This window comes from Pyrus communis, chromosome 3, assembly GCF_041283825.1.
Source record: "Pyrus communis isolate YQ-2024b chromosome 3, ASM4128382v1, whole genome shotgun sequence".
Lineage (NCBI taxonomy): Eukaryota > Viridiplantae > Streptophyta > Magnoliopsida > Rosales > Rosaceae > Pyrus > Pyrus communis.
The window spans coordinates 17063854-17135942 of NC_142567.1; the positions used below are offsets into that span (position 1 = coordinate 17063854).

The 72089-nt window shown below is 35.2% G+C and overlaps 4 protein-coding genes and 1 pseudogene across 6 annotated transcripts; 3 read left to right on the forward strand and 2 right to left on the reverse strand.

The window, feature by feature from the left end:
- Positions 1–4308: 4308 nt before the first annotated feature.
- LOC148698050 (putative germin-like protein 2-3) lies at positions 4309–8624 on the forward strand. The gene is made up of 4 exons (XM_088690363.1): positions 4309–4373; positions 4606–4682; positions 5055–5119; positions 8298–8624. Exons 1-4 carry the CDS (start codon positions 4309–4311, stop codon positions 8622–8624), a joined length of 534 nt encoding a protein of 177 aa, XP_088546489.1.
- Positions 8625–14364: 5740 nt separating this feature from the next.
- On the forward strand, positions 14365–17219 carry LOC148698051 (uncharacterized). Its single transcript, XM_088691163.1, has 3 exons — positions 14365–14890; positions 16644–16751; positions 16842–17219. Exons 1-3 carry the CDS (start codon positions 14564–14566, stop codon positions 17151–17153), a joined length of 747 nt encoding a protein of 248 aa, XP_088547289.1. The 5' UTR covers positions 14365–14563; the 3' UTR covers positions 17154–17219.
- An 811-nt stretch (positions 17220–18030) lies between these two features.
- On the reverse strand, positions 18031–21280 carry LOC148698052 (protein SUPPRESSOR OF PPI1 LOCUS 2, chloroplastic-like; annotated as a pseudogene).
- A 20153-nt stretch (positions 21281–41433) lies between these two features.
- On the forward strand, positions 41434–53897 carry LOC148698053 (serine/threonine-protein phosphatase BSL3-like). Of its 3 annotated transcripts, XR_015960793.1 has the most exons (22): positions 41452–42274; positions 43257–43317; positions 43426–43504; positions 43618–43697; positions 43782–43876; positions 43996–44095; positions 45907–45976; positions 46586–46687; positions 46774–46855; positions 47735–47914; positions 48470–48734; positions 48831–49068; positions 49144–49314; positions 49909–50147; positions 51078–51162; positions 51287–51385; positions 51469–51668; positions 51748–51823; positions 52587–52722; positions 52840–52979; positions 53159–53429; positions 53705–53897. XR_015960793.1 is itself a non-coding variant. In XM_088691164.1 (21 exons), exons 1-21 carry the CDS (start codon positions 41851–41853, stop codon positions 53240–53242), a joined length of 3006 nt encoding a protein of 1001 aa, XP_088547290.1. In that variant the 5' UTR covers positions 41434–41850; the 3' UTR covers positions 53243–53897. The 3 variants fall into 3 exon arrangements, 1 of the variants encoding a protein (XP_088547290.1); XM_088691164.1 differs by having other exon boundaries at positions 41434–42274; positions 53159–53897; XR_015960794.1 differs by having other exon boundaries at positions 41435–42274; positions 51762–51823; positions 53159–53897.
- Positions 53898–57598: 3701 nt separating this feature from the next.
- On the reverse strand, positions 57599–59804 carry LOC148698054 (protein FAF-like, chloroplastic). Its single transcript, XM_088691165.1, has 2 exons — positions 59638–59804; positions 57599–59474 (listed from the first exon to the last, which is right to left on the reverse strand). Exon 2 carries the CDS (start codon positions 59426–59428, stop codon positions 57752–57754), a length of 1677 nt encoding a protein of 558 aa, XP_088547291.1. The 5' UTR covers positions 59429–59474; positions 59638–59804; the 3' UTR covers positions 57599–57751.
- Positions 59805–72089: the final 12285 nt, after the last annotated feature.

Sequence of the window (72089 nt, forward strand, 5' to 3'; positions counted from 1 at the left end):
GAATTCGTAAAACGATAGATTGACTAGCACTTAGAGTTTATTTATACTTTTATTAAGTATAACATAAGATTTTGTGGTATCCACTTGTGTAAATATTTTAAATTGAAGATCGAATTCATTCATTGTATTCATATAGGGTCAAGGAGTGTAGTTATAAAAAATCATCAAAATCGGAGTTAAAATAACCGTTAAATCGTGATTTTTCGTTTATAACCGTTGAAAAGCTTTGTCCCGTTACTTGATCTTTGAATGTTTTTTTTTGTGATTTTTTGCTGATGTGATCTCCAAGCATATACAAACAATTTTGACGGTTTGGATCGTTGAAATTAGTTTTGGAGAATTCGTAAAACGATAGATTGACTAACACTTAGAGTTTATTTACACTTTTATTAAGTATAACATAAGATTTTGTGGTATCCACTTGTGTAAATATTTTAAATTGAAGATCGAATTCATTCATTGTATTCATATAGGGTCAAGGAGTGTAGTTATAAAAAATCATCAAAATCGGAGTTAAAATAACCGTTAAATCGTGATTTTTCGTTTATAACCGTTCAAAAGCTTTGTCTCGTTACTTGATCTTTGAATGTTTTTTTTTGTGATTTTTTGCTGATGTGATCTCCAAGCATATACAAACAATTTTGACGGTTTGGATCGTTGAAATTAGTTTTGGAGAATTCGTAAAACGATAGATTGACTAACACTTAGAGTTTATTTACACTTTTATTAAGTATAACATAAGATTTTGTGGTATCCACTTGTGTAAATATTTTAAATTGAAGATCGAATTCATTCATTGTATTCATATAGGGTCAAGGAGTGTAGTTATAAAAAATCATCAAAATCGGAGTTAAACTAACCGTTAAATCGTGATTTTTCGTTTATAACTGTTGAAAAGCTTTGTCCCGTTACTTGATCTTTGAATGTTTTTTTTTTGTGATTTTTTGCTGATGTGATCTCCAAGCACATACAAACAATTTTGACGGTTTGGATCGTTGAAATTAGTTTTGGAGAATTCATAAAACGATAGATTGACTAACACTTAGAGTTTATTTATACTTTTATTAAGTATAACATAAGATTTTGTGGTATCCACTTGTGTAAATATTTTAAATTGAAGATCGAATTCATTCATTGTATTTATATAGGGTGAAGGAGTGTAGTTATAAAAAATCATCAAAATCGGAGTTAAAATAACCGTTAAATCGTGATTTTTCGTTTATAACCGTTCAAAAGCTTTGTCCCGTTACTTGATCTCTGAATGTTTTTTTTTTGTGATTTTTTGCTGATGTGATCTCCAAGCATATAAAAACAATTTTGACGGTTTGGATCGTTGAAATTAGTTTTGGAGAATTCGTAAAACGATAGATTGACTAACACTTAGAGTTTATTTATACTTTCATTAAGTATAACATAAGATTTTGTGGTATCCACTTGTGTAAATATTTTAAATTGAAGATCGAATTCATTCATTGTATTCATATAGGGTCAAGGAGTGTAGTTATAAAAATTCATCAAAATCGGAGTTAAAATAACCCGTTAAATCGTAATTTTTCGTTTATAACCGTTGAAAAGCTTTGTCCCGTTACTTGATCTTTGAATGTTCTTTTTTTGTGATTTTTTGCTGATGTGATCTCCAAGCATATACAAACAATTTTGACGGTTTGGATCGTTGAAATCAGTTTTGGAGAATTCGTAAAACGATAGATTGACTAACACTTAGAGTTTATTTATACTTTTATTAAGTATAACATAAGATTTTGTGGTATCCACTTGTGTAAATATTTTAAATTGAAGATCGAATTCATTCATTGTATTTATATAGGGTTAAGGAGTGTAGTTATAAAAAATCATCAAAATCGGAGTTAAAATAACCGTTAAATCGTGATTTTTCGTTTATAACCGTTGAAAAGCTTTGTCCCGTTGCTTGATCTCTGAATGTTTTTTTTTTTTGTGATTTTTTGCTGATGTGATCTCCAAGCATATACAAACAATTTTGACGGTTTGGATCGTTGAAATTAGTTTTGGAGAATTCGTAAAACAATAGATTGACTAACACTTAGAGTTTATTTATACTTTCATTAAGTATAACATAAGATTTTGTGGTATCCACTTGTGTAAATATTTTAAATTGAAGATTGAATTCATTCATTGTATTCATATAGGGTGAAGGAGTGTAGTTATAAAAAATCATCAAAATCGGAGTTAAAATAACCGTTAAATCGTGATTTTTCGTTTATAACCGTTGAAAATCTTTGTCCCGTTACTTGATCTCTGAATGTTATTTTTTTGTGATTTTTTGCTGATGTGATCTCCAAGCATATACAAACAATTTTGACGGTTTGGATCGTTGAAATTAGTTTTGGAGAATTCGTAAAACGATAGATTGACTAACACTTAGAGTTTATTTATACTTTCATTAAGTATAACATAAGATTTTGTGGTATCCACTTGTGTAAATATTTTAAATTGAAGATCGAATTCATTCATTGTATTCATATAGGGTCAAGGAGTGTAGTTATAAAAAATCATCAAAATCGGAGTTAAAATAACCGTTAAATCGTGATTTTTCGTTTATAACCGTTGAAAAGCTTTGTCCCGTTACTTGATCTCTGAATGTTTATTTTTTATGATTTTTTGTTGATTTGATCTCAAAGCATATACAAACAAGTTCGACGGTTGGGATCGTTGAAATTAGTTTTGGAGAATTCGTATGCCATCAATCAAGTTCCGTGTGTGTGTGTGTGTATATATATATTTATTAAGTTGATTTAATTCTATTTATTTTTTATGTATAAATTATAATTGACTGGTTTACGGAATAGTACATACATCATGTGTCATGTGTGTCATTATAAAAATAGTGAGATATGTCATGACAGTAATGTGTGTGATAAAAAGTTAATAACTTAAAAAAAAAAAAAAAAAATTTCTCACCACTTCTATTAATTTTTATTTTTCCCTCTCTTTTTTGTTTCCTTTTCAACTTTTTCTTATCATTTTCACTTTTCCCTCCAACATCTTTCCCTAATTCCCTCACTTTTTTGTTTTATTTTCAACTTTTCTTAACATTTTTTATTTTCCCTCTATTTTTTTTTTCAAAAAGGGCGGCAAGTTGGCAACGGCAAGAAATTGATTATTGAAATTTGAATGGAAAGAAATCACATCAAATTTCAATGGATGCAAAATCATGCAATGCATCATGCATATTAAATTATTAATTAATAATTATTATAGTTTTTATAAAATTTAATATATATATATATATAATTATTATAGATGGACTTAATATTTTGGGGGTATAATTATTATAGTATATATAATTATTATAATTATTATAAATTTTATAGTTAATTTAATATATATATATATATATTTATTATAATTTTTAGGGGTATAAAATTGTAAAATTAATGTATATAATTATTACAGTATTTTTTTAGGGTTATAAAATTATAAAAATAATATTCTGCTTATCGTGTATCGTGTTACCCACGTGTATACCCGAATCAATCCGTTATCTTAACAGGTGCTTATTGGGTTACCCGATAACAACCCGATTCGTTATCGTGTCGACCCAAACACCTGTTAATTTCGTGTCGTGTCGTGTCGGGTTATCAGGTCGTGTCAGAAATTGCCAGGCCTACTTTCAAGTTATCAAAGGATATGTTGTTTACTGCTACATACATATTGCATCAAGTTGAATATATTTTATTTTCTCCTGCATACAGATTGCATTATTTTCACATGGTGTTGTTACATTATTTTGATGAGGGTTTTAAATGTCGTCCTAGTTGCAACAAATTTAGTCACACATTTATACTTTTACAACCACTCATTCATGTGTTGTTTTACTACATGTGAAGACATGAATGAATACAAGACTCATTTCTTTTTTCTTATGAGCGTTTGGATTATATTGACATAAGTGTATAATGAATGCATGATTATTGAGATATAGATAACGACAAAGGAGACAAAGGGAAAGAGATGTTTAAAGCACAGGACATTTGTTAGACTTCATGTTAGGAGAGAAGAGATAGATCGTATCACACAATTGAGTGATACTATTTGTGGAAGCTGCGAATGAATGGGAATGCATTTGTAGTTTTATGTTATTTATTAAAAATTCGTGGTGGATTGGTAGATGATTGTCATGTTACAATAAAGGAGCAAATAGCTACTTTTGTTAACATATTAGCCAACCACAAAAAAAATAGGACAATTCAAGTGTGATTCATTAGGTCTGGTGAAACTATTAGTCGGTATGTCCACAAAGTATTGCATGGGTTGCTCAATTTGCAAGACATGTTGCTTGCCAAACCAACCCAATCCCAGATGATTGCACGAAATCGAGATGGAGATGCTATAAGGTAAGCAACATAGTAAAATCATTAATAACATAATTATTTATAGTTGCCGATTAATATAATTAATATAAGTTTTTCTTTTGTCTAGGGTTGTTTAGGTGCGTTAGATGGAACATACATAGGGGTCGTTGTGCTTGAGGTCGATAGACCAAGATATCGAACAAGGAAAGGTCATAGCAACTAATGTGTTAGGCGTATGCACACATGATCTCAAATTCATATATGTGTTATCCAGTTGGGAGGGATTAGCTACTGATTCAAGAGTTCTTGGTGATGCTATTGCTAGAGTTAATGGCCTTAAGGTTCCCACTGGTAAGATAGACAAGTACCTGCTATTCCTCCTTACTTTTGTTGGCCAACAACTAAAAATTAATTTTAACTAATGTACGTACATACAATTTGGTTAATTTTGTATATATAAATGGTGAAGGTCTTCTACCACTGTACAGAGGTACTAAATATCATTTGCAAGAGTGGGGAGCCAATTCACATGCACCTAGGAATCATGAAGAATATCTTAATATGAAACACTCACATGCTAGGAATGTCATTGAGAGATGTTTTGGCATTCTCAAAAGACGTTGGGCTATCTTGCGGCGTCCTTCCTACTATCCAATCAAGATTCAGGGACAAATAATCACATCATGTAGTTTACTTCATAATTTATCAAAAAGTAAATGACAGTTGACCTTAAGAAGAATGCAAGGCTTGCATTTGACGAATTGCCAATAGAAGAAGATTTACCGGAAGTATTAGCCCACATTGAAACCGTTAAGTCAAGCCAAATATGGACTCAAGGGAGGGATGATCTTGCAAGAGAAACATATGATGAGTGTAGAGGGATGAGGGCTTGAAAATTGGTTGAGATGGTAGTTGTTGTAATTGTTTTTTATTGTTTGATGACAGTTTGTTAAATGATTGTATGTGATATTTTGTTTTTTGACAAATGTAATTGTTGATGTTGGTTGGCTCTGTTAAAACTTGCCCCTACTTTTTGTAATTGGTTATGAATTTGTTGTGGATTCTCTCTTTAAATGAATCAAATGGCGCTGCTTAAAAAAAAAAAAGATGATTGTTGTAATTGTTTTTTTATTGTTTGAAGACTGTTGAGATGATTGTTGTAACACTACTACAATATTAGCTTTAGGTGGTGGATGATGGTGATATATATTAGAAAAATCATGTCGGATAAATTATATTCGACACATCATTTAATTAGTGGCTGATATTAAAAAAAATTCTATCAGTTATATCCAACATCAATTCCTGGTAGATATTTAGTGGCGAATATCAAAAAAATCATGTCGGTTATAATCGATAGTATTTTTGAATTTTTTAAAAAAAAATATTTTTGACAGATTCTGATGGTTTTTAAGTTAATGGTGGTGGTTATAACCGACAAAAATTGACTATTTTATTATTTTACTTTTTGGCGGTTATTATTTTAGTATTCTGGCAGTTATAACTGAAAAAAAAATGAAAATTTTATTATTTTACAATGTTATACTGATTAAAAATAAATAAATAAACACATATTTTGAATATTTTTCTTTTCACTCATGACCCTAAAGTCTAATGAACCCAATTCCTACGAGCTATAAATTTTATGAGAGAATAATAACATACTACAATCTGAAGCTCTATCATTTTTGTAATAAGGATTATGCTCCTTCACAGGCAAGCAACAAGATACAAAGAAATTCAAACAATTTTTTTCAATGCGTCACAAAGCACTTTGTCTGGCACATAAACATACATGAACATCTGGTGTTCTCTATCATGTCTGATTTTATTATTTTAAAATGTTATAATGATTATAAATAAATAAATAAACACATGTTTTTAATATTTTTTTTTTACTCATGGCTTTGTCGGATATAACCGACACGAACAAAGCAAAATTTTGGACGTCCGCTAGAATAATCTCTTAATGTTTCCTTTTTTTTTTTTTTTTTTTTTTACAATTTTTTACATGCTATCTCAAAGTATATACAAACATATTTGATGGTTGGATCGTTAAAACTAGTTTCATAAAATGCATATCTTATCAAATTGATAGATTTAACAAACACTTAAGAGTTAATGTTATACTTCCATTAAGTATAAAATAAGATTTATCCACTAGTGTAAATATTTTAAATTGAAGATTGAATTCATTAATTGCATTCTTATAGGATCGAGGAGTGTAGCTGCAAAAAATCATCAAAATCGGAGCTAAAATAATCGTTAAATTGTAATTTTCCGTTTATAACCATCGAAAACTTTTGGTCCATTACCTAATCTATGAATGTTTGTTTTCTACGATTTTTTACGTATGCGATCTTGGAGTACGTACAAACAAGTTTGACAGTTGGATCATTGAAAAACATTTCGTAGAATGCGTATCACATCAAAACGGTAGATTAAACCAACACTTAGAGTTAATGTTATACTTCCCCATCAAGTATAAAATAAGATTTTGTGGTATCCACTGGTGTAAATATTTTAAATTGAAATTCAAATTCGTTCAATGCACTCTTATAGGATTGAGGAGTATAGCTGTAAAAAATCATCAAAATTGGAGCTAAAATAATCGTTAAATTGTGATTTTTCGTTTATAATTGTTGAAAACATTTATTTTGTTACCTAATCTCTGAACATTTTTTTTTTTGTGATTTTTAACGTATCTGATTTCGGAGTGTGTACAAACAAATTTGACAGTTAGATCATTGAAAAAAGTTTCGTAGAATGTGTATCGCGTCAAAACGGTAGATTAAATAAACACTTAAGACTTAATGTTATACTTTCATTAAGTATAAAATCTTAATGTAAATATTTTAAATTGAAGATCAAATTTATTCATTGCATTCTTATAGGGTTGGGGAGTGTAGCTGTAAAAAATCATTAAAATCAGAGCTAAAATAACCGTTAAATTGTGAATTTTCATTTATAACCTTCGAAAACTTTTGTTTCATTAAATAATCTCTGAATGTTTGTTTTTTACGATGTTTTACATATGCAATCTCGGATTGTGTACAAATAAGTTTGACAGTTGGATGGTTGAAAAAAGTTTCGTAGAATGCATATCGCGTCAAAACGGTAGATTAAACAAACACTTAGTGTTAATATTATACTTCCATTAAGTATAAAATAAGATTTTGTGGTATCCACTAGTGTAAATATTTTAAATTGAAGATCGAATTCGTCCATTGCATTCTTATAGGGTCGATGAGTGTAGCTGTAAAAAAATCATCAAAACCGGAGCTAAAATAACCGTTACATTGTGATTTTTCGTTTATAATCGTTGAAAACTTTTGTTTCATTACGTAATCTCTGAATGTTTTTTTTTTTTTTTTTTTTACGTATGCAATCTCGGAGTGTGTATAAATAAGTTTGACGGTTGGATCGTTGAAAAAAGTTTCATAGAATGCATATGACGTCAAAACGGTAGATTTAAAATTATTTATCGCATATTTTACATGGATTATTATCTATTAAACCAAACAAATATTTATTTAATTTTTAAAAATGTATTCTATTTAAATACATATTATTTATTTATTTATTTATTAAACCAAACAATTATTATTTTATTTTTTAAAATCGTAACAAATTTTTGTGGGGGACAGGGGGAATTTAAAATTTTGGAAGGGAATTTTAGGAGGAGTTTTGCCGCCATTTTGTTTCTGTTAGTTATAACCAACAGTAATGAAAATTTTCTGTCAGTTTTTATTTTAAGAAATGTTTCTGTCGGACAGTAATGAAAATTTTTCAAAATAAAACCCTCCATCTCTACCTTACGCCTGTGCCCTCTCCTTTCCCCCTTCCCTCTTCCTTCCCCCTTTTCTCCTCTTGGCATCTCTGCTGCGCGTATTGATTTTGCCCCATGGGGTCTTAACCCTCCACATACACACCCTAGAGCTAGTGAAAATTTGACTGTCCTCGAAGGGAGCCTCAAAGTTGGTTTTGTCACCTCCAACCCCGAAAACCGCCTCATCACTAGTCGGTCTTGTGCATTTCCAGCAGGGTGATGTTTTTGTGTTCCCAGTTGGTCTTATGCATTTCCAGCAGAATGTTGGACATGGTAATGCGGTTGCCCTTGTAGCTCTTAGCAGCCAAAATCCAGGTGTCATTACCATTGCAAATGCAGTATTTGGATCAAATCCTGATATACCTGCTGATATTCTTGCAAGGGCTTTCCAACTGGGTACAAACGTGATCTATAGCCTTCAGTCCAAGTTTTTGAATAAATTCCAATTTGCAACCTCTGATTAAATCAAAAGGGATTTAGCTCATTCGAAGTGTCTTTAGAAAATTATTACAGTTTGTTTTTCATCGCAGTCATGTTGGTCTACTGTTTTGTTTGATTCAAAAGATTTAATTTGTTTATGCTCTTTTGAAAACCTGATATCCCTGTTGGTCATGTCGGGATAAGGCTGTGTGGTTATATGCTCATTTGAAATGTGATCAAGTTGTTATTTTTTTATTCTATTGCTCCCAGAAATAATAAAAGCGGATGTTTGGTACCAACTTCAAGTAAAACACGAGCGCTTTGAGTTTGGAAAACTGTTTCTATTTGTTTAGGCCAAAAATGAAAAGGCTTTCATTTCCTTTTAAGCATGCAAAATGCACTTCATTTAGAAGCGTAAAAGCCAAACAAAGTGGTTTATATTTTTTTTATTATTAATATATTTCTGTCGGATATAACCGATAGAAAATGCTCTTATTCATTATTAATAAATATTTTGTCGGTTATATCCAACACAAGTTCTGTCGGTTTTAGAGTATTTTCTGTCGGTTTTATCCGACAGAAAATGCTCTTATTTATTCATTATTAATATATTCTCTGTCGGTTATATCTGACACAAGTTCTATCGGTTTTAGAGTATTTTCTGTCGAAAAATTCATTTCCTGACGCTGGCAATTCTGTCGCTTATTATATCTGCCATTGCATCCATTTTCTGTCGGATTTTGCTTAATATCCAATGGTAATATACGTTTCTTGTCAGTTATCATAGCGACACTAATAAATAGTTTTGTACTAGTGTAATTGTTTTTTTTTTAATTGTTTGAAGACAATTCATTTCTCATGACAATTTATTTTTCAATGATATATGACTTGTTATAACAGTTTGTTTCTTTTGTTACCTACGTAATATATGGCTTCTTTGACAGATTATATGGCTACCTCATGCTATTAGAATGATCACGAGGAGGATGTACTGCTTACCATCATCGATGAGATAGTTGTTGATGGTGTTTGGTGTGAGACCGACAGTTTTAAGGCTAGATCCAAGATGCGGGAAAAGATTCCTAGAATTTCTATAAAGGCGAAGCATATACAAAACAAAGTGAAGCATCTAACAGAAAAATATTCCTATACATATGACATGATGAACATCTAACTTTGATTGGAAGTACATTTTGTTTTTGTTCTTTGTCAATTAGATGCTTTGAAAGTCCTAACCTTGATTTCTTTGGGTACTTATTGTAGAAACATCATGATGCATCTTGCAAACCAAATAATTCATTTTCAATGTATCCACGCTTGTGTACAATGGTGGTGGGTAATATGGCTCAATCAGCAGCAGATGCAATAAAAAACATGGGGTTGGAAAATGAGGATTACAAGGCCTCTGACTTTACCTGCCCTATCTCCTTCTATTGCTACATCCAGTCCATTTGTATCTATTAGGAAGACGAAGAGGAAGAGGAAGAGGAATGATGGACAAATGTTTAATTTGGGATACTTCATGTTTAAGTTCTAGATATTTCATTTCTTTTTTTTAAGTGAGAATGAATATTTTTTTAAATAAGTATTAATATCCAGTAAGTGCTAGTGTAAAAAAGATATCATAAATAAGTATATATGTGTTCAAATATGAACAACTAAAAAAAATATCACGTCTCGTGCCCATTGCATAAACATTGTACCAAACAATAGATGGAACTGGAGTATGTTAGTCATTTAATCTCTTGGTTCCATGTCGTCATGGGCTTACCAAACACGAAACAGAACAAACATTCCGTTCTGCTGCGCGTACCAAAGATAGCACGGAACATCCGTTCCATCCCATTATGTTCCGTTCCATTCCATCATGTTTCGTCCCATAGGCGTACCAAACACTACCTAGTTATTTCTACGTTTGGGGTTATTATAATAACGTTACTCACAGATCATCGTACTCTTCCAAAATTGAGTTGGCAACTTTTCATTCCATTTTGTTTAGGGTTTGCCAACTTGAAGGTCATTGGCCCCAATTTCGTTTTGCGACATGGCTAATAATGAAAAGTACTTCAATGTGGATGATGTAGAGGGAAAAGGATCTTTGCCGGATCCTTTTTCTAGGGATTCTAGGGATCCCGTGATCGTGATCGTTCATTGTACATCGTGCGATCAGAAATCATTTCAAAATTTAAAATTTAAAATTAAATATAAATAGTACCTAATGAAAACTGACCGCACAATGTATAATGAACGGTTACGATCACGAGATTCTTAAGATCTCAGGAAAAGGATCCTGCGACGATCCTTTTCCGATGTAGAGTACAGTGGAGAGTACAACATTGATGATGTATCGTACCTTGAATCTTACAATGATGGTTCGAAGATTTTGACGACTGTCAAGGTGAGAATGTATCTTGCAATATTACTAATTAGAGTTAGGTTGTATACTACTGTTTTTGTTGATAATGTTATAACTAAGTATAAGGTTTTTTTGTAATTTATTGAATAAGATACTTTATTAAACATCACATAATAGTTACATAAATAGAAAAATCTATCCAAAATTCCAACGTGAATATCGGAAAGTAAAATTGCATCTTAGTTAAAGACACACTACCTAATTAAGATCATGCAGGTTAAAACAAAATGTTGTACAAGTATCATAGAAGATGTTTGTACCATACTTGACAAATCCTAAAACTACCAAGCACATGTCAACGTTATACCTTCAAGGACTCATTTAGGGGTTCATGCTAAGGCATTCCTACCAAAGCACAAGAGTTTCCTTCCAACCAAAAGGCCAATCACAGCACGACACATGTTAACGTCAGAATAAAGCTCATAGAATCCCACATTGACTGCAGACAAAAGCTAGAGACTCTTCTAAACTATAAAAAAGACCATTCTCCTACAATTAATCCCTAATGTCATTATTGTATTTATACTAGTCATTAGAACCCACTAATGATGATTATGTTTAAACTTATGTATTTGTATAACCCTTCACTGTTAATGAGAACTCCTCTGCTCCATGGATGTAATCAAACTTAGGGTGAACTACATACATTTTACATATTATCCTCACTAGATGACCGGAACAACCAAGAGAAGATCATAAACCTGATACTTTACGTTATTCCAAAGTTTCACTGATTTTATGCATCAACAGAAAACATCAAGTTAGAAGAAGTACGTCGGTGATGTGGGCCTTAGTAAAAAACCTTTCCGAAGAAAACTATTTGGGGCAAAACTTCTAGATAAAGAAAAAAAGAGCTGGAAAAATTGTTGATGCTATTGATTCAAAGAGCATCATTGCTTTTTTAACAGGTAAGTTTGAATCTCACCCAAATTTCCTTTTTTATTACACTGTATATTCAAAAAGAAGATTAGATAATTTGTTTTTGAGAGACTCCTAAACCTATTGGGTTATAGATGCGGCAGGATGTCATTGGCTTTGATAGCAGTTGTAGAACAAATTGGTATTGCAAGCCTATGATTATGATATTAGGAAAAGGATCATCCCGGATCATTTTTTTGGGAATTTTAGGGATTCTGTGATCGTGATCGTTCATTATATATCGTGTGGTCATTTTTTATTAGGTACTATTTATATTCAATTTAAAATTTTAAATTTTGAATTGATTTCTGACCGCACAATATACAATAAATGGTTATGATAACGGAATATCTAGGATCCCTAGGAAAAGGATCCTTGACTGATCCTTTTCCATGATATTAGGTGTACACCACCATTTTACAACTACAGTATTCGACTTTTCACTTTTGATAAACGAGACACTCGCGACATCAGTGGGTTCTTAATACATTCCTACTTTCAATGGGTCATATGCAACCTATGTCACGGGGATTTAGGTATGTGTCAGGGAATAAAAATCTTTACCTAACGCCACGTAAGTCTTAGCTAGGTACTAAGCGGCTGACTATCGCTCCAATTAATTCCTAGACGTTTGAAAATTAAGAGAGTGGGCATAGACTTGCTTAGGCATCCGCCTAGCCCCACTAGGCGCCCCTCTAAACCTGTCTAGGTATCTGTCTAAGTCTTGACTCTCACGTATACACAAAAGCGATAACTTTCATTTTGCATTTTGTTTTGTTAATAAAATGTAAGAGACTTATTGGATATTTGGATGAACACTCATTATATGATTGTTCTCCATGTTTTCATTATGTTCTAATACTTTATAATCTATATGTAATTTTATTTGCAATTTATGTATTCCAATACGCTTATATGTTTTTTTTTAAGCATGAATATGCACTTATTTACAAAATGTATAATAAATTTATTGACGCCTAGCGTCTTTTAGAACCTTGCTTGTGATCACATGCTCTATATATGGCATGTTGAGAAGAATATTATGTCACACATTCATGATCTTGATTGTTTTAAAGAGTAGACGAACTTCGAAAAGAACCACAAGATGGTGAAAGAGTTTGAGAAATGATGGGGTAAAATGCTGGATATGTATGGTTTTCGGGGGAACAAGTGAGTGGAAAAAACATACAATAAGCGAACAAAATAAGTTGAGATGCAAAGTTGGCAACGATTGGAGGGACTGAACGCTTTTATGAATTGTTATTTCAAAAAGAAGTTTGTGCTATTTGAATTTGAGATAACGATTCCAACAGTGTAAGCTTCTTTTTGAGAAAACGATTCATAAAAGCGTTTGTTCCCTCCGATCTTTGCGTACTTTGCATACCGACAAACAATTTCCCCCACAAGAATGCTTCAACCCATCTTGTTACACACTCGTTCCCTTGAAACCATAGGTATACATTTTACCCCATCATTCCTCAAATTCTTTCACCGCTATTTGTTTCTTTTCAAAGTTTGTCCAGTATTTAAAACAACGGGATCATAAATTTGTGATATAAAATTTCTCTTAACATGCCTGTGATCACAAGTATCATGCGTGGTCATAATTCAGTGTTATAAAAATTGGCCTAGGCGGGTCCTAAGTGGTAGGCGGTGGCGGATCAATGCAATTTAGGTTGAAACTTTGAGAAAAATCGAGTAGGGGCTAGGCGGGCGAGGTGGGGTTTAGGCAGTTCCATTGTTTTTAATTTTTTTTATAATTAAGTTAAAGATTGTTCTGAATAACCTACTTAATTAGTGAATTTTCAAATTTGATTTTAATTTTCTTATCTTTTTACTGCATTTTTAAGTGATGATGGCAATATGACTTAAGTTTTAAGTTTTAACTATCATAAATTCTCAATACAAGTATATTTTTATTTTTTAGAGTCTAAGGAGACCCGTATTAATATGTTATATAAAAAAATTAATTAAATCCGCCTAGCTGCCTAAGCACTAAGTCCCAACCCACTGCATGACTAGCCGACTAGCGTCTAACGTTTTTTAAAACCTTGGTCATAATTAGGGGTGGGAAAGGGTTAGGCCCAAAATTGGAGGAACCAAACCAAATCCATTTGAAAATGAAACAGGGCGGATCGTGCCGGGTAATGCAATTTAAAATTAAAATCGGACCTAACCCGATCAGTTTGAAATTGGCCGGTTCTTATGGATCCTTAATCTAACATCTAACATACATACATACATACATATATATATATATATATATATATATACACACACACACATTAAAAAAAAAAAAAAAAAAAATTTAGGGAGTTTTAACGAAAAACCTGCTGTTTATTTTAATGAAAAACCATATTTTTACACTAAATAGTCAATCATGATACTATTCACTTTACCTTTTATTTTAAATTATCGTTAAAACTCAAAATTTTCAAACATTTTTCTTTAGTTTTGTAAAAATTTAAACCTCGCCGCAGAGCTTTGGTCTTTGGAGGCAAAAGCCCTCACAAATACGGAAAGCAAGCTGACACCCTCCACATCCAGCCAACACCCTACATTTCCTTAGCTGGCTTCTGAGCTTCAACCACCACCACTCACCGACCACCACCAAATATCATCCATCCCATTACCTTACTACCACCCTAAATGCAATCACCGCCGGCTACAATGGCGGCGGCGATGATGCTGCTCCTCCTGCCGATGGCGTCAACTGTGGTGAATGTGGGAGCATCTAACACAAACAGCGTGTACAACCCATGCGCAGACACCAAGATTCAGAGGTCCGACGGCTTTACATTCGGGATCGCATTCTCGTCCAAGACCTCCTTCACGCTAAACGGGAACCAGTCGCATCAGCTCTCCCCCTGCGACCGCCGCCTCTCGCTGTCCTCCTCCAACTCCCAGCTCGCGCTTTTTAGACCCAAAGTCGATGAGATCTCCCTCCTCACTATCAACACCTCTTCTTTCCAACCGGTAATCTAAACTCTTATCTTTTACCATCTTCTTCTACCCTTTACTCTCTGTTACAGTTTTTGAGCCGGATTGAGATGTGACTGTTTGATTACTAATCGCTGATACTCTTGATTCTTTGGACCGTGTAATATTCATGTGATTATCCATCAACCAACTTGGACTTTAACCCTTTTGTGACGATTTTAGCCGGCGTTGTAGCGATTAGTTAGCAATAGAATCTGTCATCTTTGAAAAATGAAACTTGAAGTGTATAAATCTTAAAGTGAGAGTTTTATAATCTGGGGATGTCAAGTTAGCAAGCATCCTGAAGTAGTTAGTGAAAGGAAATGATGCTGCATTCGTTTAAGCCTACACGGATCCTCGAGTCTTTTGTCTTCTTCCACATCATGTTCAGTGAAGATTATTTGTTTTACCATATTATGTTTGGTGTGCATTTGGTTAGCTGGCTTTGTTTGAGGGGAAAGGGTGAAAAAAATTTAATTGCTTTCGATTGTTTGCCATGATCTTTGCTTGAGAGATACAACATACTGGTGTTGCATTTATGTTGAAATTGTTTGGGGTTCTTTTAGATACAGATGTGTTAGTATGAGCTATTAGGATAGAGGAGATTGGTTTTATTTTTTTTCCTTCCATTTCGATTTTCTGATAGTTTTTTCCGTTCATTTTGATTTTTTAGTGTTAGAACGCTAAAACTATTAGCTTCATTCTAGCTGTTTAACGAAACAGAAAAAAAAATCTTAATTTTTGTGGGAACTGTTCTACTTATCTATGATATGTAATGCTTTCACTGGGGAGAAATTTGCATGATCGGAGGCTCTATCTAACGTACGATCATGACTCATGAATAGTATGGAGTACCTCGTAAGTTCGGTAAGGAAAATCAATAGCATGGTTAAGGAAAATAAAAGAGAGTACAGAGTACTTAGGATACTTTGGAAACATTTAACCGAGGAACTGTCTTATTGATTGTTTCAATCGTAGGTATGATAGTGCAATGACATTCTAAAACTCAACATAACTTCGAAGAGTGATTTCTGGTAGATCACTAACGAAAATGATAACCTATGACTTACAAATTCCATTGAAAGATTAATATTTCTTCATGGATTTTGATAGGGTAGACCTTCAGATAGAATATGGTGCGGGCTTTCCTTTACTACAGTACATCTAAATACCACGCACCCTATTACATCTGAAGGTCAAGTTTTGTAACTCTCACAAGGCTCTCCCACTCTTAATGTTGGTTGTGAAGATCGGCACAGGAATAATCTAAAGCTCAAGGGCATTTATTATAGGCTTGTCAGCTGGAGCAGTTATTTTGCCACCATTTGTTGGTATATTTGGAAATGGAGATGTAAAATACATTTATGATCAACTCTGGCTTCCCTGCAACCGAAAAATGAGTTTCTGAACTTCATCAAACTCCGGGGTGGAGGAAACCAACTCTTCTACTGTTGGCAATCCCGCATGAAATAAAGTCTTGGTTGGACATTGGAATGCCTCTCCTCATGATACAATTAAGGTTGAAAAAGGTTATAAGAATGTGGAAAACAAATCATTCGCTGTCATGGGAAACCTGGAAATAAATTATTCCTATAAAATATAGGAAGCTAAACGTAATTACATCTGTGGTGTTGTTTGGCTGTGCATGTTGGCTTGTTGGTTTTCTTAACTTTGTATTGTCTTTCCTGTCATGTGTTTATATCGTGAATAGATCAGATCACTAAATTGTATGCCCTTTTGAGCTTTCTAGGATTCATATGGTGGGTACATGGTGGCGTTTGCTGGACGAAAATATGCTGCAAGGTCTCTCCCTGCGTTTGTTGCAAACAGCACGTACATAGTGACAAGTTTTACGTTGGTAAGTATGTGTCACTTTGAATGAGTTGATATTCAGTAAGCGGTTTTCCATTTGTAAATTCTCTAATCCAACATATGGAATTGGGTGAAGGTACTCGAGTTTCAAAAGGGTAGGCTGCAAAACTTGTATTGGAAGAGAGACGGGTGTGCTAAATGCACAGGAAACTCCAATTTTGTTTGTCTTAACAAACAAGACTGTGCCATCCAAACATCAGGCTGTAAAAACCGAGGGGGTTCTGTAGATTGCAGTCTTGGGATACAACTGGCCTTTTCTGGTACAGATAAGCATCTCTCTGTTCTCAATTCATGGTATGAGGTGGAGAACCTTCGGCAGTATTCTCTCTATGGCTTGTATTCCAATCTCAGAGATTCTCTCACTAGCCAGTATAACAACTTCTTTTAAAACTCTACTCCAAAGTGTCAATTTATTGTGTTTATGTGTAATGATGTGCGATTTTGTCATCCTTAATCTTTGCTGCCTCTGCGTGTCCTCTTTGTTGTCCTCTGTTCTTTTTTCGCGATTTACCTAAATTTCTACAGATGTTGGACATGTAATTATTTCCGTTGTAAGATTTTTGTAAGTCATATTTTTTCATGAACTCGTTATCGATGCAATTGATATACATCTGATGAGCTTAGCGTTGCTGTTAAAAAATTACTGTCAAAGTTAAACAGTCATACTCACAACTTCTGCAGTTTGTCTAAGGACTGACGGAGGTTTCTCTAGACTTGAAATTTGAACTCTTCTCCCTTGCTTTCTATATGTTTTCCCTCTTTTCGGGCATTACTTTGTTATATCCGAGTCCATCTAAGTTGCATCCATACTTGTTTGTTCAACTTTTCCCGTACTCGTACTTGGTAACTGAAATATACCCAGATTAACATAGAGGATACAAACATAGACTATGAGTGCGATGGCAGGTTAAGTGAACATTATTTCCGTGTCCTAATAATTCCGGTAGCTTTTCCGGTTGATGTTTGTGTTGTTGTAAGTGTTCCTCTTTCACTTCAGTACAAGTGAGCGGAATTAATACAAGAAAATTGAAGTCATTTCTTGGACGACACGAGTCCAAAATGTTTAGAGAAATGTACGATCAAAATGAACAACTTCATTACCTCTTCTTCGGATGAAATCTTTCCATACAAATTTTCGTAACACGAGATCACAAAGAAAATTAATACGCATTAAACGATCTTCTATAACTGGGTGATGTATATTTGTACAAACAAATTCCTTTTCCGAATCAAAAAAGAAATGTTCGGTATGTGTTGAAGAATAATCAGAAGCTGAACTGGGGAGAGGAACAACTTGGATAGCTGTAGGTTGAACATTCTGCAGAAGCCAAAACTCGATCAGTAACAAATGCCATGGGGTACACATGCTGCCTCAGTGCTCTGTGGCCAGAAAAGAGGACATGAAGACGGAAAAAGTGTGAAATCTTCAGCTTCCTTGGTCTTGTTGCATTCATGAAGCACTCTTATCTTTTTTCTTCTCTCTCACACGCTTTGCCTTTACATATTCTCACACTCTAACACCTTGAGTGGTATACAATTGTTTTGCTCTCCGCTCACTCTCTCTCCGGAGTATTCCCGCTCATCTTTGTAGTAGAATTCTGAATATTATTCCATCTTGGTTGCTGATCCTAGTTCCTGTAAACAAGTACATCAACTCTCCTCATATGGCCATGATAGAAGGTTTGCTAATTAGGAAAACTAATCTAAATTGGGATCTAATTACCAAAACATTACGAAACCTTCTTCAATAGGGAAATGGAAATCAAATCCAATTGGGATTACGGTATCATTCGAGATTATTAGTTCTAATTCATGTCAAATGCTTCATGCAGACTCACTTCCGCCCCATATTTTATATGCACTCTTGCTCAATCACCTTGTCAAGAGAAATGCCGGCCCAAGTTTGACTACCTTTGATACAACGAATTTAAACTTGTTGAATATTAGCCACTTAGATAGAAATGGAATCCCATGTTCTATCTGCAGACTGAACTGCTTTCAAGACAAATTCCCCGTTAGTTTCACATATAGTCTTTCACATTAAAGATCACAATTTGAACAAGTCTTACATGAAAAAAAACTACGATCATTTGCCTTTGCATTCCGAAATTCTTGCTTTAGAACTATCATACTGTCATGGGGACTTCCACTGCAGGATTATCATCTTACAATGTGAAAAGATTAGTCAAACAAATTTGGAAACTAAGTTCTTAAAACCGAGATTACCTGCAAGTGACAGGAAACCCATCAAAATCTCGGCTCACAGAGCGGCCATTACAATTCAATGGTCGGACATGCTGCGTAGCAAACGATTTAAATTCATATAAATAGTCTGGAAACTGGAAAGAGAGTGTATAAAAAAATAAATACCACAAGAATTCTGATAAGTGGAAAATGTAAAGAGGTACCTTGAACTTTATGCTAGTTGTGCTACTCCATTTGGAACTTGAAGGCTCGTTCAGATCCATGCCTACTCACAACCGAGATAAATTTACACCTCCACCACCTGAACGTGAGAAAATGTCCATGAGAATGCCATGAACACCTATCTCGGGTGAAAAAGAATGCTGAGATGTAAAAGGGAAACAACATTCGTATCAATTATGGACGGGTTACACTAATAGAGAAACCGGATTGCAAAATAGACTTCAGTTAAGTGTTTTATAGTTTTTCCACAATCTCCAAGTTGAATAACACAAAAAAAAGAGAGAGAAAAAAATAACCTCTACTACAAAGGATTGTTGAGCTAGCCATTCGGGTCTTGGTCTTCTATAAGCCAGTAAAACATTAGAATCATACTGGCCCTTACCCCATGACACATCAAGCTTCTCACTTCCCCCAAATAAGTTTGGATGTTTGATGCAAAGGCTGCAATGAGAAATTAAAACTAAACACTTTTATCTAATTAATGGAAAATGATGTTATCGGTATCCTTAGTTCACCCAAATTGCATATCCCACAAACCACAAGACCCAAAACTTCAAACATCGAGAACCCGAATTTCATATGCTACAACAACACCTTGTCCTACTAAGTGGGGTCGTATATGAATCTTAGAACACCATTGCGCTCGGTTTTGTGCCATGTCTTCTCTTAGATCCAAGTAGTCCAATTCTTTTCCAATTAACTTTCCTTAATCAGCCATTAAAATTTGAATGGGAATTGAGGACTTTCAAAGGGATGGGCACTTGCATGAATGAAGAAGCTGCCTAGTCTTCCACAGCGGCGACCGGGGCAGGGGGATAGAGAGAGAGAGAGAGAGAAACTGATGTCCTGTTGTGCAATTTGAGCGACGAGAGAAGGAAGAAGCCAGTTCTTTGCTCCCAATGTTTGCCATCCCTTTTGCTTCTGTTTGAGTGAATATTTAATGTTGGGCTTAGTGAGAATGGAGGCTCAAGAATACAAAAAGCAAATAGAGGATTGGGCTCGGACAAGTTGACAGTCCAGAAAGAATTAAAAATTATTTTGGCAAGGAATAGGCAACATGCCTATGTGAGAAGTGATGGGCGACAGAGGGTAGCTCACCTCCAGCAAAAAGTACTTTTCAAGGGCATGGGTAGGTAAATAAATGGTGACTCACCATCTTTCGAAAGCCATCACCAAAAGGCAAGGCTTGGACAATTGGGCTAAAAAGTCTATAAAAGCAACAAGGGAAACCAGAGATAAGGACACTCAACCAATTAATCAAAATACATCCAACTTTGCTCTCAGATAAGCAAGAAACCATAAAGCTTCATTTTGTCCATACCCTTTTAGTCATAGATCCACCATAGAAAGCTATCTTTTGTCAAGTTTTAGAAGTTCTGCTACCATTGTAGTATTGAATCCCTTTACTAAACCCGATTTACATCTCATTCTCCAAAGATTACAACCCCTGTAAAACACAAAGAGAAGTGGTTGCAAGAAGATGAACCTTGCCTGACAAGGTTATAATCTTGCCCAAGTCTCTTTTATTTGTACTTACATAAAGTAGATCTATTGTTTAATGTATCTTCCATCATGTTTTAAATCAGTTTCAATTGCTTTTCGTTCAAAGTTTCATCTATGATTAATCTAGCTAAACTAATTAACCTTGCTTCTTAGTATTAACTGTAATCAAAGAAATGGTTGGAAGGGCCCATAACTCCCTTTATCTAGACATACAATATTATGAGTAAAAGTCCTTGTTTACAAGGCAAGAAAAATAACTTTATATAGACTTAACCCATGTATACCAATCCAATAGAATCAAGAAGTCTGAGTAACTTGTGGCGCAAGTAATCAACCCAGTTCATAACCAAAAGAGAACAATCTGTTATACAAAGATAACAGCGGCATGCTCAAATCCATATTAGCTTTGATTGTGAGCCTTAAAGCCTAACAAAGGCCCCACAAAAGCACCATTTAAACTAATAGCAAACTCATATTGTAGCATACCAAGCAGCAAACCTTGCCTGACAGGCAAGACCCAAGGGGAGTTATGCGAGGGATAGATTTGGCGTGAACAACTTCTTCATTGGTCGTGGAGCATGCCATTTTTGCTTGGCGAGTCAAATTAAACATAGCTCAGTCTTTAAATTATAGTCCTGTAAAAAAGTACATTTTTATTGAATATGCCCAGTCTGCTACATTTTATTAAACATGGAATGTGATTGTGTAAATTCTATCATATTTGGGATATCCTTATAGGATTCTACCATATCTCTTTAGGCTAGATATTATCCTATTAGAGGTGTAATCCTATTGGAGTAAGGAATTTACCTTCCCTACTACTATAAATAAAGGCACAATGGGGTGAGATACCACACACCTCGCAATTACACATCTCTCTTCTCTCTCTATGCCGTCGACCATCCTCTCTATCTGTCCCTTATAATTGTTCAGTAAAATATGCCTACAACACGTTATCATCACGTTCTTGATGCTGCGCTAAAGATAGTTTTTATCTTCAATTAGGGAGTATTACGTTTTAATCATTCTTTTTAGGCCAAATCGGATAAATCATCCATGTGATCATAAGAAATTTGGAAGATAGCCCTTGTGCTAAAAAAAAATCGAATTTAAACCCCTGTGATGTACTCCGTTAGCAAATTTAGTCCAAAAGTGATTTTTTCGTTAACTCTTTGTTAATACATGGGTAAAATTGTACTTTGATTTAAACTTCTGGGATTTAACCTTCTAGGATTTTTGGGTTTCTATCAAGATTTCACCTTTTTAGAGAGAGAATCAAGAAAATGGCGAATGGGGTAGAGAGAGAAAGTGGGTTGGTGCTGTTTAGCCATGAAACTGGCAATGTAGGTTTCATTTTCAATACACCAACTTAAAGAAAAGCTCCTTACTCCACAAACAAGCCAGAAACCATCTGGACTCCACCATATGAAGAGTAGGCAAACATATAGCTATTGTATACCCAGCAAGAAGAAGGCATTCAGTGAGACAAAACAACATACACCTCAATTGTATACTCAGCAAAAATACAGTTAACAACTTGCAAAGCAAAAGCAAATGCTCGTCGTCATCAAATACAAACCCAACAGATTAGGCAGACCGGAAAGGGACAGACAGATTGTAGCCATCAACGTCAAAACCCAATCCACAATGAACTCAAAGGAGCTCAAAACGCAAACAACATGCATTAAAAATAAAAACCCTTCTTCCCAAAAAGCAACAAAGTGAAAGAGATCAAAATGGCAGAGAGAAAGACCTTCCTGACAGCCAGGGTTGCACTCGCAAGTGACTTCAAGGTCACCATTGACGAAAACCCTAAGCCTCCTGACTGAATCACCGTATCTGTGGATGGTGCAGCCGCACGTAACCTTTATATGGTCTAACCCTCTATTCACCCCGCTTATCTCTCTCAGCTCATCGTCGCTAAACAGCACCAACCCACTTTCTCTCTACCCCATTTGCCATTTTCTCGATCCTCTCTCTAAAATGGTGGAAGTCTTGATAGAAACCCAGAAATCCCATAAGGTTAAATCAAAGTAAAATTTAACCGATGTATTAATAGATAGTTAACGGAAAAATCACTTTTGGACTAAATTTGCTAACGAAATACACCAAAGGAGTTTAAATCCGAGTTTTTTTTAGCACGAGAACTATCTTCCAAATACCTTATGACCACATAGATCATTTATCCGATTTGGCCTTCTTTTTATGATTAACTTATTATTTTATTGAATTAATCTACATTTTTATGATTAACTTATTATTTTATTGAATTAATCTACATGCTATTGGTTCAATTTAATTTTTCTTGGTTGAACGTGATACAACTGTAAACACAAAAATTCTATAATGAATGAAATGAGAACACGTGTACAAAGTAGATTTGTATTGATTTGAGTTTGTAGGTTACAATCTCTGTTTACAATTTTCCTCTGATCCAGTCTTCAAATTTGATGTAGATGTGGGTTGTTGATCCAAGGGTCGCGATGACTTGATCTCGGATGAATGATTAAACGATTGCTTCAAGTTTTGAGCTTGAAACGACGCATGGATAGTCTTCACCTCAGGTTTAGGGTTGCGGCAAAGGGAGTGTTGATGTAGAATTTCGTTGATTCGAGGGTCTTGGCGACTTGATCTTGAATCGAACGTCATTACAAGTTTTAAGCTTGCAACAAAGTCTTAAAGGAATCGGCACAAGTGCTTGTTGATTCCTCAAGGGAATGCTTTGGTTTTGATCAAAAGAAAGCTTCAGCTTTGGTTGTACGTTCTTTGAAAAGAGCTTTGGCAGCATATTACTCTTCAAAGATTTGTGCAGAGGTTCTTCTCAATGTGTAATTTTTCGACCCCTTTGTGTGTCTTGGATCCTTGTATTTATAGACTTCCAAAGCCATGCCTTTGGATGGATTTGGCCTCGATTTGTGTCTTGATTTGTCCATGGGAGAATTTAGGCATGTTTTGTGTTTTAATTTCAGCCATCTTCCTCATATTGGCCAAAATTTATAGGCCTTGTTGCCTATTTGTGAGCAATCTTCAATTCTTGCTTATTTTGTGAAGATGCTTTGGCTTTCTTTCCGGTTTTGAGAGATCTTGAGCCCCTTGTTGATTTTAAGGGGGATTTTCTCCATTTTGCCGAATTTTGGGAATGTTTTACACTTCCTTTGCTTGATTTGTGCCACATGTCATTGAACTTGTTCATTTGTGATGAGTCATATGCCATGTGGAGCTTTGTGATGCACCTTTTGTATGTAACAAAATTTACATGTCTACGAAAGCCCCACTTCAAGGCATGTTGTAGGCATGTGCTTGTCACATGTAGGAAACATGTTTTGAAGTCCTGCAATGTGAATGTTCTAACTCAAGGGTCGTTGAGAATTGATCTTGAATTAATTTGCTTCTTCAAGGGCTGTAAAGGCGTATTTTTTGAACGAAACATTTCTTCAATGGCCATTGAGGCGTATTTCTTGAATGGAAATGATGAATTTCGTCAAGGGCCATTAAGGCTTGATCTTGAATGAAATGAAAATTGTCTTCAAGGGTCGTAGAGGCTTAGTCTTGAAAGAAATGAAATTTTTCTTCAAGGGCCGTAGAGGCTTGGTCTTGAAAGAAATGAAATATTTTTTTCTTCAAGGACTGTAGAGGCTTGATCTTGAAAGAAATTAAATTTTTTTCTTCAAGGGCCATAGAGGCTTGATCTTGAAAGAAATTTTGGAAATGGATAAATCGGCATATACTTAATGTGCGTATTGATTTTTCCATAATTTTGACAAAATACATTTGTTGTATTTTGAATTTTTTCCTTGTGGTTGTACGAAAAAATGTTTTTCCTTAGGTAGGAACCTCCTTCAAATTTGGCAATGAGGGTGATTCCCTTCAAAGTTTTTAAAAGATTTAATGCTTGTCCTTGGGTAAGTAGGATGTGCATTTTTTTCCCTTTTTTTTTTTTTGTTTTTTTTTTTTGTCCTCTTCAGCCAAGGGGGTATTTTTCTCCTTGTTTTTGGGAAACTTGAAGACTTGTCCTTACCTTGGAGGGATTTCCTTTTGGATTTTGGCAAGGAGAGATACTTTCCTTTGTTGTTTTTGAAATTTTGAAGCCCTTTCCTTATTTTTTTTTTTTGTTTCCTTTTCTTTTCTTTTCTGATTTTTGTTGCAAAAAACAGCATGCTTTTTCCTTGGTTTGGGAAACACGTCATTTGACTTGCATGCCAAGTTTGAGTCGATTTCTCCTCTAGAAAATTCTGTAAAAATATGGAAAACATAGCTTTATCTTTTATCTTTTCAGGCATATATCACACACCACTAGGAAAAATGGGGAAAGCCTTCCACTCGTCATTTTCCCATCGTTGCGCAGTTCTGATAGGAAAACAACTTCTGCGGGATTATCTTTGAAACTGGAACGTTTGGCTCTAGGAAAAATTATGAAATTAGGACACAATGATCATTTTCCTTCTCCAATTGGCCTTGTATCAAAACTCCTTCGGAAAGTTGATTTATCACCAAAAATGTCTTGCTTGCACAGATTGGCTGAAACTTGTCATTTCTTACTTGGAGTTTGCTTCCTTCTTTTGGTTGGAATGTACTTCCTTCTTTTGATTTTTCTTTGCTATTTGGCATGTACTCTCCCTTATAGCATTAGGAAGCAATTAACCCCTATTTATAGTACAATTGGGTGTGTATTTTTGTTTTCACGATTCCTTGATGTGCATTGTCTTTGCTGCTGTGTTGTGTGTGCTGCTGCTGTTGCTGCCGTGGGTTGGTTGCTTAGAGCTTGTTGCAGTGCATCACTTTTTACTATGTGGTGCTATGCAAAAGACTATAGCGGGGTTGTAGCGCCCCGCCAATTTATTTCGGAATTTACATTTAGGGGTAGGCCAAAAATGTCATAGTTACCCTTTATGTTAATAACCATTCTAACTTTTCTTTTGTAACAATTTTCCACTAAAATTTAATCTCGTTTATTTCATGGATGCGTCTAACTTCTTGTTAGACTGTCTATGTACCCTTTGGAGGGATCAAGCCAATTGTAGTTCACTAACTGTAAGAGAAATTGAACAAACCCTACTTAGTCACACACTTACTTAATACTTAACAAAGAATTATGTATACATACCAGATTCCACCACTTTCTTATAATTCCACTGAAATTAGGAAAATCTGAGAGTTAATTTGTGCAGTTCACAATTAATTTAGGGCATTGTCATATATTGTTTATAGGAATAATAACTGGAAATCGATTTGTATGCATATGTGTCATGTGTGGAGAAGGACCCTCTAGCTAGCCTTTCACCCTTTAAATCACCCAACTTAGTACCCTTTAGTTTGTTTCTGCAAACTATTTAGTTTTAATTAAAATTTGTCAAAACAATCCCCATTTAGTATTATGAGTCTTTTTAGTTTAATTTTCGTCCAAACTTCTCTCTAGTTCATGTTTTGAGTCAATTTAACTTAGTTTTGTGTTATTTGAGTCAGTTTAGCTTGTCTCGAGTTGTTTGAGTCTAGTTTTCTGTTTTTGAGTTAAATTAATGTAGATTAGCATCCTTCCTAATCCCCGGCCTAGAACGATCCCTACTTTCACATGCTACAACTATAAAAAAAAAGGGGTTAATTTATGTGTTAGTTAATATCACATCATATCACCTAAAACAAAAGTCATTTCGTTAACATCTATACGTAGGTCAAACCTATGACCTTAAAATTTAATATAATACAAACCCATCATTTCAAACTAAATCCAATTCACTGCAACAAATTCAGTACTATCATCATATGTAGGGTGAAAAAAACTGAAGTAGAACCAACTAGCAAAGCCCTTTGCTTCTTAATTCTTAATGCACACCATAATTTAAATAATTGATTTATAATTAAGGCACTGAAAAATACATATAGAGAAGAGGCAACAACATAGTAAAGGTTAATTATTTCAGTTGAAAATAAAAAACAAATTGACCGAAAAATTCATAAACATCATAAAATTTGGACATCAACTAATTAGAATTTCACATCCCGCACAACAATCCCTAACAAACTAATTGGAATTTTAAAACAAAAAATTCTACGTGCGAATGCATATGACTGAAAACTGTTGTTGAGCATATTGAAAGCACCTGTGAATTTTCTTCCATCGTTGATGTTCCTAAAACAATCTATGAAGATAACACCATATATATTGACCAAATTAAGAAAGCATACATCAAAGGAGACAACACCAAACATATTTTGCCAAAATGCTTATTCTCACATCAACAGCAAGAGGATCAAAATATTGAAGTTAAGCAAATTCGTTCCTAGGACAACCTAGCCGACTCTTCAAAAAGTCACTCTCGAAGTCTACCTTCCAGAAGCTTGTTCAAGGATCAATATTCTTAAATTATTTGATTTGCAATGCTTGTAGTTTCCATTTGGAAGTTTGTCAACTTATGGGCTTATCTAGAAGTATATTCACTTGACCTTAATGTAATTTTTCTTCCTATAGGTTAGGAGTATTTTTTCTCACTTGGTTTTTGCTACCAGACTAAGTTTTACAAGGCACCTATTCTCAGCTGGTCATATCCTTGTGTGTTCAACTTATGTTTCGAAGATGTTTAATTTTGACTTGACGCAAGTTCTCACATTTCTTGTAAGATCCTCACCCTAATTCCAAGATAAGTGACCCACTGGGAAGTTCTCGTGTGAGTTCCCAGAAACAAAACCGTGATGACATGGTTAGGGCCCAAAACGGACAATATCGTGCTACGATGAAGTCGAGCCCTGAATGTGGTGGGGCCCTGGATTTCGGGGTGTTTCACTTCTTCGTGGTATTTCACATTTATCTGTGCCTTTTCTAAGTGTTGGACAGTTGGTGCAGGGATTCATAGGCGTCTTCGATATAGTTCTTTCTTCTTGGTGGTCTACTCAAATCACTTTCTGAATTCTTGGTGGTGTTCTCAAATCAACTCTCTGAATTATATTTTATGTGGCTTTGATCCATGCTTTGTTCTATGCTGTGGAGGAAAGCTCAAAACTTTGTGCAGTCCACATGTTTGACGAAATGCACAACTCAAGAATGTTTGTGAAAGTTATGTTTTCAGTTCTTTTTCTCTGAATTCTTGAACAATTAGAATGGATGTTTTCTTGGTTTCTCAAGTTTTTGGGTGTTGGTTAAGAATTATTGTCCTGCTACTCGGTTGTGGCTTTTGGAAGTATATTTGTTCAAGATTTGGGATTTTTTTTTTTTTTTTTTTTTTGTGTGTGTTTTTGTTGTGCTCCCAATTTTAAGAACACTGTTGAATTATGTAAAATGGCACTACCAGTTGGAGTTTTTTTTGGGTATTCAACAAGGTGAATTGTAGTGAACTGTGAATGAAAGGTGCGATCTTAAAGATGGGTTTTGATGGTTTTGAAAATGGATTTTGATTCTTGTCTCTCTGCTTCACTGAATTGCAGCACCATTTTCATTTATATTGGGCTTCTTGGCATCCATATTTGTCGTCATCCTTGCAATCAGGAAGTATATATGAATGTATGCAGCTCTTGGTATGGATCTCTTTGTGAAAGTACTAGGTGGTTTGGTGTTACAATATTCTTGTTGTGGTTCTGTGAAAGCATCAGGTGGTTTGGTGTTACATTCTTGGTGTGACTGCTGAGATAAATCCAATGAGATAAACTACTGTTTCATATAGTGATTTTGTTAGATTACAAGATTTCAAGAAAGTGTCATTGTTTCTTGATGGTTAAGAAAGTATCATTCTTTCTTTGATTCCATAGAATTTGTCAAGAGTGTCATTCTCTTGTTACCTTAGAATTTGTCAAGAGTGTCATTCTCTTGTTGCCTTAGAATTTGTGTCAAGAGTGTCATACTCTTAATGCCTAGAAGAATTCATCTGATTTGATTTCTGGATTGTACTTGTGGCTTTCATCATGGCTTCACCAACGACTAAAGTTGTAGTCTTGTGTGATGATAATGGAGTGAGCAAAGGTTTTTGGTTAGCAGTTACAAAGGTGTCAGTGGGTGCTTTCTTGTTTGCAACACGTTAATTCTTGAAGCATGGCAGACATCTTGCTCTCGCAGTTTCAGATCAGTCTCAAATACCTGGCTAGTTCAAACTTCACTTGGATACTCCAAGTTTAGTTTGAGGGGGGAGTAATAACTGATATAACAGAAATGCCACATGGCATTATTCTAGTGGTTGAGTTTGTTAATATAGTTAGAAGGGTATCATTGTAATTGGGATATATGGCTATATAAAGGATTGTATAGCTATCATTTTCTTTAAGTTCAGTTGTATACATTTTCTCTAATCAATTAATACAATCTCTTTTGTTTCTCTCTGCCAATTCTTTCTCTTCCTCTATACCAATTTCATCTTTTGTAATGTAGTTAAAATAAGAGGCCGAAATGTTGTTGATGGCTGATTTCCTTAAATTAGAAGCTTTTTATTCAGTTTTTGTTGATAATTTTTTTCATTTTTTTCACTTTTTCTTTTATTTTTTCTCTCTCTCTGTTAAGTGATTCAGTTGGACATAGGGACATCATGAAGGACAGAGCAGGACCTAAATGCATCTCTCCCTCTCTCTCTCTCTCTCTCATTTCCTCAAATTTTGTTTCATTTTTTACTTTAATTTTATTGTTTATTGTCCATATAGTTGCCAAGGAAGTTATGCAATTGTAAATTTAATGAACAATTTGAATATTTTATTAGTTATGTAAATTATTGTTTTCTTTTTGTTAATTTACTGAATAATTTGCTTAGGGAAATTTAGTTCCTGGTAGAATTGATTGAGGGCGTGTTTACCAAACTGGAATAAAAGTGTAGGAAACGGAATTGCACGAATTCCAAGTCATTCCAGTGTTTACCAAACTGTAGGGAATAAAAATTCAGGTGGGACCCACCCAAAATCCGGAATAGAATTCCTTAAATACCCGGAAATGGATTCTCGACTTAGGAGGTGGGAATTGAGTTCCTGGAAATAGATTCATCAGGGATCCAAGTTTTCTACCAATACTATCCTTATGCTTTTTTGGTAAAACCCAAATACCCCTCACAATTTCACCTCCCCAGTTCCATGACTAGTCTATAGACCCATCTCTCTTCTCCTCGATCCCACCATTTCCTAACGGAGGAGCTTCGACTCCAGTGAAATCCCGACCCCTTTCTCCTTGTCCCATTGCCACAGACTATCCAAAACCCATGCATGAACTCACAAAGAGATGGGGGAAATGTGTGGCGTGGCCGCATGGTCATCTAAGAATAGGTGGTGGGGAGGGTTGTGATAGGTGGCAAGGAGCTGGGTGGATGTAGGGGGAGAAGATGGCATGGCAGTTTTCTGTTTTTTTGGGTTTTTTTATGTTATTTTATATTTTTAATAAATTTGTTAATTATTTATTTAGCTAATTGGATTTTATGAGCATATGTGGTTATCAAAATTAACTATTAACTAGCATATAAAAATATTATTTATAACAAGGGCAGTTTAGTAATCAAATAGGTTTCAATTCCGATTCATGTGAGTGAGTAAACAACATTTATGTAATAAAAATCATTTTTATTCCGATTCCAGATAGTTTAGTAAACAGCTTCAACATGAATCCAATTCTGATTCAACCTCATTCCATCTCCTCCTCAATTCAATTCTTTATCAATTCAATTCCTCTTACTCTGATTACGGATTAGTAAACGGGACATAAATGAATTGATGGCCTATGAAAGAAATCACAATTTTTGCAAAATTAATTGCAGTCTAATTTATGTGAAAATAATAATTGTGGTTGTTAACTTAAGCAGCAGGGCTTGCTCAACTTATAATTGAGGGTCAGCAAGATGATGGGCGGAGCCCGCTAAGCAAAGCTCGGTGTTTGTGAATTTTGAACCAATAAGGGAAGAACAAGTGCAAAATGTTGTGAAACTCCTTTCGCACTGAAAGTTAGGGGCTCTCTCTTGTTGTTTACAGATGGTATTTTCTCGAGAAGAATGGTTTCACAAAAGAAGAGATTGACGAAGCGTTTCGGCATGTGCCTGTAAGTGAATTGATTATTGGTATTCAAGCTAGTTGTAAATTTAATTCTCAATGTTTTTCGTGTTTGACATTGTTTGTTTGCAAATTGCAGGACCCAACTGGTATTTTGGATTTGAACTGTAATTTTTTGTGCATCGTGTGAAGTTTCATGTTCAAGTGCACACTTGTGTATATCATTAAGCCATTTAGGCAATTCATTAGGTTTAAGAGAGAAATTGATCTCCTGGAGTCGAACTGTGGAAACCCATTTTATACATTTTTGTAGAACATGTTTTAGTTTGACCTTGATTCAGGTAGCAAGTTGACTGAAGAGTCATCAACCATTCATGTGGGTATGAAATTTTGATTAGGTTGAAGATTTTGTACACCGTCTTATATTAATAAGGAACAGAATATCGGTAGACATTGAAAGTTAATCAAAATTTTTTATTTATTTATTTATTTATTTATTTTATTTATTTTTTATGTCAAGTTCTTTGTCTTTGTTCATATTTCATCTTGAACATGCAGACTCTCTTATATCTTCCTTTTTCCTATTAGCATGTGTATTGATGCATTGATGAGCTTGTTCTTATATTGTCGAGTGTTTGAAAGGTTCACTAAACCATTTTGCATTCTACTTGAAAATTACGATGGCGTAAATTTATTATTGTTGGAAAATTTTGGAGGAATTTATGTCTAGTTCCTGAAGTTTTCTTGTAATTACAACAAATGATTTTTGAACCTGTGAGCGGCCCCTAGGTTTAGTTTTCAAAAGTGGATCAAGAAATACATAATGAATTCCCTTGTCTATTTTCTGATTCTAAACATGGGCACTAGTACAAACCCCCCATGTAGTAACCTACCAAAAAGTATCTTCTCTTCGTCCACATAAAATGAATATCAAAATTATTCTGATTCTTGAATTTCATGTGCTTGTGCATACATTTATGCACATAATGGATCTTTAATCTAATACACGAAATCATATCAGTCTAGGGGGCATTGGTATGAAAATTGAACCAAAATTGTGAAATTGAGCCAAAATAACCCACACTATTTTTGAAACTACGACAAAATTACACACTATTTGTAAAAACTGAACCAAAATAACTCACAATGTTTCTGGAAGGGAACTAAAAAACACTTTTTTTTCTGGAACTACAATAAATTTCCACACTATTTGTGAATCTGAACCAAAATAATCTACATTATTTCTAGAACTACTGTAAAATAACCACACTGTAAAATAGTAGCTTAGTTCTTTGGTCTACTTTCATAAATAGTGGACTAGTTCTTGGTCCACTTTAATAAATAATAGCCTAGTTCTTCATTCAGTTTTATAAATAGTGCCTAGTTCTTGGTCAAGTTTTATAAATAGTGTATAACAATTTGTACAGTTTCATAAATAATGTCTCTTTCGTGGTCTAATTTCACAAATAATTTTTTTTTTCTTGATCTAGTTTCATAAATAGTTTCCACTTACGGGTTTAGTTTTAGAAATAGTGTTTCATTCTCGATTTGGTTTCATAAATAGTTTTCACTTATTGGTCCAGTTTCATAAATATTGTGTCCTTATTGGTCCAGTTTCATAAATAGTGCCTAGTTTTTTGTCCACTTTCATTAACAGTGGCCTAGTTTTTGGTCTAGTTTCATAAATAGTGCATAGTTCTTGGTCCACTTTCATAAATAATGGCCTAGTTCTTCATCCAGTTTCATAAATAGTGTCTACTTCTTGGTTTAGTTTCATAAATAGTGTATAACAATTGGTATAGTTTCATAAATAATGTCTCTTTCTTGGTCTAGTTTCATAAATAGTGTTTCATTCTTTGTCTAGTTTCATAAATAGTTTCCACCTATTGGTTTAGTTTTAAAAATAGTGTCTCATTCTTGATTTGGTTTCATAAATAGTGTTTACTTAGTGAAGGAAAAATTTGTGAAAACAAGTTCATTTAAGCAACATCTATGCATGCAATTAACAATTAAAGGCGGAATCATGCTTGTATGCACTCAAAAACAAAACTTTACCCATGAAATTCAAGGCCTAGTAGTTGTGGTGAACCATGACTCAATTCAAATCTTAAAGAAAAGAGTTGAGAAACTTTTATACCTTTGAAACACCTTTTTGCTTAGCAAAGGATATTCACCCATGTGAGGGCCTTCTTTCCTTAGTCTCCTTGCTCCTTGGCTTTATGGATGTGAATGGAGGAACTTTGCTTCTTGGCTCCATGACTTCTTGGGATATGGATGAAGGAATAGATTCTCCAAGTTCCCAAGAAAGGGAACCTCTAAGTTTCCACACCAAAGATAACATTGAGGAAGAGATGAGTGACCTAGGAAAAAATGGATGCTAGTCCATTCTTCCTAGGGTGGCCAGCCTCCTAAGAGAAGAGAGAGCTTTTGTGTTTTTCTCTTTTCTCTCTAGAAAACCCCTATAAAGGAATGGGTTATAATTTCTTTTCTATAGCCACTTACATTGAGTGGCATAATTGAAATTAAAACCAATTATCCCTCACACTCTCTATGCCCGCCCGTGTGGGTTCATTGGGCTTTCATGCCCTTTGTGTTTTCAAGTTATCATACTGTTGGAAATGTGCCCTAAAATCAATCATATGATGATACTTTACGGACATTTCACAATGTTAAACTAATGTAGTTTAAATGTAAAGGGCAAAGATTATTGTTTGAGCCGTCTCATATAAATGCTATATGCTTAAACGATAAGTCCAAGGAATATGTGATTGGAAGAATGCGATCTAAAGAAGTTAGATTCATGAGACCATTCTTTCGTTGACACATCCTAAATGTTCCTGATCATAGGATTGTCAATTGGGCATTGACAGTCCGTTAAGATCAGTACGTGTTATGTCTTCTCTCAGGGAGAGTGACTAGTCTCGAGTCATTGGTGTGTGTGACATCAAGACAAGTACGTAGGTGCTCAATAGAGAATGAGTTCACTGAACACGATCAACGAAGAGTTCTCATATTCATGTCACATGAGAACTCATGGTTGGGATAATGCAAATTAGTCTTTTGACCTGAGGCATCACAGTTGTCTTGTGGTTAGGTCCTTAATCTTTGATTATGTCAAAGTCACTCCATCAGGAGGGTGTCCACGGCATCGTTGGGGTTAAGCCACTTAGCCATGGAGGCAAGTGAATGCGCAACAAGGGATCTCTAACCTTCAAACTGTTTGAGGGAGAATACTCTATGATATGATTAAGAATCTTTGGCCAAAGTATGAATGAGATTTAGGAATGTGTTCCAAATCACATTCAAGGTAATCATATAAGCACAAGACTCACATTGGATAGTAGACATGAATAAACTATCAAACCAAACAATGTGGTCAAGAGTATTGTATTAGAGAAAGACCGTATTGCATTTGTAATCCTAAAACTGAATAGGTTCTCCACCTCTTCTGATTAGCTTGGGTAACCATGACATGCTGCTAGGCGTCAACCTTGGTTTGTGGAAGCCCTAAAAGTGTATTATCACTAACGGGAGAATTGAAAGTAAGTTCCAATTCACAATCGATTTGAAAGAGTTTGAATCGCCCACTGCCTCGCTAAAAGGAACCTAATGGATCGTACACCGTGTAAGGTAGAGATTGAAGATTCAACGGAGATGAGTAAGAATAATTAAATGGTTTAATTATTTATGGCAAGGATTAATTAATATGATTATTAATCAAATGAATAAGTTCGTTAAAAGACCTCGGGATAGTTTTGGACCTTAAGGCCCAATGGGCTTCGAACGTCAAGTCCATTGACTTAAGTTGTGTGACAACTTAATGAATAATGATTCACAAAGGCCCAAATAGCCCAATAAATCCCATGTTAAAGAAGGAGTGGTTTTGGACTTATTTACAAGTTTGCCACTCAAATGAATTAAGGAATAAGTATGACTTAATAGCCAAAATTCATTTTAGGGTTATATTTGGGGAAATTGGAGAAATACAAACTCTCCTTTCTCTCTAGAAATGGCCGGCCACCCTTGAGGAAAACATCTAGCAATCTTACTTCCTCAAGGTCACTCATTTCTTCTACAATATGCCTTGGTGTGGAGACTTAGAGGTTTTCAATTTTGGGAACTTGGAGAAACCTTTTCATCCATCCAAATCCATGGATCTAAGATGCAAGGAATGAAGGCCCTCTCTTTGGGTGATTAGCCTTTGCTTATGCAAAGAGGAATCTACAAAGGTATTGATTTCTCAACTCACTTTGTTTTGAGTTGAGTCTTGGTTCACCTATCTACTAGGCTTTGAAGTTCATGGGTTAAGTTTTGTTTTTGAGTGCATATAAACATGATTCCGCCTTTTAATTGTTAATTGCATGTTGTTGATGTTGCTTAAATGAACTTGTTTTTCACAAATCTTCCTTCACATACAACTTGAGTTATTGGACTTGACATTTGAAGCCCATTGGGCCTTGAGACCCAAAACTAACCCGAGGTCTAAAACGAACTTATTCGTTTGATTAATTAACATAGTAATTAAGTGAAGTGTTATTAGCACTCCAAAAATCTCATTCTACACTCCTCACAATTGTATTTTTCTTTCCAAATATAGAAAGTTTTGAATGTAGAAAGAGATTTTTGGAGTGCTAATAACAATTCCCTTAATTAATCCTTGCCACAAATAATTAAACCATTTAATTATCCTTACTTATCTCTGTTGTTTCTTCAATCTCTACCTTAATCGGTGTATGATCCATTAGATTCCTTTTAGCGAGGCAGTGGACGATTAGAACTCTTCAAATCGATTGTGAATTGAAACTTACTTTTCAATTCTCCCTTTAGTGATTGTACACCTTGAGAGCTTCCACAAATCATGAGTGGCATCTAGCAGTATGTCATAGCTACCCAAGCTAATCAGAAGAGGTGGACAACCTATTTAGTTTGGGATTACAATGCAATACGGTCTTTCTCTAATACAATACTCTTGACCACATTGTTTGATTTGATAGTTTATTCATGTCTACTATCCAATGTGATTCTCTGACTTATATGATTACCTTGAATGTTATTTGGAACGACTTCCTAAATCTCATTCATGCTCTGGCCAGAGATTCTTAATCATATCATAGAGTATTCTCCCTCAAACGGTCTGAAGGTTAGAGATCCCTTGTTGTGCATTCACTTGCCTCCATGGCTAAATGGCTTAACCCCAACTATGCCATGGACACCCTTTGATGGAGTGAATATGAGAACTCCTTGTTGATTCGTTCAGTGGACTCATTCTCTATTAAGCACCTACATGCTTGTCTTGGTGTTAGTCACACCAATGACTCGAGACCAGCTACTCTCTCTAAGAGAAGACATAGCACGTACTGATCTTAACGAACTGTCAATGCCCAATTGGCAATCCTATGATCAGGAACGTTTAAGATATGTATACGAAAGAGAATGGTCTCATGAATCTAACTTTTTTAGATGACATTCTCCTAATTACATATTCCTTGAACTTATCGTTTAAGCATATAACATTTATATGAGATGGCTTTAAACAATAATCTTTGCCCTTTATATTAAACTAGGTTAGTTTAACATGTGAAATGTCCATAAAGTATCATCATATGATTGGCTTTGGGGCACATTTCCAACACTTAGCTGTAGTTTCATAGATGGTGTCTACTTATTGGTTCTGTTTCATAAATAATGCCTAGTTCTTGGTTCACTTGCATAAATAGTGGCCTAGTTCTTGGTCCACTTTAATAAATAGTGCCTAGTTCTTGGTCAAGTTTCATAAATAGTGTATAACAATTGGTACAGTTTCATAAATAATGTCTCTTTCTTGGTCTAGTTTCATAAATAGTATTTTTTTTTCTTGGTCTAGTTTCACAACTAGTTTTCACCTATTGGTTTAATTTTAGAAATAATGTCTCATTCTCGATTTGGTTTCATAAATAGTGTCTACTTATTGATCCAGTTTCATAAATAGTGTGTCCTTATTGGTCAAGTTTCATAAATAGTGCCTAGTTTTTGGTCCATTTTCATAAATAGTGGCCTAGTTCTTGGTCCAGTTTCAAAAATAATGCCTAGTTCTTGGTCCACCAATTTGATAAATAGTGCCTAGTTCTTGGACTTTCATAAATAATGGTCTAGTTCTTCATCCAGTTTCATAAAAAGTGTCTATTTCTTGGTATAGTTTCATCAATAGTGTCTAGTTCTTAGTCCACTTTCATAATAGTGGTATAGTTCTTAATCCAGTTTCATAATTAGTGCCTTGTTCTTGGTCCACTTTCATAAATAGTGGCCTAGTTCTTATTTTGGTTTCATAAATAGTTTAAAGCAATTGGTATAGTTTCATAAATAGTTTCTACTTATTGGCCTAGTTTCATAAATAGTTTCCACCTATTGGTTTAGTTTTAGAAATAGTGTCTCATTCTTGATTTGGTTTCATAAATAGTGTCTACTTATTGGTCCAGTTTCATAAATAAAGTCTTCTTATTTTAAGGAGGATTAGAATGACATACCATGATAAAATATATCTATATACATATATATACACACACACACACGATGAATAGTGGTACCATTTGACAATTTGACAGCATAAGTACATATCCCGAATTTTACTAAGTTCGTCCTTTTAAATATGGCTAAAATAACAAAGACTTGTAACTCAATTAGTTAAAAGCGAATACATTTACTCTCAGAATCCTGTGCTCGTCCCTCAATATCTATAGTAGAAGAAAGAAAAAAGGAAGTGGTGCATGGTCAAAGTTATAATTCATACATGATTGTTTACTATTTGTTATAATTATACAATATGTTTATGTCTTTATAATTGTAAGGGTGATTTTTGGTTAAAATACTCTTGGTTCAAGCCATTTTCATTAAAACTCTTCTTCCTACATCAATTCTCCTTCAAATAATTAAAAGAAAAATTAATATAAAATAATATTTCCTCTCTTCTTTTTGATGGACAAAAAACAAAAATAACATAATTTCTTTTTTATTTCTTTATGCAATTAATTTTCTTCAATTGGAAATCCCAAGTTATGTGAATTATAACAGAACATAACATGAGAGATATGTGTTTGTATTAATGTTGCTCATATAATTAATTTAGTGCGATAATACGTCAATTGATCTCAAGTGATTTAAAAAAAAACCTCTATAAAGAGTGTGCCCTTTACGTGAATATTTGGCAAGAAGAAACCTCTATAAAACAGATAATCCTGACACCTTTAGTTCTACATTTATAGTTATGGTAAAGGCTTAAGTAAAATTGGTCTCTTTCTTTTAAGCTACTAGTGGCCATTTTAACATTGACTTGGAAAATTTATTTTGGACAGGAGCGGTGTAGTGGTGATATACCATAAAGTGACAGTGGTTTAGGTGATGATGTTGATATAGTTGGTTTACAGATGGTGCTTAAGAGACTGTTTAGAGGGGCACTTCCTTCTCTCATATTAATTTTATCAATTTTGCATCTGATACAGGGGTTGACGAAGCAAAACATGAATTTTCTAAGAAAAATGAAAGCGATCTAACAAAACTATAGATTGAAACTTTAAGTTGAATATAATCAAAACCTGAACAAATTTCGAAATTCAACTCCAATTTCCTTGGCGTCATTGCTTTTTTCAGCAACAATCTTTGACATTCTAAACTACTAAAAACTAATGCAAATGTACCCAATCAGAATCCGAAGCAAACCGATTGAACAACGTAAATATTTGTGGACATGAAGTGATGGCTTATGTTGAGTTTTTGTGATTCCATTGTCAGTAGCACCTGATAAAAATCTAGACAGATGACAGACCAATGACCTTCAAATTTAAAATAATACAAACCCATCGCTTCCAACTAAATCAAATTCACTGCAGCAAATTCAGTACTATCGTTACATGTAGTGTAAAAAAACTGAAGTTGAACCAACTAGTGAAGCCCCTTTCCTTTCAATTCTTAATGCACACCATAATTTAGGGTTTTTTTTAAGGGGAAACTTGAAATAAGTCCAAATTTGTAAGCAATTACTAGATATAGTCCAATTTTATTTAATTATTGGTTTAAGTCCAGTGACTCATTGTCCACGTCATTTTATTATCATTTTTTGTCAAAATTACCCCTCTATTAACGTTATCTTTTAATTCTAGATTTACTTGTATTATAAAATTAATTATAATTGATTATTTATCATTAAAGTAATCCCATAATTGTAGAATTAGTTTGAAATAATATTATCTCTTCTTCCTCATAACTCCCCTACAAACAGTATTATTTTTTATGCGTGGTGATCTTCTTCCTCCTTGGAACCCATAACCATGTGTGTTCATGTTGGAACATTTATCCACAGGGCTAGGAAGAAAGCCTTCTAAACCGTAACCGTGGGTGTTGATGTGTATATATAATTGTAGGCTCTCGCTATTAATTTCTTTCTTAGTTTTTTTGTTTGTTTATATGAACTTTTCTTTTTATAAGTAAAAACGTTATAGCAAATGCACTTTATTTATTTTGTTTATATACCTAATACATAGGTAGACGTAGAAAATAATTTTGTCTTTATATAGAGTAAGTAGAATATATCTGCTTTATAGGTATAAAGTAGTATAATTGATTATTTATCTTTAAATAATCCCCCTACTTGTAGAATTAGTTTTAAAGTATATCTCTTCTTCCATAACTCCCGTATACAATTTGTGCTGTGTTCTCCGATCCCCTTCCTTCTTGTTCATTCTTCTTCTTTCAAGCTCTTATGATTTCTTCCTCCTTTTTGAAATACAAGGTAACAATTTCTAATTTTTTTCGGTGGTATAGAGCTTTGAAGTATGCGAATACACCAACAAAAGGTGGGTTGATGTACGTGGTTGGTTTTGGTTTTGGTTTTGTAGCATCAAATCTTGCATCTTCCTACTTTTCATCCCCATCAGGTCCTCCCACAATAGCACTAGTTAGGTCATTTTGATTGGGAACATTGCCATGAAAATGAGTTTCATGCGTGCACTATTAATTTCTTCCTAATTTTTAGTTTGAACTTGGATTATACATATTTTTCTTTTCAACCTTTATAGGAAATGCATTGCTTTGTTTATCTAGCTGTATTATATATTTTTGGAATGAATCTATTTGTATATTTTGTTTATTCTACATGTGTTATAGATTAATTGTATTTTGCTTTGTTTATCTACCTGTATTATATATTTTTGTAATGAATCTATTTGTATATTTTGTTTATTCTACCTGTGTTATAGATTAATTGTATTTTATCTACCTATATATCACAAATTTTTCTATCTCAAATTAATTGTGTTATCTACCTATACGATATGTTTTTGCTCATTAGTCTATCTATATATCACATATTATTTTGTGTTATCTATCTATACGATAGGCTTTTATTCATAGTCTACCTATATCATAGATTAATTAATATTATCTACCTACATCACAAATTTTTTATGTACCTCGACAACGTTTCTTTTTATTTTTCATAAACTTATAAGATTGGTTGTAATGTGTTTTTAAAATGTTTTTAATTAGAAAACGGGTAGATAAAGGTATTTGAAGCTTCAAATTTTTAAAATTTTAAATTCAAAAATAAAGAATTTAAATATTTTTTATTTTCAAGGGGCAAATTAGGTGTTATAAAAAATCAAATAAAATTGGACCCAATCTGAAAACTGGTGAATTCTTTGGACCTGGATCAAATTGCCTCTTTTTTAAATTGTTTTCTTTTTCTCTTTTCACCTATGCTAAATTATTTGTTTTCATTTTTTTGTTTTGTTTTTGGAAAACAGATCTTAATAAGTGTTTCTGGGCTGGGCACATTCTTTCTCATAACAACCCAATGAGCCCAGCCCAAAGTCTCCTCAGACTATGAGTTTTATCCTACCTTGGATTTTTACTATGGTGAGGTTTTTGAGTTTTAACTTTTATGCACTCTTTAAGTTTGTTTTGAAACTCACATTCGCTCATTTTGCCGACTAGACAAGACAACTTTATCAACTGCTTCCACATCATCCATCAAGATTTGATGGGACAACCACTTGAGCATCTGCACACTCAAGAGAGTGTTGTGACATTCTCTTGCAAATTATTAGCCATTAAAGATCATCTTTGCAAATTATTAGCCAAATCGGAAATATTGGAGACATGTAATTGAATTTAAAGAAATTGGCGAACACTATATTTTAAGAAAAAATGGTTTCAGAAGGAATTGAATTCTTTCAAAGATATCTTTATCGAGATATACATAATAAGCGGTTCAGATCATTAAAGTTTGAGGTGAAGTGGGTCCCATGACTAATCCCCATTTAAAAAAAAAAAATATATGTTCCATTCCCTTAAAGGTCTATATGTTAGTGACTCTTTCCCAATAGAAATTGCATTACCTAGAGAGCAATGTTCTCTCTCCTCATAATGTCCCATAAATAAAGTCATAAGCAATGGAAGATCCACATCCTAAAAATTTCTCAATTCTCTTTCTCTCTTTTGCCACAGCCTTTCACAAAAATAGGCCACAACAATCATATGTATCCTGTTTTCTTTTAATACTTAATATTGAGGGATATAAAGGTAAATTATTGAAATTGAGTATAAAAGATTTGTTTTTAATTTTTAACCAAAGACGTTAGAGGGGGTAGGCTAAACCTCATAATGAGTTATTAATAATGTAGTTCAAATTTGTTTTTAGTGATAATCGAACTTAAAATCTTTTGCTTACCAATCAAGAGTATGAAAGTTTAATAAATATAAAAGTAAAATTTAACTGCCACGTAGCATGGAAATTGAACTTAAATTATCAAATGAGAAATATTAACATCCAGAGAGAGAAAGTTGAAACAACGCAAGCATTTATTTAACCTTTTTAGAGAGAGAAAGGGCAGCGATTGGTGGTGAGAGAGTTTGATATGTTTTATAGTGTTTTTGGGGCTTTGAGATTGTCTCCGTCCGTCCCGTTTCTCTCTGTTCCTCCCCCTCGAAACCCCTTTCCTTATTCTTCCCTCCGCTAGAGAGAGAAAGATAAAACCTAGAAATTATTTTCTGGAGAAAATTTGGCGGAAATTTCCAGGAGCTGAGGATCCGAGCTAGGGTTTCGGGTGTGATTATCCGGGTTTTTTCTGGGTGCAGGGTGATGTTGGGATTGCGGTAACTGGATCGAAATGTTGGTTAGGAATGCAAATTCGTTGGAATTCTAGTTCCGATCTTGAAATTACGGCGCGAATCGAAGGCTCGAAGCAATGGACGTGGACTCATCGTCGATGGTGCCGGACACCGATCACGATCCGGCAGTGCCAAACCACAGTACAACGTCGTCTCAGGCCGCAGTAGAAGGGGAACAACAGCTTGTCGAGCAGGCGCAACCGGGAACTGGATCTTCTCCGCAGCAGCCTCAGACGGCGGCGGCTCCACAGGCACCACAGACTCCGGTGGCGGGGCCGCGGCACGCTCCAACGTACTCGGTGGTCAATGCAATTTTAGAGAAAAAAGAGGATGGTCCAGGGCCAAGATGTGGCCACACGTTGACTGCGGTGGCGGCTGTGGGCGAGGAGGGCACGCCGGGCTACATTGGCCCCAGGTTGATTTTATTTGGTGGTGCCACAGCTCTTGAGGGCAATTCGGCGGCTTCAGGGACTCCATCGTCAGCTGGAAGTGCCGGCATAAGTATGTTATTTTCTTTGTTTACTTGGGTAGCTTGATCATTTGAGCTCCTATGATAAGCCTAGCTGCATGGAAGCCCGAATAGTAATGGTTCTGTAATGATAAGTACTTTATCAACCTAGCTTTGTTCGTTTCAGATTGCTGTTTTTCGTTCTTCTTTGATGTTTACGTTTATTGTGTGGTTATAAAATGCTGTGGGGTGGAATTCAAAGTTCTAGTTGGTTAAATTTTCTGTGAAAAGACCTTGTCATGTTCAGGTTCTTTAATCTCAGGTTGTCTCTATGTGTCTGCTCCCAGATTGTTAATGATACAAGCACTGTCATCCGATCCAGGAAACAAAAAACTACTTGTAATTAAAGTGAAATATCGGTCTCAGGCTGATTTGATGCTACGGCGATTCAAGTTGTTAGTTATTATCTTGATAAGAGTTTTAGAATGCTTTGTTGTTTCAAGCCTCTCATTTCTCTTTGCCCTGCTCTTGTTCATTCTTGATAAATTACTTTTGTGTGATACAAATTTGCCAGTTATTTATTGCGAGTGATTTGAGTGGTGTGGTAGTTTTGTTGTAGCCCAACAAATATGCTTGTATTTTTTTCTTTCAGTTATTGTTGTGGTTTCACAAACTTACTCTCTTTTGAACTAAAAGTGATATAGTGGCATCTATCTAATGCCATTGGAGCTTGAAATCTCTGTGTTTATAGTTTTCAAATCGCGTATATATCCCTGCCTCCTAATGGTTATTTTTTAGCATCCATAGTTTCTGCTTTGAGCTTCTAGGGGTCAGCTAGCATTTATTTATGGTGTGAAGGTGCTGAGCCATTTAAGTTGTAGGTCTTTCTGTTATATTCAACGGTCCAAATAATCATGAGGCTTAACCTAATCTACATCTTGATTAATTCTTTGCTTGTAATGAAGCTCACGAGAATAATGATTCACTTCATTTTAAATAATTTAATTTATGAAACTTGTTTGTTCTTAATTTCAGGACTTGCAGGTGCCACAGCGGACGTGCATTGTTATGACGTGCTAACAAATAAATGGTCTAGGTAAGCCTAGGAATAAATATCTTTTATCTTTTTAGCCATTGGCTGTCTATATTTTCTTATTTATCCTATGTTTACTTTAGTGGGTACATTTTATGACATGTATTGCAGGATCACACCCTTTGGAGAACCGCCCACCCCAAGGGCTGCACATGTAGCAACAGCTGTAGGAACTATGGTGGTTATTCAGGTCAGCACTAATATTATATCTTACAAGTTATGGTTCCCAAGTCAATGCCGTGTTAGAATTTTTGTATACTTTTCATAATTACATTCTCACTGGAAACTTTCATATCAATACAGGGTGGAATTGGTCCTGCTGGTTTGTCTGCTGAGGATCTTCATGTTCTTGACCTCACACAGCAACGGCCTCGATGGCACAGGTTATACTTGAATTGTCTGTGTTCCTTTAAAAAATAAAAAAGTATTGTGTGATTTTTAACCAAGTGGAGCTAATTTAACTTTAGGGTTGTTGTTCAAGGCCCTGGACCTGGGCCACGCTATGGACATGTGATGGCATTAGTGGGGCAAAGATATCTTATGGCAATTGGTGGTAATGATGGTGAGTCACTTCAGGGTCTATCTTACTCTCTTTGATGCACTGAATTAAAGGGAAGGAAGGAACTTCATGCATAGATTTTTACAATATTTAAGAGAAGGGAATTCGTGTGTGGTTTTCAGGAAAACGGCCTTTAGCTGATGTTTGGGCTCTCGACACAGCTGCCAAACCTTATGAATGGCGTAAGTTGGAACCAGAGGGGGAGGGTCCACCACCATGCATGTAAATCTTTCATGCTCTCCCTCTTTAACACTCATGACACTCAAATTCTTATTATAACACATATACATGCACGTCTCACCATTTGGTACGTATGTAAAAGATCACATGCTTGGATATCAAAAATGAATGGATATAAAAAATGAATATGTTTCTATAAGTTTTGGGTATTGGCTTCTTACTTAAATTCTGTTCTCCCAAATTTTTAGTTGTTTTATATACCAATACACTTTACCATTAGAGGCATATATTTCATGGACTTATTGTGAGTGTTTATGTTTGCATTGTATTTCTGAATTCTGTAATGTTTGGGTACTGATTTTAGATCCACTAGTGAGAGAATATGTAGAGATCGTTTTCAAATAAAAAGAGAATATGTAGAAATAGTTGTAGTGATGATATGACATTTGATACTCTTGGTTGACGGCAAGCTGGTTTTTTGATCATTCTATGTACTTGGTGCACATATTACTGTTCTTTCCATTTTTCTTTTTCTGGGGCTGTATTGGATATCAGAATATGAAAAAGGGTTGTTAGCTTGTCTATTGTCTTGTTGTATTTTTCTTGGTTTAAGGCTGGTAAGGCTGGTACTTTCAGTTAAGGTTTCTATCCCAAAAAAAGCTGTTACCCTTTAGTGTGCAGAAAGAATCTATGCTTAACACTTTTCAGACATAGTGTGCAGTTTGTTGAACGAGCCTCATTTCTCCAATTCGGTACAGGTTTCATTTGGGATTTGATAATTTGATCATCTTGTTATGTGGAATAAGTTTTGTTTTAATATGTAAATCTACCACTGTGAATGTTTGAGTTTTTTTTTGAAGTTCTTCCCATCAGTCCCTTGGCCTTAATTTCAATCCTTTTTCGTTTTTCATTTTCTTGTCATGTCAATTTGTTATTGATCTAGAGGGGGAGGTCCCTTCTTAATTTCTCTCTCTTTCCTTTTGGATTTTTTATTTACATATAAATGTATTTGTCCTTACCCTTTAGATAACATATACTAAGGGTTTTATCATGTGTATTATGAAATAGACTCGGATACGATGGCAGTCCCTTGGCCTTAATTTCAACCCTTTTTCGTTTTTCATTTTCTTGTCATGTTAATTTGTTATTGATCTAGAGGGGGAGGTCCCTTCTTAATTTCTCTCTCTTTCCTTTTGGATTTTTTATATACATATAAATGTATTTGTCCTTACCCTTTAGATAACATATACTAAGGGTTTTATCTTGTGTATTATGAAATAGACTCGGATATGATGGCATCCAACCACACGTCTGTACAGAAATCTACAGATTTATCTAATTTTAAATCCAATGTAGCATCTCTAAGGAAAAAGAAGTTAAATGTGATACAAAAATGGATAAGAGAGGAAGCTCTAGGGTGTTTTTGAGACTTTTCTTCTGGATAGTATATATTTATGTATGGAAAGAATGTTCTGCTGTTGGTTGGTGGCATTAGAGGATGATGCATTTTATTACCATTCATTTGATGAAACTTCAGAAAAAAGGAAGTTGGTTTCACCTGGAAGGCTTTCCCTTATAAAATTATTTGTTTGTCGGGGAAAATTCTCTACTATTCCAAGGTTAAAATTGAATAGGTGCATCCTTAGTGGTTCTTTTGCATTTCTTAGCATAAATACCGGTGGCACTAGTAATCAATAAAGATACTGAGAGTGAATAATTTATTCTTTAGAAGTTATGAATCTTTGACTTGCTATTGAGTTGCCCTGTTTAACTTTCAATTATATTATCACCATGTTTTTTGTTGATGTTGTAAAGTCGATATCTTATCTTACTCTCGTGTATGACACGACCAGGTATGCAACTGCAAGTGCAAGGTCTGATGGTCTTCTTCTCCTTTGTGGAGGGAGGGATGCAAATAGTGTGGTGAGTCAAATAATGTAATTTTTTGAGTGGTTTGTTTTTATGGATGCATGATTGTGACAGTATGGTGCAAAACCAAGCACAGTGGCGTTCTAGTATTCATTCAACCAACCCCACTTAGCGGGACAAGGCTTGGTGGTGGTTTTATGAATGTGACAATAGCATTTATGGTGATTTTAGTTTATTTTTATATTGCTTGCTGGGTGGCTTCAGATTGTATTTGCCCTTTGTCAAGCACATTCTGCAATGAACTGTGGAACAGTTACCCCTTCACGTCTATATCTAATCTTTCTGAGAAATGTGGTTTTGGTATATGTTAGAAAACTACTTAACTGAAAACAAAAGTACCCATAGCTTATTTGTGACACTAGCTTGTGGGGAGGACAGGGAGATGGGGTTATGAAGTTTGTGGCACAGATTACTTATTTCTATTTGTCTTTACAGTTTGTTTACGTAGCTTGTGTCTGAATGTTGTTGACTCCCCTTCCTCTTCAAATTTTGCAAAGCACATTAGTAACAGCTCTGTAATGATTGGTCGAATAATAAAAAAAAAAAAGCAGCTTTTGTTATGTAATTCTGGGTTAAGTTTTCTTGTGGTTCTTCTGTTTGCAGCCATTGGCAAGTGCATATGGTCTTGCCAAACATAGGGATGGCCGTTGGGAATGGGCAATTGCTCCTGGTGTTTCACCTTCTTCAAGATATCAACATGCAGCAGTGAGTTTTTGCATCCATTATGTTTTAATTTCTCTATTACTTATTTGAATTTATTTTCTGAAAACTAGCATGTGTTGTGATACTAGGTCTTTGTTAATGCACGTTTGCATGTTTCTGGAGGGGCCCTTGGTGGTGGCCGCATGGTTGAAGATTCATCAAGTGTTGCAGGTATTTATTTAGGTTTTTACAAGCATTGTATGGAATGTACTCTCACTCCCTCCCGCAATTTTTGGCATAGATGATCCTTGAAAGAAAATCTAGGAACTCGATGGTTCCAACCCTTGAGTCACAGACCTGGAAACCTGATGTCCATAAGTTTTCTCAAGTGAGCCTTGGCAGGTCTTGTGGGTTTCTTACCGTAGAATGGATAGGCATTTACTAAATTATTGTGACTTAATAACATGAAATCAAAATTTAGAGTAAAGATTACATGTGGAGTGTGCAAACACACACATATTCCTGTCCTTTATAAAGTAAGATATATGGTTCAAATAATTTTTTTTCTCAGAATTTAATTTAATTTCTGGACTCATCATTTAACTGGTTCTTCTTTTAAATACAATGAGAAATATGCTTTTGTATGATGTGATGGAGGTAAGCTGGTTGGATTTTTTTAATCTCTCGGGATTAGTGAAAGTTTACTGTTAGGTCATGTATACTGGGGATGCTTTTTGAGAGTTGTTGAATGGTTAACTTATTCCAGTAGTTTCTGGTAGATGGATGTTAGTTTTTCTCCCTCTAGGATAACTACGTTGTGCCTGATTCTTCTTGTATTATGCTTTGAGCAGATATTGAGATCTTATGAACGTTTTTTGTATGTCTGAAGCAATTATTCAAATGAGAATTCTGTGGCTATTATTCCAGTTCTTAAAATAATTGATCCTCACCACATCATCGTGTAAAATTTGGGCAATTAACTATGCTTCTTTGAGAAACAGATAAATTGGTAGCTTAAGTTTTGTTGTTATTTGTTGGTGTTAAAACTATGTTTCCAAAAGGTTTTTCACCATAAGTGTTCTTACAAGTTTTTATGTTTCTTATGTGCAGTGTTGGATACTGCAGCAGGAGTTTGGTGTGATACAAAATCTGTGGTTACTAGTCCAAGGACAGGTAGATACAGTGCTGATGCAGCCGGTGGAGATGCTGCAGTTGAGCTGACAAGGCGTTGCCGACATGCAGCTGCAGCGGTTGGTGACTTGATCTTTATATATGGTGGTCTACGTGGAGGTAAGAAGTGAATGTATTATTTCAACAGTCACTCTGCAGTTGCTTCCTGTTTCAGTGATTCTAGGAAGTGTTTCCATTGAGCAGTTTATTGTAATTAATGCATTCACTTTCTGTTGATGGAGTGTAGGTTGTAACTCTCAAGCACTAAAATATTTTGCATCATGAATGGACATGCTTAGAGAATAATAAACATTTTGTATTTCTTGAGGTTGACATTCAATACATGGTTGTTTTTCCGATACATTATGTGATTATTTCAAAGTTGAGGTTGCAATGATTGGCTCATTAATTAATTTAGTTTCAAAATCTTCGTTTCTGGGTTATATTTATCTTTTATTGGATGAGTAAAGTAGGATAAAACAGCAGGCAAGGATAATGCAGGTGCAGCAATTTAGTAATATATGGAGGACTTTAGGAGCTGTCATTTTGATGGTTTCTGAAAGCTTTTATATTATGAATTCTGGAGTTCACTTACAATTTTATCTTTCTGAGCTAATAAAATCCCGCACTTGATAATTTCAAACATACTAATTGCTTTATTCTTTTATGCTATAGGAGTGTTGCTTGATGACCTACTTGTTGCGGAAGATTTGGCTGCTGCTGAAACAACAACAGCAGCTTCGCATGCTGCAGCTGCAGCTGCTCAATCTGTACAAGGTCGTTTAACTGGAAGGTATGAATTCATTGATGACAGAGAAAGACAGTTGACTGAAGCAGCTCCTGATGGTGCTATTGTGCTGGGAAATCCAGTTGCACCCCCAGTAAATGGTGACATGTATACTGATATAAGTACTGAAAATGCTTTGCTCCAGGGAACCCGGTAAGCTAGTTGTTGCACATTTTGATTGCAGGCTGTGAAGTCACTGAGTTGTACTTTTTATTGTTAAAGGGATACTGAATTTTGATTGTTGTTTAGGAGATTGAGCAAAGGTGTAGAGTATTTAGTTGAAGCATCAGCAGCTGAAGCTGAGGCAATCAGTGCCACTTTGGCTGCTGCCAAGGCACGACAAGTTAATGGAGAAGTTGAACTACCTGATAGAGATCGTGGTTCAGAGGCTACCCCCAGTGGGAAGCAGATATCTACCTTGATCAAGCCTGATTCTGCTGGGTCAAACAATATTCCATCAGCTGGAGTGCGACTGCATCACAGAGCTGTCAGTATTGAATTTTATGAGGCAACTCTAGACCTGTGTTGATATGTCCTTAATGTTTCTTACATGCTTTGCCAGGTCGTTGTAGCTGCAGAGACTGGTGGAGCTTTAGGTGGCATGGTGAGGCAACTTTCAATTGATCAATTTGAAAATGAAGGCAGGCGGGTTAGTTATGGGACTCCAGAGAGTGCAACTGCAGCAAGGAAATTGTTAGATCGACAGATGTCCATAAATAGTGTTCCCAAAAAGGTAGAAGACATTATGTGACAGTCTTGCCTACCTAAAATTGCCATATTTTCATCTGTACATCTTATAAAATCAAATGTCCTTTTGCTCAACTATAGATGGGTAAATTTTGCTAACTTCTTCCTTGTCCACTTGATTAATGCTATTTAGATGCTAGAAAATAGAAAGATAAAAGCATAAAAGAACAAGTGTTTGAGTGGTATCCTAAATTGTATTCAATAGTGTGAATGCATTTTTGCGCTTGTCATCATTCCGGAAATGTAAGGTAGATGCATCTGAGTTGGAATATCAAGCACGATACTGCAACCAACTAGAGACTATTGGAGGCTACTTTAAAGTCATGTCCTTGCTCTCACATCTAAGTTTATCCGTATTATCCTGTGCCTGGTCTTTCACTTATGATAGATTAAAAGGCTTATACATCCTCATCCTGGCATATCTTGTGCCGTGGATACTTATTTTACCTATGCGCTGACTCCAACCCTTTGGTGTAGATAAGCCAACACTTGGTATTATGAATGTCATCCTGCATATGTAACGTTTACATATAAAGTTTATTGTGTTTCATAATCAATAATTTTCCTCTTTTCTTTTCAGGTAGTGGCACATCTTTTAAAGCCTCGTGGGTGGAAGCCTCCAGTTCGCAGACAATTTTTCTTAGATTGTAATGAAATAGCAGATCTTTGTGACAGTGCTGAGCGAATATTCTCTAGTGAACCAAGCGTCTTACAGCTTAGGGCTCCTATCAAGATATTTGGTGATTTACATGGGCAATTTGGTGACCTCATGCGCCTTTTTGACGAGTATGGTTCACCTTCAACGGCTGGAGATATCGCGTAAGTGGCTATATTAATGCAACACTAAGCAACTAGGTTCATATGGTTTGATATCGAAATATTGAATTACATATGCTAAGGGGCCCAACTGGGCACCCCATGATATTACGTTGATTGTTATATCTTAATGGTTTAACCATATAGTTTACCGTATTGTTTTGTGGAGAACTATTAAAGCCCAATATTTTACCCAATGAATGCTTCTTGCATTTGGGTTCGCGAAATAGAATCCGTACACATACTTGTGTATAAAGATTATGAGATTGTAGGAATATGGGATTCCTACTATTTCTTTATATACAACCATCCTTAGTACTTCAGAGCTAAACATTACAGAAAACATCTTTTTTGTGCTCTTTTGGTTTCCGAGCACAACTCAGAATTGTCTACACTAGAATGTCCGAGACTAGAAAAAGTTTATGCAAGGACTAATCCTAACACACTTGAATACGGAGAATTCCTAAGATGACAGCATGGCAACAAATAAGACATGCATAAATTTGCAGTACAATCCTAGTGTGAATTTCTTTTTTTGGCTTTTAGAAGGAACATTAATCAAATGAAGTCTCACTTTTGCATTTGTAATACAAGGTGGATTCTATCGGTGATTATGTAAATTGTTTCATGCTCCATCTTGTATATGCTTGGTTTATTTATTTTGGTTACATTTTGTTGTACGTTTTTTCCGTTCAGTATTCACATAAAATTAAGGTTGTGACCTTTGTATATCTTGTATAATATACTTATAAATATTTCATTGTATCGACTATTTCTTTGCCTAAATAATTCAACTCATTCTTAGTTTGTTATCCTTTTTTTTTTTTTTTTTTTTGTTTTTTGGGAAACTAGTGTGTTATCCTTTTGACAAGTCCACAGTACAAAACTTTATGTTTCTTACATTTATGCTGATTTTACGTGAACAAAAATCAGATATATCGACTATCTCTTCTTAGGAGATTATGTTGACCGGGGCCAACATAGCTTGGAAACGATTACTCTTCTGCTTGCTTTGAAGGTACATTTGTCTCTGCTTTTATTCTGTTTCAGTCTTCTCACTTGATGCTTATAGCTCTCAGTGATTGCTGTATGAGTATTTCTATGATAATGCAATGTTCTTGAAAAAAATGTCAATATTGCAGGTTGAGTATCCCCAAAATGTACATTTAATCCGTGGAAACCATGAAGCTGCAGATATAAATGCTCTATTTGGCTTTCGGATTGAATGCATTGAGCGAATGGTACTGTATTATAACTATATATCATATCTGTATCTTTTATTTGTAATCTCTGGTGGTCACTGACTGAATGACTTGCTGAGCAGGGTGAGAGAGATGGAATTTGGGCGTGGCATCGAATAAACCGTTTGTTTAATTGGCTTCCACTGGCAGCTCTTATTGAAAAGAAAATCATTTGTATGCATGGCGGTATTGGCCGGTCTATAAATCATGTGGAGCAGATTGAGAATCTCCAGCGTCCTATTACAATGGAAGCTGGCTCCATTGTGCTTATGGATTTGTTATGGTCAGTGCATGTGTATATTGGTACATTTTATAATTATTTTTATTTTAATTGGTCAATGACGCCGTATGGTTCTCTCTAGGTCTGACCCAACAGAAAATGACAGTGTGGAAGGTTTACGACCAAATGCTAGGGGTCCTGGGCTGGTTACATTTGGGGTAAGTAATTTTTAATTGTTTTCTTCCTTTATTTCACATTGCCTATAATGTTATAGAGATCAGTAGATTTCTAAATTAGTACATTTGTCATCAAGGAGTCTGGATGTGTCACCAATAATGGGTGCATTCGCTGACAAAACATGCTTGACATGTTATTGATGCATTTTCGTCAATATCGATGAATATTCGTCCTTTAATATAGAATGGACGTCCTGCAAAAAGATTACTAACTGACATTTTTTAGGAAATTCTTTTGTTAATACTGGTATCGTGCTATCTTTAAGCAAAGTTTATAGTCCAAATGGGATGTGGGATATCATACCTGGCTGCAATTAAGATGATTTACCAACAAAGTTGCATTTGTAGCATGTTAAGGGCCGCAGTTTGATAAAACTGGTTCCAAACACTCAGAGTGGGAAATATTTTATTCCATTTGTTTCTAAAAATTTCCATGCCGAGGTGTATGGTACTCTACAATTTCATGCCACGAAACAAACAGAACCTTGAAGCAATGGAATTGGTATTTTCTATATACTTGTCTTGGAAATGGTTCAATGTGACGGTCTGCATTGAGCATGGAGTTGAATATTAATTGTTCTGTAATTCATCTTGCCTGATGTCCACTGAGGCTTGTCCAGTTTATGTTACTTCCATGAGTTTTTATGTTGTAAAGTACTGGGATCGTAAAATGGTACAACTTTAATTGGTATTTTTTTTTAATATGTTTGTGTTGTATGCCATCTAAAGTGTTTTGACATTGCAGCCTGATCGTGTCATGGAATTCTGCAATAACAATGATCTTCAGTTGATTGTGCGTGCACATGAATGTGTAATGGATGGATTTGAGCGTTTTGCCCAGGGGCATCTGATTACACTTTTCTCTGCTACCAATTATTGTGGTATGTACTTGTCCCCTTTTCTGTTTATGGAGCTTTGAGCGCTTCAATAGACATCTCAGGTTTGGCCCTTACCACTGTCAGCCAAACATCCCATGTTTACTCTTATACTCTCAACAGGTACAGCCAATAATGCCGGGGCAATCCTAGTCTTGGGTAGGGATCTTGTTGTGGTTCCGAAACTCATTCATCCCTTACCACCAGCAATTTCATCACCAGAAACTTCACCGGAACGCCATATTGAAGATACATGGATGCAGGTACTGATGTTTATTTCTCACTTGGTGTTTAAATTTATGGTTATAACTTGTAACTCAAAAATGAAATGTATGTATGTGCATACTCTTACTGGAGAGATTTTGCTACCCCTTCCCCATCGGGACATGTAGTCATTGTTTTGATAATAATCTTTATTTGAATTGGCTTGGTATGAAACCAGGAGTTGAATGCAAACAGACCTCCAACACCGACTAGAGGCCGTCCCCAAGGAGCTAATGATCGGGGTTCCCTTGCTTGGATATAGTTGATTAGTCTGAATTGCTTCGTCAGATTCATTCTGGCCTCGTTCTTCCAGATGGGATTTCTAGGGCTGTATAGAGCATGATGTCAAATACAAGAAGTTCCCCCGTTCTTCCACATGGGGTTTCTCATAGTGTATAGAGCATGATGCCATATACAACAAGTTCCAAAACTTGTGATCTATTTTCCAGGTAACAAGTTTGAAGGCATTCTGAAATTTTGGTTTACATTTTACATAATTGGTAGGCCATGCATGAGATGATGAGAAGACACAAAGTCGAAGTAGGTTGTGGTTGGCGGGTAGGTTTCACATTTGTATGATGTGCTAAAATGTTGGAGTTTGGGTCAACCCGCCCTTTGTAAATTGAGCTACAGGCAGGTAGAAGTCAGTATTCGTTCTTCCCGTGGATTGGTAGTGCCGAGTATTCTTCTGATTAGTTGATATATTGTTTATTCCTCGTTGTAGGCGTATTAATTTCCCTTTGAAGAGGACAGGGGGTCAATTTGTGGTGGTGAGTTATATAAAATGTTTAGAATCTTTGTGAGCGTCCTTCCGCCGGTCCGTGATTGTATCATAGAGGTATTGCTTTGTGTAATATTTCTTTGTTTTGTACAATGTAACATTGTGTGAAGATAAGTAACAGTTTTTTGATCCGACACATCCATTTGTGAAGTTTTCGTCGTAAAATGTTGTTTATCTTTATGCTGAAAGGAACTAAACCTCTTGCTCTTGGATGTTGTATCCTTGTAGTTTATTTTCCCGACGATCTCCAAGTGCAGTCGCATAAATTCTAGAATACCATTACGCTAGGTTTTGCATCAGGTCTTCTATTAGTTTCAAGTACTCCATATCTTTTCTTATAGTCTCGTTACAATTCTTTGGTTTTCCCTTGCATATTTTGCCTTGAGTCTCCATCTCATAGTAGCATCTGTAGGTCTTCGGTTCTCGTGTTCAAGCCAATTTAACCAAATTTCTCTCATCTTATCTTCAATTGAGGCAACCTCTATTTTACCTTAGATATTCTCTGTTCTTTTTTGTGTCTACACATCCAATAAAGCATTCTCATCTCTCCTACACATTTTTTACCACCCAACATTTTGTGCCATAAAGAATTGATGGTCTTATTGTCGTTTTATAAAATTTTCTCTTGAGCTTTAGTGGCATATGATGATCGCACGATACACCTTGTACTCTTCCCGTGGTCTCAACAGTTATCTACCGAAATTGTTCACTCTTCAACAACTATCTGCTAAAAGCTTATAAAGTTTTAGCAAGCAACTATCGAAGTTGTGCATACTTCTCAGCAGAGTCCAACCAAAGAGGACATAATAAATGAATAATGCAATTATCTGCAGGTATGAACCGATATATTTCACCTCTTCAGTAGAGAGTAGAGAACTAACGAAATATTGACAACTTTTCGATAGTCTTACCAAAAAAATTATCGGAATTTAGGGTTACACAAATAGTAAGACATGGTTCAAACTAATGCAACATGAAAAAGAAAAAAAAAAAAAAAAAAATTAAATCAAACATCATGTGGAGCCGCCAAACAATCGATTTCATGTTACATTCTTCACAATAAGCTTTTTTTTTTCATTGGTATGTTTGTCTCGTTAGTCATTAAGACAAGAAGCAATAACACTATCGTAAATAAGTAAAATTTTTAAAAACTTATAACATTGTAAACAAATTAATCCACCGGTTCAACTAGTGTTGGGTTCGAAACTCGGATTAGGATTTCTCCTCTTCTCTTTCCATCTCCTTCCCTCCCCTCCTCTCACATTCTCTATTTTGTCTTTCTCTTTCCATATAAAATTAATATAAGATGTTGACGTAGCTTAATCATGACTGTCAAATAGGAGGGGAGGGAAGGGGAGGGGACAAAAAAAGGGGAGAGAATCCTACTCCTTGAAACTCATGCAAGTTAGTTAAAAAGGACTTTTAGTTGTTATGGGAGTTGATACAAAATAAATCAAATGAAAACATCAGATAAGATTAAACATGGGCGTGTAGGAGGATAAAAATAGAGTAGTGCTATTCATGCACCCATTTTTATTTCTAACACACCCTTATTAATTTTTGTCCATTGATCTTTTTTAATTCATTTGATTCAACGGCCGGAAATTAAGAGGGGTGTGCAGATAACACCACCCTCAAAATATGTCTATCATTTTTCATTTGTTATATGATTTTTTTTATTAACTTTTTTTGAACAATAAGATATTTACACTGAAAAGGTAAGGGGACAAATTGGTATCGAACACATGACATCCAAACTTAAGGTCTCCCACCGGTGGCAGAGCCCTAAGTTAATTGTTATGGGGGGTGAAATTTTTTTGTTAAAAACGATTACAGTAGAGACTCGCTATTCTTTTGTGCAAAGAGAAGGTTTTGAAGGCATGCACACATATAAGCCAACTTTTAAGTTCAGCTTCTCGTATTTGTATGCTTAGTAAACATACACTTGGGACTTCACACGTTATTTTCATTGTTTATTGAATAATGCTATTCATACCATATTTTTATACCACATTTATATACCACCTTAAGTGGCATCTGATGTGGACAACCACAATGTTTGAAAAATTTGCAAAACCCAAGGAAAGAAAGGAGAAAGACTCCTCGTATACCACAATCATTATTTAATTAACTAGTTTTTCTTAATTATTAGTTTATTGAATAATGAACTAAATTTAAAAATCTGATTAATTTAAATGATGTAGGTGTCTATATTAAATGCCACCTAAGGAGGTATGAAAATATGGTACAAAAACTTAGTATGACTAGCATTACTTTTGTTTAGTAATATCAAATGCTCAAATTAAACACAGATTTGTTAATAGACAGGCAATTGATATTAATAAACAATAAAATATATATAAAATGAATCAATATGTATAGAAAGAAGAAACAGTCTTTTAATAAACAATAAAACACAAATATATAAAATGAACAAAAGTGTTTTAATCTAACAAATCTGTCATTTGACCTAAATAAAAAGTGTTTTGATTTTTTTGCAGTTAAGTCTTGAATTTAGTTGATGGAAAAGTAAGTTATTGGGGTCGAAGACATCAAATATACCCACCCTGACATTTTCTTCATACAACAAAAAAAAAAAATAGAATTATGCCTTTGATTTCAAAGATTTTCAGGACATTAAGGCCCCTATCAAAATCTTTTCCTTATTTCCTTCACTAGATTTAAAGTTGGTGGTTGTTATGTAGTTAAACAGCGTCATTGTGAGTTTTGGGGGACTCAAGTGATTAGAAGAGGGAGAGAGAAAGTAGGCGAGAGAACTTCCTTCATTCTTTCTTAAAAGGACTTTTATTTTGAATCTGAGTCGTGATACTAGGCATGGGATCAAAGTTGAGTTGAGGGAGACGATGACAAGAGCGACGTCATACCAAACCCAAATGATGGTGGTCGATAGCTCAGAACACAACATATCTTTATTTTTCCTAGATAAGAGAAGTGTTTTAGGATGAGACTTTTGGGCCTTCCTGAGTTAAAATTTTGGCTCTGCCACCCTCTCTCTGCTATTGCCTCATACTTACAAATAAAAAAAATTTACCATTAAACCGTAATAATAATTGATAATTAACTTTTAATTAAGAGACTCGACATTTTTTTAAGAGGACCCATTTCTTTTCCCGCACAAAGACCTAAATAATCTCAAGATTGGTCCTGATGGCAGTTTGACACATCGGTTTGTTTAATACACAAGTTTGTTGACACTAAAATTATTGTATGCATGATGTATATACAAGAAAAAGATACATAACTATATTGGTTAGAGCATATGTGCTCTTTTTTATGCATTTGAATTCAAATTGCTCCTCTTAAGTTTACAATTAGTTAAAAAAAATACCACGTGTATAAAAAAAGAAAAGTTTAGCTAGATAATTTACTTCTCAGTTTAATATCGAGTAAACGTATTTAACTTGTTTTAAGGTATAGGTTTAGCATATGCCGATATAATTTAGTGGGATCCATCACAGTCATACGAATAACCTAAACCCAAACAACAGAAAGCACATATCAAGAGTAATAGATCATGATGTTCCCAAAATAAACACCAATTCCGGAAGACAAGACCGAAATTAAAATCTCATTGGCTTATAGGGTTTACAAAAGTAAAGAAAGAAGAAACACAAATCATAATGCATAGACAGACAAGACAGTCCAACACAAAGTCAAAGATGAGGCTGAGATTTTGTTTTAGCTACTATAACAGAGGGATATATATTTTATATATATATATATATCATATATATGATACGCACTGATGAAATCTGCCCTCTCTTTCTCTGAGATCATATGTAGTTTGATCTTCTGAACCAAAGCTTTCTCTCCCTCTTATGTTTTTTTTTTGTATATTTTTTTTAGTACATAAACCCTAAAGAATGGAGGGGATCAGAAAACGAAGGATGGATCAATCGAGTAGATTAATAATGGGTAGTGAGTAGTAAAGGATGTGGATTAACACTTGGGTTACGAGGATTTGGATAATCAAGAGGTGGCAATGCAATAAGGATCCCAAAATAGAAGAGATCTTATTCTAGGCTCTTTGCAACCCTTTGAAAAAGGAACCAATTGATCCCCCTTGTTCCCTCTCAAAACCAGCAATTGTTGCTGCTCATTTGCCAACTGATTCTGGGACATAAAGCCATTACTTTTGTGGGACTGCGACATTGGCGGCGGAAGAGGTTTGAGAGCGGCAGTTGTTGTGCGATTGGTGCGCCAATGGTACTCGTAAGCGTTGAAAGAGTTTGCTGCTGCTGCTGTTTTTGTGGTGGCCGGTGGCTTAGGTATCATACGAGCCACACGACCAGGCAGTGGAGGGAGTGACCTTGAAATTGGGGTTGGATCAACCACTTCGACCTCCTCTTCAACCCCTCCATATTTCACTACTTCATTGAACTTGTTAGTCCACCCATGAGCCTTATTGTCTAACCCAATTGGCTTATTCATCATTAGTGCTAACCTGTGAACATTTGTCACTCTACTTGTTAGTATTCTTGGTGCTTCCTCCATCACAATTTCTATTCTTCTGATTCCATTTTCTTTTCTTGCTTTCTCAACCTCATCACTTTCTTCCTCCTCATCCTCATCAACATCATCACCATCACTTTTTTCGCTTTCTTTTTCCTTCTCTCCTTCCTCAAAGTTCACATTTTCATCAAATTCTAGCTCTCTAGTCTTCTCTTCTTCATTAGCAACCTCTTCACACTTAGGCACCTCGCAAGAGCTCGAAGTAGCATTGAGAAATGTGAGGACAAGGCGACCATCTTGGCGTTGAGCACGGAAGTTGTTCAGGGAAGGCATAGACACCGCTTCAAGGACTAGTCGCCCATTGTCGCGATGAGTCCTCATGCAAACAGATTCCCCGTCATATCCTGATAAAGACGGAAGAGGTGGAGGGAAAGATCGAACGGAAGGCAATTTCTTACTAGCAGCAGAGTTGTACTTGACAACCTGAAATTCATTCCCATCAAATGCTTGTGACAGCTGAGGCTTCTCTTTTTCTTCTTCTTGTTGTTGAACTGCGGCTTGCTCTTCTTCCAGGTCGTTCTCCACTATTTCTACGTCACCGGTCTCCGAAGTAGGGTATGAAGCAAACCCTTCAGAGCCAGTCTCGGATCCGAGACTTTCAGTGCAGACTTCAAGACTCTTTTTTGTCAAAGAGCTCGATTGTTTCTTCACAAGAGGATGAACATAAGGTGCCGCTTTGCTCGCCTCTTCTTCGTTGGCCTTTTGACATACAATCGAGCCCCAAAGATCGGCTTGTCCCGGCTGCTGCTTTGCAGCCTCGGCTTTGTTTTTTTGCTTCTGAGCTTGCTCATCAATTGAGCTCCAAATATGGAATTTGGCCTTGCCTTGATCTTGGTAATGATCTACATCTTCGGACGATGAAGATGAGTCGTCCCGAATGTTTACGGAGACACAGAGTTCTTCGGATGACGCAATCTTCTTCATGGGAGAGAAGCCGTGTTGAGACAGCCATCTTTTGGACGACATGTCCGCGGACAGTGTTCGTCGCAAGGAAGCGGCTTTGGTTCTTTCAGAGTCGGACGGGCCGAGAATGGTGACGATCCCTCGCTTCTCAGTGACCACTTCTTGCTCCATATTCTTCTTCATGAAATGAGAAGATGGCGAGCTAGTTAGGCTTTTGCTGAGAGAACCCATCTTACTGAATCAGCTTAAGATTCGAAGTAGCTTGCGCGAGTGCTAGCTGCATAAATAGATAGATAGAAGAAACAAGAGAAAAATCAGAAAAACAAGTTGCTGAAGGCTGCAACAAAATTTCAAGTTACAAAGCAAATTAATATGGTTTGTTATATGCATGCATGTGAATAAGAAAATACAAAACCAGCTAAGCTAGCTGTTTAATTTACCTGATGAGAGATTCAGAGAAAGAAAGCATCCAACAGAGGTCTCTGGTGTAAAGAGAGACCACTGAAGGAGTGAAGGGTTGCGAGAGTTGCAGAAAATAATAGTAGAGAGAGAGAGAGAGAGAGAGGATGATGAAGGTGATGTTTGAGGAGTAGTGGGTGATGATGGCAAAGCAGGGAGGGGGAATGTGGGTATTTGTAGGGTGCCAAAAAGGCTTTGGAACCGTGTGCATTGGGACCCGCCTACACCACCCATGAAAAGGTCCTTCCGCATTTGGTTTCCAGTTTTTTCCTTGTCTAACTGAAGGGTCATGTTAAGAAAATCATATATTTACACTATACTTTATAAATAATATAATCTATTTGTTGATGATTGAATTATTACTTAAATAATAATTAACGTGTTCATTTTTTATTAGTAACACATCGCATGATTTGCAAATGTAGTATAAAAAATTAGTCTATCTTATATTACTCAATCAGAAAAATAGGTTGGATTAAAGAAAGAATAGTGAGGGGTGAGAGAGAGAGAAAGAGACAGAGTTTGAATTTCAAAAGGATGGCCTCAATTTGGTTCTTTATTAGCTCTCCCTCGTCAAGATTATTTTTTTCTCAAAATTAACCAAGCTGAACGCGTCTAATAACCATTTCGTTTTCAGTTTTGATTTTTATGTTTTAGTTTTATCCTTCTACAAAATATACTATTTAGAATCACAAACTAATCATGTTATTGATATACACTTTATTAAGTAAGTCGTAAAACATAAGTCCTACTATTGTATGTGAGGATCATTTATGTAAGAGGCACTGTCAGTAATGTAGTTAATTTTGTATAGCTAAACAATATTACTCATAAATACAAAAATCCTCTGTAAAATAATCCATTGTATCATTTCAACTGATTATGTTCATACAATATTTAAAAAAAGTGATGGTACACATTTTAAATTTGGATGATATTTAAGTATAGGAACGTGCAAGTCCCAACCAGTTAGATATTCAATATGTCGTTAACTATGCATTTGGGCCCAATCGACAATATTTTTTCACAATCTAGACAGTTCATATTTTAAATCTTTATTCACGAATGATTCTTACAAAATTTTATATAGATAATACAGTGTCGCCAAAAATACAATTAAATTTTCACTGTAATAATCAAATGGCTAAATAATTTTTTATTTGAACGAAATTTTGTATGGATGATATATGAATAAAGATATAAAAACTTAATTGCCAGATCCTTAAAAAATATTGTAGAGTGAACTTAAATGCATGATTAGCGACATATTAAGTTACTAGCTAGTGAGCCCCAATATAAACATGGAGTAGAATTCTCTCCCATCTTATTCTTATCTCCTTCATTCCTCTTCTCTCACATATTATTTTTTGTCTTATTGTCTTTATAAAAAAATAATATAAAATACTAACTTAACTTAACTGTAACCATTTAAGTGGAAGAAAAGAAAAACTAAAAGAGATTACGAAGGGAGATAATCCTGCTCCTATAAGCATATACCGAGAGTCACTTATGCCCATTACCCATTTATGGAAAGACGAGAAAGCTGTCCTTCTCTTAGAAGGGTGACCTCGCCATAAGAGACATTCATCAAAATTATCACTTTAGTTGGATGCCATTTTCTGTACAGTTGGCCAATTATTTCTAGAAAGGATGGTCTCACTTACTGTGTGTTTGCCTGCGCAAGAAAATGTTCGGAATTTGCAAATGCAAGGAGTAATTTAGCTTATAGAAATAAAGGAACTTCCAAGTTTGGCGAAATAAGAAACGAAATGGCTAATTATGTGATGGAAATATTTTTTTAATTTCCACATATTGAAATTTCTTAAGAATTCCATTGAAGCAGGATTAATTTTACAGTTCTCAACCATGGGGAATTAATATTTGTTTCCAGCTTGTCAAGTCCTCTCACTAACTACTGAGTGTCTCTCCTCCTATCAGTTCTACAAAGTGACATATAGCACAAATGGTGCTCTATTGAAAAAGGGAATTGTTATTGACACTCTAAAATTCTCATTCTACACTCCAAATATTCTATATTTAGAAAGAAAAATACACTTGTGAGGAGTGTAGAATGAGATTTTTGGAATGCCAATAACATTTCCCTTGAAACATTATATAGTACAAATGTTGCTCTTATTGTAATAGTTACAAACCCTCCCTTATGAATAATAAATTAAAAAAAGGAAATGATATTAGCACTCCAAAAATCTCATTCTACACTCCTCATAAGTGTATTTTTTTTTCCAAATATAGAAAGTTAGGAGTTCATCTTCTCTACCATAGTTGTCTCCCTTCAAAACAAAACAATGGGATCTCTAAGATCATCTCTGGGATAATCTCTGACCATCTCTCTAGTATGGTATTCTTTACAAGATTGTAACACACATACTCTCTTACTACAACGCGGTCTATGCGTAGACACGTACATGGAGAACGATAATAAGCCACGTGCATGAGCTACATTCTGACTTAAGTTAGCCTCAATCATGTGCAGCTCCTACCTATGAGCCTATGACTGATCCAAGTTTATTGCAGCAATTGTCCATAAGCAAGTCAACTTGGTGAAAGATGTAACATCTTATGCAATGACTTAGGCACCTAACACTAGCCAACAACGAAAATTGCATATTCAGGATAGCATCCACAAACAAGTGTTGTGGGTCATTACAATCAAACGTGAGCTCTGCCCATTTGAAGGAATAAGCAAAATGGTGATCTAGAAATAATCTGATGGGTGGCTCTAAACTCCAACCTTGAGTACGATTACTTCTATCAGAAACCAGCGTACTAAGTCAAGTACGTTATGCGGCACCATGTGTCTTATGAAGAGACTAGGAAATCCCTAATATGGAAATTTATTTCAAAGAGCTCCGATATGTAGAAGTGCCTTAGCCAAGTTAGCTAAGTTCAGTCTAATTGAAAATGCTCAGGTCCAATGCATAAGGTCTGACAATGGATTCCAAAGATGTTTTCCGCCCACATGTAAGTGACCATGTATGTCCCTAATGAACTTTCGTTTAAGATTCATTAGGGACAGACACGCAATTTAGACTAAGAATGAAGCCATTCTTGGTGGAACGTTGCGGCAAATAAAATCCTCAAACCCGGAATAAGGCAAAGGTGAGAGAACAAACGAGATCAAACACATGCTTGAAGGAAGAAGTTTAGATTGACATTAAGGTTCGAAGATCACTCCGAATATGACTCGTCACTTTCTCATCCTTAATTTGATCAATGCGTCAAAGGCGAGTTCGAAAGTAAATATTTTTTCATAGGTCTTAGACCTGGTATTAGAGTAGGGTGGTACTACAAATGTTCCAGTGGAAATCTTTATAAACGTTGAGTTTGGAGATGACATTCCCGACTTCAATGTTATTGGGGGGGGGGGGGAGGCTAGAGATGTGTCCTAGACCTACAAACTTATTTGCATTTGACACTGTTACTTATTACTTTGATGTGAGTTTACCTCAGAAAGATTGTCGAATTAAAATATGTTCCATGATAAGGAAAGAAATGATGAAAAACTCCAAGTGTTTTACTCAAATAGGCTTGATGAATTAAGTAAAATAAACTTAGCAAGATATGTCCTAGGGCATCTAAATCTTTCTAGGAATATATGGTGCATTCCGCCTTACATCCAGCTCTTCAGCTATGCATATGGAACTCTGACCAAGGGTCTACAATATGGTTCCAAAAAAGATAAGATCCTTCAAAAATAAACAAGTAGGACTAGCATGACTTGGTTAGCTTCAAATCAAACAAGCAAGTCAAAGGTCATTATGGAATGATTCGCTCATGGTCCGTTGCTGACTGTCCATCTTCAAAGCAGAGCCCACTTTCAAAAGCATAGTTAGGAACAATTGTTGGATCATGACTTTTTGGGCCCATAAGATGTGGCACCTTGGGTGGTCAGAATGACCGAAAAGCCCTCAGAGGTGAGATCAGAACTACATGGGTATTCTAGATCATATTACTATATGTCAGGGTAGTCTAGTGCAACCCCATTAACTCTAAGCCCATTGAAGATATAACTTGTCTTCTAAGTAAGGAAACACTAATTCAAGTCAAATAAGGATATCTTGGGGTTATGTGACATAGTCATAATCCTAGGAGGATTTGTATCTTACCCTAAATTCCATCCTAGATTGTCTCTTGATTTAATTAGGATTACTCTCACTACAAGGACTCTCAAAGATTACTATAAATATCCGAGTTTGGATATTTATTAGGGAGTTGGGGTCATCTTCTCCATCATACTCCTCTCCCTCCAAAACACAACAATGGGAAAACCGAGATCATCTCTCTAGTCTGATATTCTCTACAAGATTGCAACATACACATTTTCTCACTACGTCGTCGTCTATGCATAGACATGTTCATGGAGAACTCGTTTCTCATACCCTCTAGCATAGGCTATTCGTCAAGAATGTATTCTAATTTATCACACATTATACGTACTTCTTTCTTAGAACTACACTCGTGGTTTGATTCTCCTCCTTAGAGATATGTAGGCAATTCAATTCGGATTTAACCACATCCCACAATCAACCCCATTCTCCGCCCGCTAAAGATGATGGGTAATTTTGGCTAATTCATGCCTCCATCTATGGATGTGTGCGAATTTGGTTCCAACACTATCCACCTCCTAAGATAGTGATTCATCTAGGAGCTCCTAAATGTAGGGTGAGAAAATGAGCTCCTAATGACTCTCTATAATTAATGCTAACCATGTTAATATTATTTTACATAAATAAATATTTTCTATTGATTAATTATTGACTCATAGTCATTATGACTCTAAAATAGGGAGTATGGTTTGAGTACAACTTTTTTAAAGAACTCCTAAAATAACTTTTTGATAGTTTTAGCTAAATTTTGCTATAAAATAGAGAGGTAGCGTGATTAGAGATGCTCTTATCATAGGATTTTTTTTTTTTTTGACAAGATGATAGAGTGATATTTCATTGAACTTCACAAACAATTACAAGGGTTGCCAATCCGGTGCATAACTCCAGTGATCAAGAAATTGATCTAGAGGAAATTTGTGCAAGTAAACAAACAACACTAAACCCCTAAACGGCTACCACAAGCATTGCCTTACCCAACAAGATGTCTCCAATAAATTTGTCACAGAAGCATGATAGACGCAACAAATTAACAATGGCAAACACATAGGTCATCGCACAAGTGCGAGGCCACATAGAGTCACCGCAAGCGAGACCACAATAAGTCATCGTTGAAAGACGAGACCATATACCAATCGCATAAAGTGAAGACAAATCTAGGCACGACAAAACACGTGACCACAATTTATAGGGTGAGGCAACAAAACCAACTACATACTACTCCGAGGAAGAAAGGAATCACTGGTCAGTTCATCACAGCGACCAAGACCCAAACTAGGATCACACCATTAACACGCTAGTAAGTTCCGCAACATCCCTGAGAACAACAGGTCGCACAAGGCGGAGTCACCTGTTATGGTTGCACAAGACAGCGACGCCGACATTGAATGCCCGAGGCGGCGGGTCCGCATGATCTTAGTGGGCAAGGATGCAACCACCAAATTGGAGAGGAAAGCGTCACAGCCACGAAAACAAGCTGATGGAAGTGGAACCAACCCACCAATAGCCACAAAGCCTACCCCAACCTCTAATCAAGCCCCAAATTAAGGAAAGAACCTTGAAATGGGCAACCACAGAGGTAGAGGCACAAAAGAGTGGGAAAGAACTACGGGGGAGAGAGAAGAGGTGCAATCGAAACTAAGAAAGGGTAGAGGCAGATACGGGGAAATGGGGAGACGTGGGGGGAGGGGGTGATGCAGGGGAGTGGGCAGCACAGGGAAGGGGGAGGGCGTGAAGGGTGAAAAAACAGAGGTAGAGGGGTTGGCAGAGGGTTAGGAGAGGAGAAAGGCTAGGAGGAAGGTGAATAGTGGTTGCCGCTGACCCCATGCCAGAGCAAGGAGCTGGTGGCTGAGATTGCAAAAAAGTTAGGGTTTTGTTTTGGGAAGTAGAGTCGGGGACATGAGGTTTGGTTTTGGGAAGGAGAGTCAGGGAAGTGAATATTGAACAGTGTTCCTAAAATGGCTTTCTAGCCTTTTTAGCTAAAATCGAACCAAGAAATAGAGAGCATGATTAGAAATACTCTTACAAAAATTCATTTCTCAATTCTTACTTGTTTCGTTACATTAGGAACATAATAAGGAGTGTGATTGGAGACGAATTTTTCTAATTCCTCCATAGATTTTAGTAATGAGCTTATTTAGGGTGGCAATTTGAATTTTTTTTTAACATGTCTTGAAGTTTAAGGTAAATGTAAAAATTCAAAGTATTATTTAATGATGACAATTTGAATAATGTAAAACAACACTTGCTGTCATGAATGCATGCGTAATAACATTAGTTTTAGAATAAGAAATCACGACAAGAATTGTGAATAAACTTCCACTAGAGTCCCACTCAAAGGCAATTAAAACGCAAAAAGGCATTGCTAGCTACCATGCATTATAAGCAATATTACCAATTAGGCAATGCATAAAAATGATACCTATTGGAGGAAAATGGCTTAAGGAAGAAGCAAAGGAATCACTTTCAGATAGGCCACCATGATTGGGCGGCCAAAAACCCCCCTCATCTTACAAAATATAGAGACAGAAATAAAGAAAGAATCCCATCATAATATTTAATAATAACAAAGCATAATGTATGAGGAAACAATTGAAGTCGTCACCATCTTAGATTTCGGACCTTCTTTTGCATACGTAGCCGCCAGCAATATACAACATTTTTTTTTTTAATAAAACCAACCTTCCGCACTCTCTTTTTCCCGTCTTCTGCGTATATACAGTTAGAAGTCAGTAATCAGAGTATATATATGCAGAAATTCGGAAAACATAAAATACTAAAATAATAATAAACTGAAAACCTAACAAATTAAATTTTAGAATATATACGTATATATGGATGAGGATGAGACCAATACGTCCACCACTCATATATACCAAAAAGGCTGTGATGCTGATGGGTAGAAATAAAGGACATCTACCAGAAAGAATTATATGATCAGTTTTATGACAGGGAAAAAGGAAACTTTCATATATCAAGACAGAAAGAGGGCGAGACGGAGAGCCATAGAAAAATGAAGTGCTTTGCCACAAACCGAGGAAGGCAAAGAGCAACCATGGATGCGCCTTGTCTGCCTATAAAGCACTACCACTCATACCTACAAAGCTTATCTATGGACTCTATCTAGCCTTTAATTTTAGAATGGTTCTTTGAATTTTGTTTTAACAATTGAGCTGGTCTACTTGATGGACAAGGATTGTCTGCCCTTCCACTTCCGGTGCCCTCCAGTGCTTTTCTATTTGTGTGATCACGGTTAAGCCATATCAACATTTTATATTACTATTCATTTTTGTCTTATTATCTCTATAAAAAATATATATATAAAATGTTGACATGGCTTAATCGTGACCACACAAAACAGGAGCGCACGAGAGAGCATCGGAAGTGGGAGGACAGGCAATCCTTGTCCCTACTTGATTACTCACCTATTTAATTTTATTATTATCATTAGGGAACTTTCATGAAAATGGGTTGGGCTAAGTTTATTTTAATAAAAAAATATGCTATAACTTTATTTAATGAAAAAGACTTAAATTTTAATGAAAAACTTTTAAATTTTAAAAGGACAAAAATACTTTAAATTTTAATGAAAAAGACAATTTTAATATTTAAAAAAAAAAAAAATGACGCGCGGATCCGCACACCACTCACACAAACTGTTTATGAAACCTATTACACTGTTTATGAAACTTACTACATCGTTTATGAAATTTACTATACTGTTTTTGAAACTTAACGATATTACACTATTTATGAAATTTAACGGTACGGCATTGTTTATGAAACTTAACGGTATTATACTATTTATGAAACTTAATGGTAAGACATTGTTTATGAAACTTTCTACAATGTGTATGAAACTTAACAATACTACACTGTTTATGAAACTTAACGGTAAGTTCTTTCACCATAATGCCATAAAAAGATAAAAAAACATGATAGAGATCAACGTCTACGCCGTTAAAGTCATGCATGATTAAAAGATAAAAAAAAAGCATGATAGAGATCAAAATGCCCACACCTAACCTACTCCCTCCCAACCATACCACCCCAGATGTGGTTCTAAATCGAACGGAACCTACTTTTGTTTGAAAATTTAATTTTAGAGGAATAAAATATGCTTGGATTGTGTCAAAGGGTTATGCAACTGAAGGATTGGTTGGGTGCTCTTTGCACAGGCCTTTAGTCAGTTTTTTTTTTTTTTGTCTCTTATACTTATCATTAAATAAAGTTATAGCATGGTTTTTGGTTAAAACCCAAAGTTTTGAAACCCTTTTCATTAGTTTTCCTTTATTATTATGGGAGTTTTATATATAGAGACAAACACTTTCATTTTATTTCAAGGAACTCCACTAGTTTTAAACATGTCAAGGAGAGACAAAAATATAAAAACAATTAAAGCCCAACCCAAAAACATGGAAATGATGTTTTAAAATACGAGTCATACCCCTAAGGCTTTAAGGCTATTAATAGAACCCAACCCTCGCAACTCTAACAAAATTACTATATGTCATAAGCTAAACCCATCTTCGACTATTTCTGTAGAATCAGTTTTGAAACTACATGTAGAATCAGTTCAACCCGCCATCGACCATTTTTGCTGAATCAGTTCAATTAGTCCTCGACCATTTTTGCAAAATCAGTTCAACCAACCCTGAACCATTTATGCATAATCAGTTCAACCCATCCGCAATCAGTTTTGCAGAATTAGTACAACCTGTCATCGACCATTTTTGTAGAATCAGTTTAACCTGTCATCGACCATTTTTGCAGAATCATTTCACCTTGTCCTCGATCATTTTTGTAGAATCAGATCAACCCACCCATGACATTTTTTTCAGAATCAGTTTATTCAGTCATCGATCATTTTTGTAGGATCAGTTCAACCCGTCATCGACCATTTTTGTAGAATTAGTTCAACCCGTCCTTGACCATTTTTTTTATGAACCAATTCAATCTGTCTTGAACTATTTTTCCTGAATCAGTTCAACCCGTTCTCGATGATTTTTGCAGAATTAGTTCAATTTGTCATTGACCATTTAACATGTCCTTGACTATTTTTACAGAATCAGTTCAACCCATCTTCGACCATTTTTGCATAATCAGTTTCAAATACATGTAGAAGCAGTTTTGTACACCTTTTTAGTAGAATTAGTTTATGACAACATAATACTGACATGATTGGAGAGGGAACAATGTCAAGGGAAGGGTTCATTGCTTCCCGTTGTGATTCTATCAAACCTAAGGTACAATTGGTCTTTTTTCTTGAAAGTAACTATAAACTCACATGAAAGGTGCCATTTTACTTGTTATTAGAGCAAGTGGTTATATATACCATTTGACCTGTTATTAGAGCAAGTGGTTATATATATATATATATTCTACTAAGGCTCTTTAACCACTTAAGGTGCTTTATAAGAAGGAAATGACCTCAACTTGTGTATGCATATATCATTCCTTCCACATCAAGAATAATGGTTTCTCTATTACGGAATGAAAATGTAAAAGTTTTAAAATTCAATCAATTCAATCTCAAACAAAAAAAAAAAAAAATCTTGATGATATAGAACTATCTTAAAAAACACTGCAACACTTTAGAAGTATGGATGAAAATGTCCCAAAAAACTATCTGCTTGCGTATCATTCGATCAAGTCAAAATCAAATAAAATATGGAATGTTTCTTCGAGCACTTGCTACTTGCTTGAAATCCCTCTCCCTTGGAGCATACTCTCAAGATATATACAATAAAACAAGCGCTTCTTTGCCCTCCTCATCATTAACTACCATAATGAGAATTTTAACATTAATCCCTAAAATGTATTTAGTTTGACGAAAGTGCAGAGCAAATTCTTAATTTACAAATTCTTGGTCGTTTCCTAAGTTTTCTTTAATCTATCTTACTTATGCAAGATATTATGTTATAAACTAGGAGGCAATAGTGCCGACATAAATTCTTTCTCACCCAAAAGATTCATAAAATAATAACTATAAAATAAAAATAAAGCAAATTAATCTAGGTCTTTGTATTTCAGATTTAGGACGAGACTTTTGTTGCCAAACAATCATCCAACATAAACTAACATATCCCAACCGAAGTGTGTCTTCCCCCCTTAGTCCTTTCTTTGATATTAGCTTTGGAGGTTTAGGATAACCAGACACACAAAGAGAGAAGGATAGGACTTAGAGAAGAATTATGGCACTGAAAATGTGCGAGTCTCTCTAGGTTAGGCATACATGCTTCAAATGCCAAAAAGCCAATTACGGAATTTGTTTCTCGAATGATTTTGATCTACGTTTTTGTATTTTAGAATAAAAAGGGTTATTAGATATAAGGGGACTTTCGTAACTTAAACTCTGGAGAAAAAAAAGGAATGATGTCATCTTCCAAGTGTACTCTATATGTAATTTTTTCTTGTGTCAATATAAAATTAAGTATTAAAAGTATACTCTATGTGTAATTATTATTATAATATAATGTTAGCACCTTAAGAGCGTCTCCCAAGGAGATGTCAAATTCAAAACATCAAATTGATAATTGATGGCTTATATGGCAATTTGACATTTTGTACAATTTTTGAACCACCCAATGTTAAATAATAATGTCATTCTAAATTTTTTTATCACTTTGTAGAGTTCGTTTATGGAGGCAATCAATCAAATCTTAGAATATACAACAACATTATTATATATTGCATTAATGTGTAGAGTTCGTTTATGGAGGCAATCAATCAAATCTTAGAATATACAACAACATTATTATATATTGCATTAATTATGTTAAAAAAAAAAAAAAACTAATTGAATTTGACAGTTGCTGTCTAATTTGTCAAATTAGACAACAGAAGGCTTTGCCTTCAACTCAATGCCACATAGGAAATTGAAGGCTTGGTAGGAGAGAGTTTGCTGCCATTTTTTTTACTGTTATATGCCTATGTGGCAGTTTTGACATCTCTTTTGGAGATGCTAATAAAAAAATTTAATTTTTTTAAAAAATACAAACTAAAAAAAGCCAATTGCACATTGTACTATGTGCAAGGGGCTAGGTATTATAGAGACAAAAACACAAAATAATTTCATAGAACCCTACTAATTTTGAATCATTCCAAGGAGACGCAAAAGTCCAAATTAGCCCTAACAAACCTTTGTAACATCCCACATTGCTCATTGGCTTCAGGTTCAGGGAACTCCGAAGTTAAGCGAGTTCGCGCGAGAGCAATCCCAGGATGGGTGACCCACTGGGAAGTTCTCATGTGAGTTCCCATAAACAAAACTGTGAGGGCGTGGCCGGGGCCCAAAGCAGACAATATCATACTACAGTGGAGTCGAGCCTGGGATGTGACAACCTTACCCAAAAACAAGCAAACCAACATTTTAAAATTCCAGCCTTGCTCCCAATAGATTTGTTACTTAATGAAGTTGAACCTACAAACTGACACCATCTAAAAAACTTCAAACTGATTTTAGATACATACAAACTAATTTCTGTAAGATTAGTTTTAAAATTCCAATAATTTTGCAAGATCAGTTTCAAAATTTCTACACTTATGCAAGACCATTTTCAATTTTTTTTTGCACTTTTGCATGACTAGTTTCAAAATTCATTCACTTTTGTAAGATCATTTTAAATTCCTGTAACTCTGCAAGTTTAGTTTCACAATTCCTGCAATTCTACAAAGTCAGTTTCAACATTTTTATCTCTTCTGCAAGATTAGTTTCAAAATTTATGCACTTCTACATGACCAGTTTCAAAATTCATGCACTTCTGCAAGATCCATATCAAAATTCCAGCAATTTTGCAAGATTAGTTTCAAATTTCAGCAATGCAAGATTAGTTTCAAAATTCCTGCACTTCTACAAGATTAGTTTCAAAATTTTTAGCACTTCTGCAAAGATCAATTCAAAATTATGCACTTCTGTATGATCAGCTTCAAAATTCCAGCAATTCTGCTTGGTGCCAAAGTCTTGCCCGATCGATTTATCCTTGCCTTATGCCATTTTTCTGTCTCCTAAAGATTTTCAGTAAACCTAAATCTTGACCAAATTTTCCCTACAAATTGGTTATTTCATCAGGTAATTGTTTGTTAGCCGACAAAATTGTTTTTGTTGAGCGAGGTTCATAAAGCAACCCCAATTTTCTAGTAGTGAAAAGAGAAAAAAAAAAAAAAAAAAACTCTGGGGCTTAATTTGTCTCTACATTACTTTTTGTCTTGGAGGACCAACATATATACAAGAGTACAAGGCCTAATTCTAGGGATCATAATTACACCAATTAGGAAATTTTAATTCTTTATAAATATATCATGTTGAC

Excerpts from the sequence above, each read along its gene's own strand:
- LOC148698050 (XM_088690363.1), top strand. The coding sequence starts at position 4,309 with ATGTTGCTTGCCAAACCAACCCAATCCCAGATGATTGCACGAAATCGA. Across the intron at positions 4,683-5,054 it reads TGGCCTTAAGGTTCCCACTG|TTGACCTTAAGAAGAATGCA; the intron begins GTAAGATAGACA and ends AGTAAATGACAG. Across the intron at positions 5,120-8,297 it reads TAGAAGAAGATTTACCGGAA|GGAGCCTCAAAGTTGGTTTT; the intron begins GTATTAGCCCAC and ends CTGTCCTCGAAG.
- LOC148698051 (XM_088691163.1), top strand. The coding sequence starts at position 14,564 with ATGCAATCACCGCCGGCTACAATGGCGGCGGCGATGATGCTGCTCCTC. Across the intron at positions 14,891-16,643 it reads ACACCTCTTCTTTCCAACCG|GATTCATATGGTGGGTACAT; the intron begins GTAATCTAAACT and ends TGAGCTTTCTAG. Across the intron at positions 16,752-16,841 it reads TAGTGACAAGTTTTACGTTG|GTACTCGAGTTTCAAAAGGG; the intron begins GTAAGTATGTGT and ends AATTGGGTGAAG.
- LOC148698053 (XM_088691164.1), top strand. The coding sequence starts at position 41,851 with ATGGACGTGGACTCATCGTCGATGGTGCCGGACACCGATCACGATCCG. Across the intron at positions 46,688-46,773 it reads CAAGATATCAACATGCAGCA|GTCTTTGTTAATGCACGTTT; the intron begins GTGAGTTTTTGC and ends TTGTGATACTAG. Across the intron at positions 52,980-53,158 it reads TTGAAGATACATGGATGCAG|GAGTTGAATGCAAACAGACC; the intron begins GTACTGATGTTT and ends GTATGAAACCAG.
- LOC148698054 (XM_088691165.1), bottom strand. The coding sequence starts at position 59,428 with ATGGGTTCTCTCAGCAAAAGCCTAACTAGCTCGCCATCTTCTCATTTC.